This window comes from Electrona antarctica, assembly GCF_951216825.1.
Source record: "Electrona antarctica genome assembly, chromosome: 19".
In the NCBI taxonomy this organism is placed as follows: Eukaryota; Metazoa; Chordata; class Actinopteri; order Myctophiformes; family Myctophidae; genus Electrona; species Electrona antarctica.
In genome coordinates this window covers 17041957-17113443 of record NC_136800.1, presented here as the reverse complement: position 1 = coordinate 17113443, position 71487 = coordinate 17041957, and the positions used below count along the sequence as shown (strand labels likewise).

Here is a 71487-nt window from a genome sequence, read left to right as displayed (position 1 = left end):
GATAATTGCGAAGCTTGGCTGCGCCTCCTCGATCGAAGCTGCGCCTCCTCGGCACCGTGATTGACCCGGCGGAGGACCAATGAGAGCCGCGGAGCCGCGGGCGGGACAGACGGACGCGGCACGCTATTGGCCGAGCGCACCACAGGTTAGGCACAACAAGCCCGCCCCCTGTTTACATCATGGCTTTACATCCGTGCCGTTCCGTCACTCCGTGTCATTTATGCCGTCGGTCGTGAGCCTGCGACACAGTGCAACGGTGGGATTGGATGGACGATGCACTCTTGTACATAATAATGATTTTACCCCGCAGTTAAACACAAGGAGCAAGCCATACATTATAATAATACATGTTATATATATATAGGCCTATTCCCGCATCAAAGTTGGGGGAAACGGCGCGCTCGGCATTCCTGTTTAGATGTTTTCTATTTCTGCATAACAAAATTACAACATGACATCGAGCGACGCTGGTGTGGGAGATTTTGACAACATTAATGATGCTGTTTGGTCACTGCCTGCTGTAGAATGCTGTCATGCGAAAGGAAGGACACTGTCACGTCATTCTATTTTAATCTCCACACTAGCCGACATCTGTGGCACGTAACAAAACATTAAATCTCCTCCACTGGCTTGTCTGGCTGTGAACAATGGCTTATTAATTTTACATGTCGTTGACAGGTCTAGTCGGACTCGGGAGGCATTTGATTTGCTCCACAGTGGCTCCCTAACAGGGTAAGCAGTGGCACGTTGTGCAGCCTACCACGTCCACGATTATCATTAAATAACAGTTGTGGGTCAGAAGAAAATTCATCCCTTTAGGCTATTATATTTTCTCCTTCACATAACGCCGGTCAGGCCAACTGGTTATCTATCGCAATGCAGTACATCACAAATGGCATTAGGTGGCAGTAACGATCTAGATTAGTAGCAAGCAACTGTGGTCTGTTCAACTGGTCCCTTCCTGTGCCGTCTGTCCTGTCGTTTATTCAGTTCTTTCTTTCTTTCTTTCTTTCTTTCTTTCTTTCTTTCTTTCTTTCTTTCTTTCTTTCTTTCTTTCTTTCTGTCTGTCTGTCTGTCTGTCTGTCTGTCTGTCTGTCTGTCTGTCTATTGGATATTTCAAAAGTATTGTCCTTGTATTTTGAGGGCCAAATTAATAAGTTAGGAAAAGAGTAGGTGTCATGCACTGAAAATAGCCGATCTCAAAGATAGTAATAAGAGAGAGAGAGAGAGAGAGAGAGAGAGAGAGAGAGAGAGAGAGAGAGAGAAGCTGATATTATTTTCAGTGATAGAAGTAGCCTACTTAGTACTTACATGTTTTAAATACCAAAAGTAAAAGTGCTCATTGTGAAGAATGTCCCATAATAATAATAATAAAAAATGAAGCCTATTAAAAAAGATCTATTGAAAATAGCCTATTTTCAAATGGCTGAAAATAAATATATAGAGTGGTTTGTGTTTTGTAATAATAATCAAAATCTACAAAGCAACTAGCCTACTACTAATGTTTTCATATAATTGTTGTATATGATAGTATGAGTACCGGTAAAAGTACATTTTCATCTGAGTTGTAGTGGGGTAGAAGTAAAAGTAGCCAATTGAAAATTGCAAATACTGAAGAAAGTCAAAAAGGAAATACCTCAAAATTGTACTTAAGTACAGCCCTTGAGTACATGGCATGTACTTATTAATTCACACCTGACACTGAATCAACCTTGAATTGGGTCCTTTCAATTACAAAGTCAGAGAACTATAGAGTTAAAATCTATTCATTAAAATCAGTTCCAAACTGCAGCTCTGTCTGTCTATCCAACGCACAGCTATACGCCTAGTATGTGACAAACAGTTCACAGCGGTGGTGTGATGTCGACATACTGTAAGATGTGGTAAACGGGCCACGTGAGGTATACGTGTCAAAGATCCTGTTTCTGGGGCAGTGACTAGGGTTAATTTTCGGGTCAGTGTTTTAAAGCCCAGGGGAGTGGGCCTGTTTTTAGATTGGACCAGGCAAGGTCACTCCAAAGACCCTGGCTGAATGTCTACTACACAGAGCTACATCTTTTCCTAAAACTATCGTGGTATTTTGATTGATGCCTCCCTCAAGTCTAAGCCACATGTGCTGTACGTGGTGAAAAAACTGAGGCTAAAACTGGGTTTTTATTTTTTCAAAGTACATTGTTCAAACTTTTAACTTGGTGTAGTACCTATTTTGGGCATGTCATTATAGGCAGCAATTATCAATAAAAGAAAATAAAGAATATGTGAAAATATTTCAAGAATTTTCTAAAATAGCAGATCAACAAGGCTCCCCTGTCACGTTGCTTTTCAAAATTCCAGGTAGTCCGGCTTCACGTGACTGACAATGGAATCCGGATGTGTGTTCTCACTTCCAAATCGTACTAGGTTGACGACAACGTGCACCAAGCGGACCCTGTGAGGCACGCCGAGCGAGGCGCTAGCCGCTGGCAGAGCGTACGTGTGCCCATTCCGAGAGCTGCGATGTCCACTCCGGCTAACTCAGCACCGTTACAGTTGCATACCGATAGGCTTGTCCTTGTAAATCATGTCCTCCTCGTCAACATGTGACAGAAAAGCCTGTTGTGTCAAACCAAACGTATTGGTCAGATATGTTACCAAAGTCATCACAGTGGTATGCTAATTTCACCCAGGAAAACATGCCAAGTAAAACTGTTAACAACATTGCTGTGCTTATATAGGCCACATATTTATTATACCTGGGCCTTGTCTGAAGTAGACAAGCTACTGGCCCTTCCCCCATGCTTTTTTACACACACACGCACGCACGCACGCACGCACGCACACACACACACACACACAACCCGAAAACATTGTCCTCAAATGCCCTACTACGTAGACAGAAAGACGGGGACGGTATAGTAAGGGCATGCCTCCTTAGTCCTTGCCGAGGTTTGTACTCTACTGAGTGCACCTTTATAGTGTCCTTACAGTAGGTTGTGTGTAGGATGTGTGTATCATCTGTGTAGCTGTATAGCTGTTGCTAATGTGCACTGCATGTTTGAATGCAAGCTGTTTTTAACATCTCCCATATAAGGCACTCTTAGATTAGATTCGACTTTATTGACCCAGAGGGATATTCGGTGTCACAGTCCATTCAAAATGGAATACTATACAGTAGTATACAACACTATACAGTGAAGACAGTACATCGAATCTCCACAATACATCCATATTTTGTAACACACAACGATTGTTTTTCTTGGGTGTGGTCAGCATATTGAAAAAGTTGGGTTGAATTATGCTTTTGCAGACTAAGAAATAGAGGTGGGGGGCAACAGACAGACAGTCCGATGTGACGTTATACTGTAGATCCGAACCCAGGTCTTCTGTAGGGGAAATGAAACACCTACCACACAGCCAAAGGAGAATCCACTTCATCTGAGAGAGATCGTATTAGGATTATGGGCTTCAGGCACATGTGCTACCTCAGCACCATTGACTTAATAGCCACTCCACAGCACATGGTACAAGCACAGTCCTTGCTACAGTCCTGTCTTTTGAGACACTTATTTACCTAATAGCCTATATAATTTAACCATAATAATATATATATTTTATCTGTGACTGTTTTGTGTACAGACAGTACAGTACAGTGTGTGTGTGTGTGTGTGTGTGTGTGTGTGTGTGTGTGTGTGTGTGTGTGTGTGTGTGTGTGTGTGTGTGTGTGTGTGTGTGTGTGTGTTTATTTTGGAAGCGAGAGAAATGCGTATATGTATGTGCAGTGAGGTGTTGGCCAGAGAGCGTAAATGATAATAATACATTCCGTACACTGTTGCTGGGTTTAAATGTTTAAAAATCTGATGTCTGCGATGAACACTGGGAGCTATAACAACAGTGTGTGCACTCTATTATTATTTTTATGCTTATATTCAGCATGTCCTGCACCTGATCATCATCCCGAGTGGATGTGCATGCTCTACGTTCCTTATTTATGGGCCAGAGAGCAGCCGTGGGAAAGGTGAAATTGCAGTTTCAACTTCAACCAGCTGATGGCTGCTCAGATGATCATGGCGAGTACATGGGAGAAAGCAGTTGGAAGTGTCTGGCCGACATTTTGAGAATTAGACTGGATGGCACCCGGAGGGTGAACTGTGGCAGTGACCTCCCGATTCCCAGGCGGCCTCTGCCGCCCCTAGTACAGTGCCCATTGTGTATACTGTACTAAAATAGCGATTAGGTATTTTTTATTTTACTGGAGTATTTCCAATATTCTATCACTTTACTTCTACTCCACTAAAGGCAAATATTGTACTGGGTAGACTGGATGGCCCAGAGGGCAAACTGTGGCAGTGACCTCCCGATTCCCAAGCGGCCTCTCTAACCACTAGACTTTCAACTAGATTTTGATTATTTAAAAAAAAGAACTTAACTGTAATGTAACTACATTACAGTATTGATACTTTTACTCACAGTAAGTAAACTTACAGGTACTTCTTCCATCACTGTTTCAAACCACTCAGCTACTGCGGGAGAAGATCAAGGTATCTGACTATAGGCCTATACTATACATCCCTATGCAACAATCGTCATGGTGAGTTTCCTGTCAACCTGCATGCTCCATTGCAGCACCGTGTTTTGACAGAGAACTAAGATGTCTGCTGGGCTCATCACAGCTCACAAACTGTAAAATTATCCCATTTGGGTCCAACACTGTGGATTTTCCTGTGCAAAAAAGGCTGTAAATCTGTCCTACTTTAAGAACCAAGACAGATGACCTTATTGTGAATTTGAATGTGATTACTGTAGAATATTACTTTGTGACTTTTGGCATTCTATTAAAAAGGAATTGTGTGCACAGCATAGCAAAACTGTAACTTGTTATTGATACTTAAACAGGGCTTTGAATGGAATTGGCTTTCCCATGTTAAATATTGCCACTATAATTGTCTCCACCAGGCCGAAGGCATGGGGAGAGAGTATGTTTTGCACTCCGTCCGTCCGTCCGTCCGTCCGTCCGTCCGTGTGTCCGTCCGTCCGTGTGTCCGTCCGTCCATCTGTGAACAGCTAATCTCCGGCACCGTTAACCCGGTCGATCCCAAAATTTCCAGAACGGCCTCTTATAGCGCCACCAGGAGGCCGCTTTGTGCAAAACAAGTTTTTGGACAGTACACTTAAAGATTTTGTCCAAACATCACGCAAATTGGTACACAGTCTCTCTAGAGCCATTCAACGAAACGGGTCTTTCAGATTTCTCAGACTCCATCCTGATTGGCTAAGATTGGCTTCCAAAGTTCGCAGGAGTGCTCAGTTTCAAACAAAATGCTACAAATCATGAACAAATCGTGTGATTTCCGTGAAATTGCACACGCACATTCCTACTAGGCCGAGGAAGAAATGCCACGTGAACATTTTCAACTCAGCCTCATGGTGGCTGCTATAACTGGCCGAAAAGTGTTTTTACCTCCAACTGCACGGATTTGTGGATAACTTTGTATGCCAACTCCCTAGAGGCCAAGGAAAAACCTTTGCCTGGAATTTTTCACATCTGCTCTTTATAGCGCCACCAGGAGGCCGACATATGTAAAACACATTTTCTAATATTACTCCTTCAGATGTTATCCAAATTTCACGCAAATCGGTACACATGCTCTCCATAGTCATGTGATCAAGACAGGTTTGTTTGATTTCTCATAATCCACCTTCATTGCCTACGATTGGCTTCTAAACCTTTCAGGAGTAGCCCGCTTTGTACCCGTTTTGTACAAATCGCCACAACTACTCAACGCAGCGTCCGATTGCGGTGAAACTGTGCATGCATATTCCCACTAGGCTTTGGAAGAAATGCCACTTGACAGTTTTCAAATCAGCCTCATGGTGGCGCTACAACAGGCCAAGCCGCGTCACACACACGTTTATATTGCTCCTAAACATTTTGCCAAACATCACACACACACTCCTATCCTCCTGGTGGAGACCTGTGCCCAGAAGGGCACTTTTTCTAGTTTCCTATAATTTCCTATAATTTCCTCCCACAAATGAGATTTAACCAAGGAACAGAGGAAAGAATCTGCTGTGGTGCTGCCCGCTGTCATCTCTAGGTGAAATACTGATTGATTGATAAAGAATTACATTCTTTATTTTATGAATACACTGTATGACTGCATTAAAATGTTCCGAAAACAGTTCTTATTCCCTCGCTTCTTTCCTCATCTTTCTCTCTGGCTTGATGGCAAAGAAAAGTCTCTAATTCTTGGCCAGCGCCCTGTCGTTAAACTGTCATCAATGGCAAAAACAGTTGCCCCGTTGCATAACATGCCCCTTAAAAGTGTTCACTTACATACTGGACACCTGGTAACAACGGAATTTATTGAAACTTTTTTAACTGTACGGCATTACAATCACTGGAATTTCATAAATGCACACGTAAGAGACAAAACACCTCGGGCAACGACTCTTTTTGAGAGTATACTGGAATGACGATGAGCAGGAATGCCATAATTCTTACCCTGTATATTTACATGACGTAATGACAGAAAAACAGAGACACAGACGTAGAATGATGAGCAGCTAGGTTACAAGAGGGACATGGCTGCTTCTTATATAGACACTGCCAGATTCAAGCAAGCTTTGAAATATATTCAGACTGTATATAAATCAAGATTTAAACCTACGATGCTCTCTAATGATCTATTATTGTGTCATCGGAAAGACAAAACTCATCAAACTCATCCAAATTCAATATTCTCATTGAGGCTTTCAAAGTAATTATAGCATATTTTTCTAAGTTATGACAGTAAATGTCTGCAGTGAAAATACTGGGCTGCTCAGCCCCCTGCCATTTGTGTGTGTGTGTGTGTGTGTGTGTGTGTGTGTGTGTGTGTGTGTGTGTGTGTGTGTGTGTGCGTGCGTGCGTGCGTGCGTGCGTGCGTGCGTGCGTGCGTGCGTGCGTGCGTGCGTGCGTGCGTGCGTGCGTGTACAGTAAGTGTGTGTGTGTGTGTGTGTGTGTGTGTGTGTGTGTGTGTGTGTGTGTGGACACTCACTGGTGCCATGCCAACGTGCCGGTGTCTCTAATGAGAGCTTGCGGCATGAAACACCTGCACGGGGGCTGTCAAATAGCAAACAACACAGCATTGTGAGACAGCGGTTGAGTGTATAGCGTGTGATCTGCCATGATTACTGACTGTGGTGGCAGACAGTGGGCCGTGTTTAACGATTAGCTACCCCAGCGAAAACATCCCATCCCCACCTCCTGGCTGCAGGCACCAATTAATGAGCACTCAAACAAACACCTTCCGTCTCGTCTCGCAATCCAGACACACTTTTACACGTTGTAAAAAGTCATTATCCTTTTAATCTGTCACTTCTTCACTCCCCAGGCCATTCCTGGAAAGTAGCCTAGCTGAGTGCATGTCATTTTTTTTTACTCCACTACAGTTATTTGCAAACTTTGGTTGCTAGTTTTTGTTTTTTATGGAGGGATAGAAAGTAGGCTGACAGGAAATGGGGAGAGAGATGGGGGGGTGACATGCAGAGAAGGCCATCGGGATCGGGAGTCGAACCCGCGGCACACTGCCAGGTTGGATTACCAGCCAAGGTGCCTGGACCACTGAGCCACGGCCCAGGCCCTTTGGTTGCTAGTTACTTTGGATATTTAAATTCTAATATAACAAAACATACATTAACCACGTATGCCCTATTTTATACAGTAGGCCTACTTTGGATATTCGAAAATAGCAGATCCGTCAGGGTTAGAATGCGACACGGTGTGAGCTTGTATGTCTTATATGGGCCCTGTCTTGCGCCACCCTTTACCCCTTATCTTTAAACGTATTTGGCATTTTTACTATTTATCGCCTGGAACACCCCCAAGGCCCCCTGGGTGTCCCCCAGACCCCACTTGTTGCTGCTGTAGAAGGACACATCTCAAAATGTTCAGGGGTGCCACCATCACTGCTGTATGTTTCAAGTCCTGCACTCCAGAGTTCATTATGCAACGTTTCACACCTATAATGCACATCTGGCATGGTTATGTTCAAATCACTGGCTGTTCCTCAAACGAACATTTATTTTTCTTCCTAAACTACATTTTCCAGTGACACTGAGCATAAGCTACTGATGTTGTCCACTTAATAGCTATATCAATTGTTATGTCTTTCTTGCATGTCTCTTTCTTTTTGTCTGGCTGGGCAAAATCATCTTGAAATGACATAACATTCTAGCATCACAAATTATTCTCCACTTTTAGTCACTGCGCTGCAACAAGCGTATGGTGACTTTAATGGTGACCTTTCCTTTTATGTGCACTTTTTGTAAGAGCAGGTGTTCCTTTTTCCAGTTGTGGTGATCTTATTTTGGAATGAAACTCGCTTGAGTGAATGATGTGTAAACAGGAGAGGAGTCAAGTATTTTATTTTCCAGTGACTTTCACAGCAATCATGCTGTTTCTCTCATCATCTGTTTTGTTTTTCCTCTACATCAAATTCCTCATTCCCCTTGTCATCATAGTATAGGTAATATAATAATCTATGACTTCGGTATGTATTATGTGTGTATGGATGTGTGTAACACAAAGCCATCTGTATCTGGAAAGATTTTTGGATGCAAAACTGGGCATAAACCTGAAGTTAGTAAAATATAGCCTAGAGTACCAAAGTCTGACATCAAAACAAAAACACACCCCCTTGGTCATAAAGAAATGTTTCCATTAATAAATCCCATTGACTTTTTATCTGAATAAGAATTGTGTTCCAAAAAAATAAAACTGAGTCTGGAAGTGTCTATGAGAGAAGGATGAGACTGAGACGTGAAGACGCTCATTGCCAGGTAACGGAATAACGGTACCGCTGAAGACGCCAATCTTCCTCTCTTAATGGCACCAGCGCATCTCAGTGTCATTGGTAACAGTGGATGTCAGAGGGCGACAAAGCTGCCGCTGGCTTGTGAGCCAGCCGATCATTAGTTCATTTAAAAGAGTATGACAACCACAGGGATCACTGGCAGCCAACACTTGACATCGCCAAGTGTGCCCGGCAGCATGCCACCTACAGTAAGGCAGGGCATGTGCCAGGTGTACCCCCGCTACAGAGATGCACCTCCAGACCTGATCCAAGTCCAGATGGTGGCCTGACTCAACAGCTGGTAAGATGGCTGCCAACCTCATGCTGGCATAGGAAGGCAGGCACTACAGAAACTGTCAAACCTTCACCCAGACGAGGAACAAATAAAGTATATGCCACCCTATTACTCACAGTGGGCCAGCCTGTCATTGACGGGCGGCCTGCGGTACAGCCGATGGCAGGCGCCCGAGGAGGGAAGCTCCAGGTGACCCTCCCTCTGCCTCCGCAATAAAGTGCTCCAGCTCATGGTCCATGCAGGTGTGGTGGCCCACTTCGGGATTTTCCAACGCACAGGAACGGACTCAAGGGGGCTCACGTGGGTTTTTGAAGATTCTTCACAAAGCTTCATAGGCTAGCAAATGGACTGCACCATGTTGCTTTGGCCAAACTCTCTGATATGGTCTATACTCTATAAGGTGTAGCTGGTGGGAGAACTCCTTTGGGACTGGCTGGCGCCTTACTGGCAGCTCACCAGCACAGAAGGGAATCAGGGGGATACGGAGCAGACACTCCCCAGTCCCACACCGGATGACCCTCACACAGCCTACTGGGCCTGGAAATGGAGGCGTCTACCATGTTACCTCCCAGCAGCACAAACAAAATATATAAACAGTTACAGATACTATGTATCGTTCAGTACATGTTGTTTTAGTTAGGAAATGGGTTATGTGTTTATTTTTGATTAATAGTCGGTTGACATTATTTAGCCATTGGCCATTAAGGTAATAAAATGGCTTCCTGTATTAAGAAGTTGCCATGTCTTGGAAATCTTGGAAATCTTCAACCTTTCAAGTCCCTTTCTTAGTTATTACAGTGGTGTGGAGAGTTGACTGTGAAAGAATGGTGCGTGTGAAGCATGTCCCCCCTACACTTCACAGACCGAAGAGAAGCTGGGAGCTGGGACAAAGTAAAAGTGGACGCCAGAGTCGTAACTTTTATATAAGGGAAATGCACCGCTTCAGAGGTGCAGGCACAGAGGGATACAGCTGATTTTCCACACTGTGGAGGTTGATAGGCCAATCGTAAAGTCACTTTGTGGAACCAAAACATAAACATGCTGTCCTCACTGCCTCTGGGGAGGAAATGATCAAGACAAATGATCAAGAGGAAGCTGCAGGAGACATTGGGATAAGAATTACCAGTTCATGATGACAGAAACAAATGGCCCTTATACTTTCCAAGGGACCATTGTAATGGCTTGCAGTGTGATGAGTCCCCAGTTGTCCAGGCCATTTGCTGCATGTTGTTGTCTAAAGGTCCTTACACACTGGCAACTTGGCGACGCAAGTTTTGTCGCGCGAATAATTCGCTTATACGCGTCGCATCGCTAATTCGCCAGTGTGTAATGACCTTTACTGTCTCTACACTGACCTATCTGAAATAAAGCTTACAGTACAAATGCCCCCGTCCCCCAAAAAACATCATGACGTGCACTGCACATGTCTGCGCGCCACGCACGCACGCACGCACACACACACACACACACACACACACACACACACACACACACACACACACACACACACACACACACACACACACACACACACACACACACACACACACACACACACACACACACACACACACACACAGCAAAGCAGGATAAGACTACAAATCTGTATTGCCCAGTTGTTAAAGGAATCAGGGATCTTTTAAGCTGTACTATTCCATGATCAGACCAGAAGTCTGGAGCCAGACGGAGGGAGAGATGGAACACATGTTGGCCACAAGGTCTCAGCATGTGAGGAGAACCCACGAGGACTATTATTAAAGTTGTCTTGCTGTGCTCTGCTGAATCACATTGTAGTCTCCGTTGGACTACACACATTAAAGTGCCCAGTCAAATAAGAAATCCCTTAAATCCCTGTTCTGTACATGAGTGGTCGCGTGGCAACAACTCATGTGAGGATTGTGGAAAGTATAGGTTTAAGAGCAAGAAAGGAAGATCGTACCACATCCCCATTCTCCGCCGGGCATGCAGGCGGGGCAGCCTGCCCTCCTACGCCAGACATCCTGCCCAGCTGGCATGCATGGCAGGTGGGGGGAGAGAGTGTCACTGTGCCTTCAGGTGCACAGGTGAGCCATGTCGATCCCTGCTCTTTGGGCTAAATCCTGCAAAATCGTACACAAACACTTGATAGCCAGGTCACTAATGACATTCATAGGGTCTCGTGGTTAATCACGGGTTGAAACTGGTATTTAGGGAGGAAGTGAAAAGGACAGCCACTCTCGTTTTTTTGGCAGCTGACAGACGGCGGACACATTAAGAGATGCTCTCCAGTCAAAACAAGCTGCAGACATTCCAACTGCCGAGACACAATAAACGAAAGGAAAAAACAATCATAAAACAGCATGTTATTCCACTACCGTCTGTCTGATATTCACCCCTTGCCTGTCCGGTGTAGCTGTATCAACCCCTTCTCAAAACATTGCATGGACATGTACACACCCTCATCATCAGCCCCCTGGCTCTCCCTTTTCCCAAACACAGGGGTGCAGCCATGCTCCTTGTCCCCTCCCACTCACTGACAGTTAACTATATAAATATCCTGCTCCTCAGCAGTACTGGAATTCTGACACTAACCTGCTGACCACAGATACTCTACAGATAAGTGACTGACTAAACAAAACAAAACACAAAAAGGTAACCCAAAAGTATGTTTGTTAGTTTTCTTTGACTTTAGGATTCAAGACAACTGCTTATTTGAAGTCTTTTGAGGTTTGACAAGTGCAGACAGAATAAGGGGAAAAGTAGACCGTTCTGTCTGTCAGAGAGTCCCAAGAAAACGTGCATTATCTACGTCACCTCCAGGATGCGGTTCCAGGTTTCTCTGCTGTGTTTGTGCTGCCTGATGCTGGGCGGCCACAGCCAGGCTCAGGACAGAGCCTCCTTGCTCCGTTCCAACGACCGCAGTGGACGATGCCAGTACACCTTCACTGTGGCCAGCCCAGAGGAGTCCAGCTGCCCTGGGGCGAGCAGCGCTGGACCGGAGATGCAGGGCGTCATGTCGCGCCTCACGCTGCTGGAGGCCACGGTCAGTCGGATGGTGGAAGACACGGGGGCCCCTGCACTCAAGGATGAAGAGGGTCTCCAGGAGGCGTACTCTCAAATCATGGGGGAGAAGAGTGAGCTCCAGAGGGATAAAGAGCAACTGAACAGGCAGGTCCAGGAGCTGCAGAAGAGGGTGGATCTGCTGAGCCGCGAGGCTGAGACCCTAAAGCTCAAACCCTGTCAACAAATCCCAGGCTCTTCCGGGAGAGCACAGCATGAACCCAACCAGACACCTGCCAGTGGTGAGAACATCAGTAACTAAAGGGCAGGTACACAGTCAAATACCCAGTGTTCATTTAACTCCAAGAGTGTGTGGAAATGGACCTGTCTCTGTTTTAACTGTGTACAGTACATACTGTAGTACAAGCAATAATAGATAGATGTATGCATCTACTGTCAAAACTAAAAAATGCACTTCAGCACAGAATATTATTCTTGATAGAGTACAGGGATTCATATTTAATCATAGTTCTATTCCATTTAGCTATAATTCTATCTGGCAGCACATGCTGTGTGGATATACAGTAGTGTATGTGATAAATGACAGTGACATTCACTGTCATTCACTGTCACTGTCATTCAGTGACATTGTGGGGGGCTATGTACAGTCTCTGGGGGGGACGTGAGGTTAGGGGTCAGTTAGCTCTCCTCGGTTGAGCAAGGGGATTGGAATTTACAACTTGGGTACTTCTGTTACGGCTGTGCCACTCGTGGGTGTGTCATTTACCACAGGGTTCTACAGAAACCCGCTGTGCTGTCAGGCAATCAGGTCCTTTGATGAGGTTAGTTTCCCACTGACTCACTGATTACACAGCGGCTATGTATCCATCCATGGGTCTACACTACAGCACTTATGATTCACTTTACAAATGACTAGTTTACACTTGCTGCTGCATATATAAGTAATGACCTGCAGGATTTCAGTGTGTGTTGTGCGTGTGCGCTCAGTGTTTCTGATTACTAAGTGCATAATTCATGTTATTGTTTTTGAGGGGCGCTAGCCCCTCCTATATACATGCAGGTTCGATGTTTGTGTTATCTAAACAAACATTAAAAATGCCACTGACAGTGAACGGAGAACTAAACAAATTTCCAAAAGGGAAGAGAACAAAACAAATTTCCGAAAGGACAAATAAAGTATCTATCTAATGTTTGTGCTGTCTGAACAAACATTAAAAATGCCATTGACAATAAACGGAGATTTCACGTCTGAGCAAATTGGCATATATATCGGTGGGGACCTTTGGCCAATAAGGGACCACCATTCTTGATGATGATGTACGATGATTAGAGCGCCCCTCACTTCACAGGTGTGACTTTTGTATATCATCTAACATTGTAAGTGTCAACCTCTCCCTGTGCGTGTAAGACCCTGCCTATACCATCTAACATTGTAAGTGTCAACCTCTCCCTGTGCGTGTAAGACCCTGCCTATACCAACGCTGCCTTTCAGGAGATGAAGGCAGAGGTGACAGAGGTCCCAGCTTCCCGCCTCATTAACGAAGGAGCTCACAACTTCACAGGTAACGCTTGAGTTCAAACTATAACATAATACCATGATGTTGGACACTTTTAGCCAAAATTACTTCTTTGTGCCATGACTTCTTGTGTCATCATCCCCAGTGAGAACCAAACCTTTACCACTGGTAGTAGTAGCATAATCTAACCAACAGTCAGAAGTCTCCTCTGTGGAGAAGTCTCCACAGAGCTAAACGTTTACGTTTCAAGCAGTATCCTGACCTTCCTCACATTTTTTGACACAATATTATGAAAGATTGACAGCTGCAACTCTTGGACATCTCGGTCTCCAACAGATGCCACGCTAAAGGTTGACAGTTTCCCTCTGTATCCAGGCTGTGGAGAGCTGGTATCAGTGGGAGATCCCGTGGTACACAGGAAGGCCGACAGCATCACGGGGAAGTACGGCGTGTGGCTCCAGGACCCGGAGCCCCAGGGCAACCTCTACACCAACCGAACCGTGTGGCGCATCGACACGGTGGGCAAGGACGTCCGGCAGCTCTTCGCCTACGAAGACATGGAGCAGTTCTCCCGCGGCTTCCCCATGAAGGTGCTGGTCCTGCCCGAGGCCGTGGAGAGCACCGGGGCCACGCTGTACCGCGGCTCCCTCTACTACCAGCGCAGGCGCAGCCGCACGCTGATCCGCTACGACCTGGCCGCCGAGGGCTTGGCGGCACGCCTGGACCTGCCCCACGCCGGCTTCCAGGGCCAGCACCCATACTCCTGGGGCGGCTACACCGACATCGACCTGGCGGTGGACGAGCAGGGCCTGTGGGCCATCTACAGCACGGCCATGGCCAAGGGCGCCATCGTCATCTCACACCTAGACCCCGAGAGTCTGCAGGTGCGTGACCAGTGGTGGAAAGTAACTAGTATTTCACATTTTCAATACTATTACTTCTACTCCACTACATTTCAGAGGCCAATATTGTACTCTTACTCCACTACAATTATTTGAAAACTTTTGTTACGTTACTTTGTAGATTTTGATTATTATTACAAATCATACATTAACCACTTCAGCCCTATACATTTGGACCATTTGAGTATAGCTGATCTGCTATTTTCAAAAGATTTCTAGACTAGACATTTTGAAATAGGACATTCTGCATGAGTAGCCTACTTTTACTTTTGATACTTTATAAGTAGCCTACATTTTGACTTTTACTTGTAACAGCTGTATTTCTCCATTGCAGTATTGATACTTTTACTTAAAAGTAAAACATTTGAGTGCTTTTTCTCCACCACTGCAGGTGAGGAACACCTGGGAGACCAACATCCGCAAGAACACGGTGGGCAACGCGTTCATGGCGTGCGGCCGCCTGTACACGGTGGCCAGCTACACCTCCCCCAACACCACCATCAACCACATGTTCGACACGGCCACCAGCGAGAGCCGCTTCCTCCACGTGCCCTTCAAGAACAAGTACCGCTACAACAGCATGGTGGACTATAACCACGCCCGCCGGAAGCTGTACGCCTGGGACAACTTCCACATGATCACCTACGACGTGAGACTGGGCCGGGTCAGCAGCTAAACAGGAGAGAGAGAGGGAGAGAGAGAGAGAGAGAGAGACACACAGACAGACTGACTGACTGACTGACTGACTGACTGACTGACTGACTGACTGACAGACAGACGTGTCCACATTGTTCTGAGAGCAGGGGTGGATGAGACAAATCAATCTCTATATAAAATCATGGTGAAGCCTCTATATTTCTGTTATTGGCTCACTAGGATATAAAGACTTTTTTCTTTTTTACTTTTGTCTGTAAATAGGATGTATTTTGTCAATAAATAAATGTTCCCTTCTCGTAGAACAGATTTAGCTATGGTAGAACCCTCTGTGATCTCAGTAAATAAAATCTATGCTTTGTTAATCCTTTTGTAATTTAACATGGTGCAATATTTTTTGTTTCCAAATAAATATGTAAATAGATTTGTTGTGCCTTTTTTTGTTTTCCAGACTGTACCACAACTTCATTAAAGTATATGACAATTTATATTCCATGCTATGGATAATGGCTCTGATAGTAGAAACATTACAATCTACAATTTACAATTTAGGCATTTAGCAGACGCTCTTAATCCAGAGCGATTTACATTTAAGCAATAACAAAAGCATGGCATACATCACATATATAAAAAGTAGTTATCATGAATCATGCGTAAACTAAGAACATAACAGTGGAGTATCTATGTAAACTATACATACTATACTATATAATATATTATACATGTGTACTATAAAGTGCTATGACTACATAAAGTGGGTTTTCAGGCTATGGCGGAAGATTGGGAGTGAGGCTGCAGTTCTGACTGTGATGGGAAGTGCATTCCATAGTTTTGGAGCCAGAAGGGAGAAGAGTTTGGGACGTGGCAGCGGTGGCCGAACGGATAGCGGCGCGGTCTAGATACCGGAAGGTTCCCAGTTCGAACCAGCCGTCCGACACGTTAAAATTACCACCGCTGAAATGCCCTTGAACAAGGCATCAACCACTACGATGAAATGTGTTCTATGAGCAGGGCCTGGCTGGAAACAAGTTCTTGAGCTTAGCCCAGATACCCTGGGTAAATATAGATTTCATTTCATTTCACGTGTGGAGCGTTGTCCCGGCGTTTTTAGTGAAGGTACCTCCAGCTTCCCTGCGTTGGCTGATCTGAGTGCGCGGGAGGGTTTGTATACATTTAGTAACAAGACAGGATAGGCTGGCAGGCTACAATCATTCTGCTGTTATGAGGCGCCATCTATGGACCACTAGCTGCATCTACAGTCTGTACAGTAGCTACAGTGGTTCAATAACGGTTTTATTTGAGTTTGTGAGAACTTAACAAAACCAAAATGATTACAATTATATGATTATAGCAATTTAATAATAGTTAATTAAGTATCTGAGACATTTAACATGATGGGTTAAACCAGGGGAATTGGGCAGACATGTAACATGATGGGTTAAACCAGGGGAGTGGGGCAGACATTTGAGAATGATCAACAGTCAACACAGTGCATAAACCGTAAACACTATAAAAAGCAGTGGTGGAAAGTAACTAAAGTACATTTACTTAAGTACTATACCTGTACAGTACATTTTTGGGGTACTTGTAGGCTACTTTACTTGAGTATGTAAAATGTTCAATGCTTTATACTTCTACTCCATTGCATCTCTGAGGCAAATATACTTTTTTACTCCACTACATTAAACACGGGCCGGCAGTGGCTCAGGGGTAGAGTGGCTGGATGGAAACCACAAGGTTGCCTGTTCGAACCCAGGCTCCCCCAGAGTTAATGTCGAAGTGTCCTTGAACCCCAAATTGCTCCTGATGTGCTGGTTGGTGCCTTGCATGGTTTCTTCCACCATCGGTGTATGAATGTGTGTGTGAATGGGTGAATTGATGCACAATCTATGTTAAGCGCCTTGGATAAAGGCACTATATAAATGCACCATTTACCATTTAACACTCAAAGATAGCCAATCTACAAGTTCAGAAAGCGTTGCATCGCCATGTGTTGTGAGCTTGTTGGTCTGCTATTTAGAAATAATTTGACTATTTACTTTGGCACGTTAAGTAGATTTTGATGTCAATACTTTTATTCAAGTAACATTTTGAATGAAGGTATTTCTAGTATTTCTATATTGTGGCATTGCTACTTTTACATAAGTAAAAGAAAATCTGAATGGTTGCTTGGTCCACCGCTGGTAAGAAGAGATGGGGATGAGTTATAATGAAAGTCAGGAGACTCGGCAGCAGCTGATGGAAACTTTGGTTAAGTGTTGGCTTGATTTGTCAGCCGCCCACTCACTCACACACATTTATACACTTTGAGCTGCGCCAGCCAATAGGCCTATCTCACAGCCCGTTTTTCACGCCCACTTCCGGTAAATAGTGGTGACTTTAACATGGGCATTTACACGTTTTTTTCTCTGGAGAATCTAAGTACATTTTCTAATGTAAAAATGTGACAGACCAATATTATTATGAAGCAAACAAGATGGTAAATCAGGTCGAGCAGATAGAACAAACCTTACCTTGAGAAAACAAAAGTTGTAGACTTCTTAAATAACCTCTTTTAACATGTAGCGTCTATGGAGTGACGTCACGCTATCACCACTAACCCCGAAAGGGGGCGTATTTAGGGGGGCGGGGAAATTCTGTGAGATAGGCTTATTACAGCACAACAGCAACAACACATCAAAATCAGCCTAGCCCTAGTTTCATCGCCCTTTAAAGGCCCTATACCTGTGGTTCTCAAAACCTTTTAATTTCAAAGAGTCCAATAACGCTTAGGTCTGTAGCTCTCAAGAGTCACAGACCTGTAAGTGTCCATTTGGTACGCTCCCTCAAGGAAACCTAGGGTCCTTGAGATGAACTGCCCTCAATCGATTTTGTCGTTTGTTTTGAACTTATAGTACACCATGAGGTTATCATAGACAATTCTGTTGACTACTGTCAGTGGTTGCACATTGGCACAGGCACACCTAAATAAAATGTAAATTTTATTAGCTGCCGCAACTTTATTTTGTACATCATGTTGTACTAAGGTCAGCCTGCCGTGTGGTTTACCCTTCTATATTTATAACCTGTAGGAAAACAAAGATGTGCAAATGCCTCCCTCACCAGGACCCACACGACACAAAATACTGAGCCACAATCTCACCATTATGCTCTCTCTATCTTTCTCCGATTTCAGTGAGCCTGTTATTATATCAAACAGGATTGATCAGCTGGACAGTTTTTGCTACAATCAAGTAGTTGACAGGTGTTTTGTTGTTGTTTTATATACCGGTAATCAATATTCCTTTTTGGAATAAAACTCCAAATGTATACTGTATGTTTGATAAAGAACTCACTTTTAATTGACAGAGTGAAATGGGCTCCAGAAAGATATGTAGCTTTTGAAAGTACTACATTAAACAGTTCATGCAACAAAAACAACGTGGTATAAAACTCGTCATCGTCATCTCATTTAAGAGCAATATCGCAATTGCACACACATTAAGTACTTGCTCCACTGCACATGCATGCACCATGCATAAACACACACACACGCGCACACACACGTACACGCGCGTGCACACACACACACACACACACACACACACACACACACACACACACACACACACACACACACACACACTACGCTACAGCCTTCCCTTAATGTCAGCGATTCCCAACCTGTGGGCCGCCCATGAGGATATCGCAAGTGGGCACCGAAATAATTGGCAAAACACCAAGATTTGAATGATAATATAACATGAATATTAAAAAACATTATGTTAAAAAAGTATTTTTTCTTGTAAAACCTTGAAGCCGGAAACACAATCGATTTGTTTGATAAATAAAATAAACATGCTCTGATGTTTATTTTGCACGTGGGCCGTGAACGCTTTCGATATTTCCAAGTGGGCCCTGCTCCAGAAAAGGTTGGGAACCACTGTAATATATTGCCATCCTCAGGGTTTCCTACTTCTCCCTGCACTAGTATATAAAGTCTCTCCCAGCAGCATGAGCAGGACGTCCTGCATGTGCTTCCATGTGACCCACAGCCTCTCCACCAGGCTGTACTGGCAGTAACCCATTGCCAGGCCGAAGCCCACGTCCGTCACGTAGTGTCTGGCCAGCATCAGACGGGACAGGCTCACCAGGGCGGCCCATCCCAGCACCAGCACGCGCATGGACGACGTGTCCACCAGCCGAGCCAGGAGGAACCGGGCGCACATGACGGCCCGCGTGGCGTGGCCCGACGGGAACGAGTAGCGCTCCACAAAGTAGGTGGCCAGGAGGTCCGAGCGGTTCTGCGATGGCATCCGCCGTCGAACCAGGGTCTTCACTATCCTGACCAGCAACACGTCCAGCAGCAGAGCTGTGAGGGGAAGGGAGAGTACACAAACAAATGATTGACCCTTGCATTGCACTTCGAAGGGCCGCTTCACCCCTTCCACTTTACTAATGCTCATTATAAAATGGCACCATTGATGTCTATTCGCTCTGCGTCTCAGATCAGGGCTGTGGACAGTTCCCAAACTTGCCTATCAGTGACATCATCAGTTGGATGTCACTGATAGCTTTCAAACTTTGTTTTTGGTTTTTATGCCAGAACAATGGATTCTATTTCAGCAACTTTCCAGGAAGAGAAAGGCTTCCATTAGCTTGGAATCCCTGTTGATTATGTCATTGTTTGGCATGATTCTGAACTGTCCATTGCCTACCAATGAGATGCAGAAGAGTGAATAGACAGAAATGGTACCATCTCAGAATGAGCATTAATAAGGACCAGTTATACAAAGATAATGTTAAAAATGGGTCAAGTGATCCTTTAATATCAGAGCAAATAATTGCAAACTTTGTTTCTTTTTTAAGCAAGAACTTAAGTAAAGGGCATTTCAGAAATGCTTTCAGGACTTCTCTACACAAAGTGAAGTGCTCAGTGTTGATTTAACTCAGACAATGTAGTACAAATAGAACTATGTTATATAAGTATACAGACATAATTCCATAGACTCAGAGGTGAACTAGAAAAAGTGCCCTTCTGGGCACAGGTCTCCACCAGGAGGATAGGACTGTGTGAGATGTTTGGCAACATGTTTAGGAGTAATATAAACATGTTTGCCTTTGATGGCAATTGGATGATTTGAGGCATTTTGTTCCAAAAATGTGTTTTGCAAAAATCAACCTGTTGGTGGCGCTATAACAGGCCAATGTGAAAAGGGTGGGACATATTCCTCAGCCTAGTAAGAAAATGTGTGAAAGATTTCACGTAAATTGCATGCTGCGTTCATGATTTGAGGCTTTTGTTCAAAACGGGGCAATCTTGCAAACTGTGAAAGCCAATTATAGCCAATTAGGATGGAATATGAAATATCGGACAGATCCGACTTGAGCACATGACCATAGAGATACTGTGTAACGATTTGTGAGATTTTTGGACAGAATCTGGAGGAGTAATATCAAAAAATGTTTTTTACAAAAGTCGGCCTCCTGGTGGCGCTATAAAAGGCAGATGGGGAAAATGCAGGTCAAAGGTTTGTCCTTGGCCTCTAGGGAGTGTGCATGCAACGTTTCACGCAGATCGGTGCAGTTTTAGGTAAAAAAAAAATGTGAAAAGCTGCCTCATGGTGGCGCTATAACAGGCCGTTCTGGAAAATGCGGGGCAGAGGTTCATCGTTGGCATCCAGGGAGTGTGTGTGCAAAGTTTGGCATCGACCGGGTTAACGGTGCCGGAGATTAGCTGTACACAGACGGACGGAAGGAAGGACGGACACACGGACGGACGGACACACACACGGACGGAGTGCAAACTAGAAAAAGTGCCCTTCCGGGCACAGGTCTCCACCAGGAGGATAGGAGTGTGTGTGATGTTTGGCAAAATGTTTAGGAGTAATGTTTAGGAGCCTTTGATGGCAATAGGATGATTTGAGGCATTTTGTTCCAAAAATGTGTTTTGCAAAAATCAACCTGTTGGTGGCGCTATAACAGGCCAATGTGAAAAGGGTGGGATATATTCCTCAGCCTAGTAAGAAAATGTGTGAAAGATTTCACGTAAATTGTATGCTGCGTTCATGATTTGAGGCTTTTGTTCAAAACGGGGCAATCTTGCAAACTGTGAAAGGCAATTATAGCCAATTAGGATGGAATATGAAATATCGGACAGATCCGACTTGAGCACATGACCATAGAGATACTGTGTAACGATTTGTGAGATTTGTGGACAGAATCTGGAGGAGTAATATCAAAAAAGGTGTTTTACAAAAGTCAGCCTCCTGGTGGCGCTATAAAAGGCAGATGCGGAAATTGCAGGTCAAAGGTTTGTCCTTGGCCACTAGGGAGTGTGCATGCAACGTTTCACGCAGATCGGTGCAGTTTTAGGTAAAAATGTGAAAAGCTGCCTCATGGTGGCGCTATAACAGGCCGTTCTGGAAAATGCGGGGCAGAGGTTCATCGTTGCCATCCAGGGAGTGTGTGTGCAAAGTTTGGCATCGACCGGGTTAACGGTGCCGGAGATTAGCTGTACACAGACGGACGGAAGGAAGGACGGACACACGGACGGACACACACACGGACGGAGTGCAAAACATACTCTCTCCCCATGCCTTCGGCCTGGTGGAGACAAATACTCTCTCCCCATGCCTTCGGCCTGGTGGAGACAATGAACACTCAGGACTGTACTGTGCACAATAGGCCGGTACTTTCCAGAATAGAAAGCCATCATCCTACACATTCCATTTCTGAAATAGCTCTTGCACATTACAATAGGAAAATCTAATAGGACCATCAGGAGCATCTCTCAGAGATCTCAATCAACAAAAGTAATCCTTGGCACAAAAACATCACTGGAGAAGTGGAGATACATGCATTCTGAAAGTCCCAAACGAAGGAATCACTCAGTGCCTCTTTGTGTCCTGTGAGTGTCCAGGGGTCACTCAGTGCCTCTTTGTGTCCTGTGAGTGTCCAGAGGTCACTCAGTGCCTCTTTGTGTCCTGTGAGTGTCCAGGGGTGACCGTGACACACAAACGGGAGGAGAGTTTCCATGGCCGTGTCTGGGCTGTGCTCTGAGGCCAGGTGCTCAGTGTGCATGGCAGCTGCTGCTGGGGACTAGACATTGGCTGACTGGAAACCGTGTGGAGATCGAAATGGGCAAAAGTCATTGGCCAAAGCATATTTTAACTAGTTTTATCTGTACATTTATGTGCATTCGTGCTGCTTAGCCTCTTCTCTTATGTTCAAATGCTTAGGACATATACATCTCTTTTGTAGGCTACATAAGTGGTTGTATTTTTGATGACGTGTACTGTTACATTTTGATATGCTATGCTGATGAATTGATAGGACCAAGGCCCCACGATTTTGTTGTGTTATCCTTTTAGCTAAGCTTTAATGTCTTACTGTACTACATACGTGCTGTTTACATTTCTGACTAATAAAGTATATTAAAAGTAAAAAAGTTTGCAAAACTTTTTTTATTTTAGGCATGAAGTAAAGGCCTTGATATCAGGTCAAAGGATTTGCAAATGTTTGAAATTCCGCACTCTGCGTAATTACGCAGTATAGTATTTATTCCTAATCCTATAATGTGCAAAACCCAGTTTGCAAAATCAAGAAGGGGAATAAAATCTACAATGCAGTCACATCTCAAATATTTCAATAAGTGATTCATTTAAGTCCTATAAAGCACTTAATTATAGGCTGCTATAAGTGGCGTCTGAGGACCCCCAGGGGTCCCTGAGGAGGTTGAGGTTCTAGGGGTCCCCAACATCGGCTATTTGATAAAAGCAGATCTACAAGCTCACAATGTTTTATTGTGAGCAAAATTTGCAAAAATATGAAAATTCTGTACAATGTTTGGGGTCCCTGGCAGGCTGGCACAAAGTATTTGGGCGTCCGCAGCCAAATACTAGGCTACATCAAATTGGGGGTCCTCGACAGGAAAGAGTTTGAGAAGCACCATTTATTATAACAGATATCTCACCCAGGGCCAGGTTCAGCATGACCTCCTGCTCCAGGACAGTGTCGACACGGAGCAGACTGTACACGGTGCCGAGGAGCCAGGGCACCACATGCCCAGACAGCTCCACCAGGCGGACCAGGGGCCGTATGCTGCCCCACGGAGACTCCTCGCACGCACACACCCCGAGTCTCTTGGACAGCCACATGTCTATGGCGAGCAGGAATCTGAGAGTTATGATGAAGATGGACCGGTTCAACTTCAAGCTGAACGAAACATCCTCCGCTTGAGCTCCAGGGGCGAAGTAAGAGCAAGCGGAGCTCCGCCGACGCACCGGGCACTCGAAGCCCGACCGCTGACGCACTGCCAACAACTCAGATCTACCGTTGGCACCGGAGACAGTGGTTCCAACCGTACCTGGTCCTGCACGACAGCTGTTCTTTCTATCCCTCGGGGAAGACATGTTCTCTTGAAAAGAGTTCAAAGTACCCCAATAATCGCCCTTCATTTTACTCGAAGCCATCACCATCAGTAACATTCCTTTGATAAACCAACATCTCCAACCTTCACCGCCTGGGCACAAATTCACAATGGTTGAAATGACCAATTTAATTTGGGACTGCGAGTGCTCTGGTCACGTGGGGCCAATGAGCTAGATTAGAACACATGATGATGATGATGATGATGATGCTGGTGGTGGTGGTGGTGGTGATAAAATGATGATGATCTCAATGCTTCATTAACCAGTAGCTATAGGCTACTAGGTATTTTAATTGGCTCCGATTAAATTGACACATTGATTGATTGAAAATACTGCCGTGCATTTAAAAAGTGCATTTTACTGCATTCCACTGCAGAGTGGCTCATGAAATCAAACACAACAGGTGATTTCTATATTCTGGACAACAGAGCCTATAAATAGAACATATGGCAAATGTTGTACATTTAAGGCTATAGTATAGGTAGGCTATTTTGACTTAAAAATCTGAGCATGCCACTTCGTCCACTAGCCTAGAGGGAGGGTTTCGTCATATGGCACAACGTTCTTTTTGACAAGCGACAGTGCAGCACTAGGGAGTAGGTAGAGTGGAAACTGGAAATGCATTAATGCAATACAATTCAACCCACAGGTTCCGCTTGGTTTTCTGTTTCTCCCCGTGACGTGACCTGGCTGTATGAGTATGTGTCATCATCATGTTAATCTAATCGGCGGGCAGGGACAGTGGTAGGCTACTGCTGCTGGGTCGTTGCGTGTAACGATGCCCGGACTGCTGCTTGGAGATGTCTTTCCAAATTTCGAGGCAGAAACCACCTTTGGAAAAGTGAAATTTCATGACTTTCTAGGCGACTCGTAAGTATAACAGCACAAATAGCTTGTCCATATTAAAGCCATCTCATCAAGACCTATAATTTGAGTGTTGTATGGTAAATTGTGAATGTAGTTCCTGTTTAATAGTCGTTTCCTCTCTTCTGCTTTTTATAGCCTGAAGCCTACTGTAGGCTACACACCCTTGTTGTGTATAGGCTACTATATGGATTTGAATAGCATATTATGTGCTGGGAACTGTGGCAAGCCTGGCATATTGTTGAGTGGTGGAAGAGTAGACTACATGGCTACATATTGTAGGTTTAAAAGTAGAAAAAGCCCACCACAATCTCTAGGGCTAGATAGATTGCGGGCTCTTACAATTTAATTCCTGCATTCAACATTTGACTAAGTAGACCTATAGGCCTAAAAGTAGGCCTATATCACAATATTAGTGTAAAAATATATAGCTATGAGCACAAAAAGTACATGCAGCAAAAGCATAGTAGTCATACTCATTATGCAAGATGACAAATATAGGAATAACAGTTTATTGTATTATTACTGATACATTAAAGTGTATAGCTTTGCAGTACATAGTGGAGTAGAATTATATTGGCAGAAATTTTTATTTCTCAAGTAAAGCACCTTAACACACATATTTAACTATAGGAAAATGTTACTTTCCACTGTGACTTTGAAACCTACTACCACGCACGCACACACAGCGCACACACGCACACACACTGTATTGCCATGCTTATCTGGTTTATCTTATGATGGTGTGATGTAAGAAACATCAGGAAGTTGAATGAACCTGAACTCAATCCCATCATCACTATTGACACATTTCAGTGACCCACATGTGGCATCCTGTCAGCTTACGGTACACTGAATTCACTCGTCATCAGATCAAATAACCAGTGGTTCTCAAAGGTTCAATCAGGTTTAACCCGCACTTTAACTACAGTATAGACTACGGTATATACTGTACATTGGCAATTTGAAAATAGCCAATCTACAAGCTCTCACAAAGTGTTGTGATGCGAGTGAAAGTTTTTGAAAACATTTTAACAACCCATGCACATCTCATGGGGATCCCTTGCTGGCACAAAATATTTTCAGATGGGGGTCCACTGCCAAATACATAGTAGTAGGCCTATAATTTGGGGGTTCTCGACGTGAGTAGGTTTGAGGTGAGGACCACTGTCATATACCTTATTTCACTTGAGCACCTGCCATTGTCTCTCCTTCACTCTCTACTAGGTGGGGGATCCTGTTCTCTCATCCCAGGGACTACACCCCTGTGTGCACCACAGAGTTGGGGCGAGCCTCTAGGCTTAGCGACGAGTTCTGTAAGCGTAAAGTCAAGATGATTGCCCTGTCTATTGACACCATGGAAGACCATCACGGCTGGACCAAGGTGTTTTCTTTACCCATTTAGACCTAAGGCCCATTCTAAAGAGCCCTTCTAAATCCTGACCTAGGTTTTCTAAAAAAAAAATATATATTTATTAAAAAGATTACAAAAAAAGTGATGTTGCTATATACTGTATACATAACAACCCAAAAATGATTTCCCGTATTGAAAGGTAAAAACCCCAAAAGGGGTTCTCGTCCTTAATAATAAACATGTTTTTAAAAATGATCACCCTTTGTCAGCCTTCTGATTGGTCCCTGACTGACTAACCAGCAGGCTCTTTCCGCCCTGGTTCCGCCTGGTTTATGTTGAATTTGCTAAAACATCATTTTTGGAAAAAAAAAAACATGATATGCCCAGTCACCATGCTGCGCCTGTGATGTTCCTTTTTACCGACACCAAGTTTAAAATAAGAATTGAATACACAGAATATCAATACGAAGCAACTGAAAAACCTGTCATTTCAATGGTAGTGGATGGAGAGAAAGGATTTTTGTCCAACCACGAAACGGCAACCAATGGGTGCGAAGAGAGGCAGAACCACAGGCGGGACTTGACAAAGGGTGAATTGTTATTTATTCCTCAATTTTATTTTGTTACGCATTGGTATAGGATCGGTACTCTGTAAACAGACATTGGTATAGGATCGGTACTCTGTAAACAGACATTTCTTTACCATAATATCTGTCGTTTTTAGGAAGGTTTATTTTTCATTTTACTTAATTTTTTATCTTTTGTAGATTGTAGAGACAGCATGGTCATTGCAATTACGTGTCATAATGGCCACATTTCTGTGTGCTAACCAGGACATCCTGGCGTACAACGGTGTGAAGGACGGGAGCTGTTCCCTGCCCTTCCCCATCATAGCAGACAGTAAACGGGAGTTGGCAGTGGCCCTGGGCATGCTGGACCCAGATGAGAGGGACAAGGATGGCATGCCCCTCACAGCCCGCTGTGTGAGTGTCCTCAAGCACACACACACACACACACACACACACACACACACACACACACACACACACCACAGAGCGCGCCAAAGCGCGCGAGTTGCCATGTCGAACGTTGCAAAGTTCGGTAGAGCCAACTCAGCCTCGTCCGAGTTGTAACCCAATAGCACAGAATCGTAAATAATGTCAAACCCGATCTCACCTAAACACGGTGAAATAACACGGAGTGGCAATTCCGTACATACAATACTAGTGAAAGTCACGCCTCCATCGCGGTCAAAACAATAGTAGTGTAATATGTACGGATTTTGGGGTTTTCTAGGCATGGATGTACGGTATTGCCAGTCCGTGATATTTCACCATTTTTGGGTGAGATCGAGCTCGTTTTTGATTGCAGGTGTTCATCATTGGCCCTGACAAGAGGCTGAAGCTGTCCCTGCTCTACCCTGCCACCACAGGACGCAACTTTGACGAGATCCTGCGGGTGGTGGACTCTCTGCAACTCACAGCCCACAGGCGAGTGTCCACCCCGGTCGACTGGCAGGTGAGGAGGCCGACCACTCACAGTTATTTTCTTTTTCTCATTGCCACCAGCTATATTTTCACATGCAAGGAACCATTCAACTCATTTACGTTTGAGAACCACCACAGCCCTGTCTATCTCGTTGACCCTGCAGGCTGGAGACAGTGTGATGGTGCCTCCCAACATGCCCGAGGAGGAAGCTGCCACTCTGTTCCCAGCCGGCGTCTACCACAAAGACCTGCCCTCAGGGAGGAAGTACCTGCGCTACACACCACAGCCCTCCTACCCCCATCACTAACCCTACACTACACACCACAGCCCTCCTACCACCATCTACAAACTGTAACACTTGGGCAGTGCAAAGTCCTACCCCCATTAAATAACACAAATACAAATTAAATAAATATTGAATTTCAAATATTTAAAGAATGTTCATATATCCATCGACCTGCCTCTTCTTCCGAAGCAAGCCAGCGGCGAAGAGGATGAGGTCATGTAGAACTAAACTGGTGGCATCAAACTGATCGTATTGACTCTGGGATGTGTAATAAAGGAGTAGTTCACCCAAATAATTACTATAGTTTCTATCAATTACTCACCTCATGAAGCCTTGAATTCATGGAGATGTTTTTGTATATGTCACATTGACATGAGCCTGAGCCAATAATTAGATGACCGGGTCATAAGGTTTTAGAGTTAAGACAGGCTTCATGGGGTGAGTAAACTACTCCTTTAATGCCATGCTTGAGCATTCTCACATTCTCAGACAAACATACTATTAACCTATTATTAACCACTCCATCAACCAAAGCGTCATTCTCTTTTTCTACTTCATAAAACAGTCAACAGAGGTGAATTATCAGTTGATACATTTCAAATATTCTTTCAAAAAGTAATTGAGGGATTGCAAAGGATTTTAAGTTCTTTAAGAAAATATGTTGTGAGTGTGTGCAGTGCCACTAGCTCTGTTCTTGAGACACCTTCACTCAGAGTCTGGTCGACTGGTATCAGATTTGAACGTTTGTCAAGATTTAAACGTTGGTCAGACGTCAGACAACAGAATGGTGCTGCTCAGACTAACTGGACAGGAAGTCCAGTACATTATCTGTGGGAGACAGAGCTTTAGATTAGATGATTGATAACTTTGATGCCACACAGATGGCTGAGTGACTTCTGGCATGACTGAACAATTTGCTGACCGAGGGGATTTTTCACTTACTGTACTTGCTGTACACTTACTGTACGTACGTCTGCACAATTAATAAATTATTCAAATTATGGACTTTACAATCTCCGCACGGTCCTTTGTCTCTCTCTCTCACTTGACTTCAGCTTAATGTGATAATGGAAGACTCCCCGTTCTGTCTCCTATCCTGTCCCATCACTTCCCCCGGGGGCGTCGCTACATTCTGTCATACTGTCTCCTATCCTGTCCCATCACTTCCCCCGGGGCGTCCCTACATTCTGTCATACTGTCTCCTATCCTGTCCCATCACTTCCCCCGGGGCGTCCCTACATTCTCCTATCTGTCTCCTATCCTGTCCCATCACTTCCCCCGGGGGCGTCCCAACATTCTGTCATACTGTCTCCTATCCTGTCCCATCACTTCCCCCGGGGGCGTCGCTACATTCTGCTGACTGTCAGACAGACGAGACAGACAGTACACAGTATGTGGCATCTTCCCACCGACCCTAAAGAGGTGTCATTTCATTAAATACTACAGGGTGGTCATTGATTCACCAGAACCAAGGACGGGTGTTTTCGATGAATCTATCATGGTTAAAATGGCGTTTGAATACAATGGGATTGTATAGGAAGGGGGCGTGTCTGATAAAATGTTTATCAAATATCTAAATACTGAATCAAGCAACTTAAAAACTGTCCGGGGTGTTCCAAAAAGCCAGAGTAGATGATAAAATTACCCAGAAATTGTTTTTAAAGTGAAATATCCGCTTAGCCCGATTTTTAAAAAAGAATAAAAAAAGACACATTGTGATGCGATGTTTTGAGTTTGTATATCTATATTCTTGACATTTTTGTTTATTTATTTTTCAAATAAAAAGTGGCCTGTTCCCATCATCCCTATAAATCTCCTGACTGTGTCACAGTGAAGTGGCCTGTTCCCATCATCCCCAAAGCCTCCTGTGTCACAGTCAGTGGCCTCTTCCCAGTTCTGCCAAGGATCAAAGGCAGTATAATCTCTTTACCCAGTAAAAGGAACGCCAAATCCAACACAGCTGAGGTAACAGGACAGCCTCACAACTGTGCTAATTAATAGACGGAAGAATATAGCATTTGTTTATTGATTTGACATTTCATTGAACTAGGCAGAAATAACACAATATTATTTACATTATTTTGTAGATTTTGGCTGGCATCCTTTTGAACAATAACAACACAGATCGTCTTAACTGTGAACCCACTGTTACGGTTATGACATTTAGCCAGTGACACAATGAAATTATATTCTGTACATATGCATAAATGTTAACTATGCCACAGTCCAGGTCCAGGAAATGAATCCAAAGGAGATATGCTTCCACAATACAATGTGCATGCTGTATTCTTCTACCATTCAAGAATGCAATCTGCATAAGTCCCTGGGATTCTTTGTAATTGTCTGAAAAGTATCATATTATTTAAATCAAATGACTTAGTTCAACAATTAAGCTACAGTAGACCTGAGTTTGATTTGGGAACCTCCAGAGGTTCTGTTTTGCAATTTCAGCAAACTCACTGTCAGGAGTGTGGATGCTTCACGTTAAAAACTCTTTGTTAAATACAGTACATCGTGGGTAGATTTGAGATTTTACAGTTATTGGTTCCATTTTAAAGCTGAACAAAAAGTCTTAAGTCACAAATATGCTGAGAAAGATTTATTTTTTACCTAAGGGAACATGTTGAATGCAAACATTTTTAGCCCCTTTGGAACCTGTCTTAACTCAAAAACCTGCTGAGTGAGGGAAATGTTTTACTGTAGGGTACACATATTGAATAATGTAATGTTTCTGGCCTTTGCCTCTTCTGTCCTTCTGGCTTCTTCGCACGACGGTGGTCACTCACGCGTCGAAAGTAGCCAACCTTCAAGCTCACAATGTGTCGCAGACGCGGCACATTGTGAGCTTGTAGGTTTGCTATTTTTGACGCACAACACCGGAGCATAAATTAGGCTACGGCGTGTGGACTCCTTGGCTGTTTCTCAATAGCCATAGCCAAACCTTTGAAGTTCTGACTGGCTTCCTTGGTAGTTCTCTGCACATAGACCTGACAAAAGGTGTCCACCAGCAGCTGGCTTTCATGAGTCATTCATGAGGGCCCTGTACTCCCTCTGGTGGTCACACAGCGTCAGGAACACCTGGTACTTCTTGTCATAGAAGCTGAGGGCAGGGAGCACATGACCAACTATCAGTGCTGGAAAAAGTACTCACATGTTTTACTTAAGTAAAAATATCAATAATGCAATGTGGAATACTGTTACAAGTAAAAGGAATTCAAAATTTACTTGAGAAAAAGTACAAAAGTATTGGCATCAAAATGTATTTAAAGTATCAAAAGTAGAGGCTACCTCTTTTTCCTTTTAAATAATGTCTTATAGTTTTTTTTCTTTCATTTTTTAAAATACAAGACATACAAGGAACATAGTACACAAAAAACAACAAAAACAGCAACAACATCCATGACAAAACAAAACCAACATTAACGCATACCCACCCACCCGCTAGCCCTGAGGGGAGAATAGACATGTAGAAAAATGTACGATAATAAACAATACTTAGAGGAAAGAAACTTGTAGGCAAGAAATGACAATATAAAAGAAGCTAAAGAAGAGAGAGGGAAATTAATCAATTGCAGTTAAATAATTAATATATAAAAGAAAAGGGTCCCAGGTTCTAGAGAACCCAGGCTACCTCACCTCTGCAGTTCATGATCCGGTTGGATAACTTTCCCCACTTTAGCCATTTTCTCCATTGCCTCCTATTGTGCACAATGTGCACGTGCACACACACGCACGACACGTGCACACACGCGCACACACACACACACACACACACACACACACACACACACACACACACACACACACACACACACACACACACACGCGCGCACACACGCACGCACACACACACAGAACAGGAGAAATAACCTGTGGTTATTAGTACGTTTTGGGTTGGGAGTGAGAGTGTATCAGTGTATGACTTAGTACAGTGCATTGGCTCTCTTTTGATAGATTGAAAACTTTATTAAGAGTTTGTAAAAAAGAAAAAAGAAAAACTGGTATGGCATGGTGGCACAGATATATACAAAATAATACTAAAAGGATAACCCAATAAGCCCAGGGTTTATTTCCATTGCGTCTCTCAACTACTGTCTAAAGCCAGTCATGCACTGAAAACAGAACATCTACAAACTGCTGCCTATGCCTTTGCGGCCGATACGCCCAGGCTAGAACAGCCTTGCTTTGAGCATGAATATAATATCTGATATGTTTTGAATAGCTAAATAAACAATGCAGATTTTACTGTGAGTTTGTATATCTGCTATTTATTTTTTTGATCGTGACACACACTCATATAGCTAAAGTCCAAAATGACACAGATGCTTTCCCGGTTTTAAAGGGTTAAGACTCACCATTTTTCCTTGGCTTTATAGCGCGGCACAGAGTGCCGTGCTACGAGCTTGTAGATCTGCTATTTTTGAAAAATCTTGAAAATGTGGTGCAAATCTTTGAATATATATTCTTTCACAGTGAATGTTTTTAACTCAAATATTTTCTTCTGGGGGGGTCCCTGAAACAACACATTTTCAGATGGCCAAATACAGATAATTCTGTGGGTCCTTGACAAGAAATATTTTGAGAACCACTGACATGGGTTTTTCAGAAAACTTTTAGGATTTAGAAGACTTTTTCTTTTTAATCTTCAGTCCTAAATGGGTTAAACGTACTTTATAAATAGTGTGATTTGATTTGAGCTTGTAGATCTGCTGTTTTTCTGCTGTGCGACAGTGACACGCAACTAAGTATAAATTAGGCTTAAATGGAGCATTGAACCAATCAGTGTGCAGCAGAAGCTCCAGAGATCGGAGACAGCAGCAACTGTGCGGACAGTTATGTCTGGAAAGGGGCCGACAGGTGCGCCCTAGTCCAAACAATACCGTGCATTCTTATTTTTAGCATGTCTGGCTTAAGGGCTCGCCGCTCCCCCTTTGCACTGTAGACGGTGCCAGCCAGATGCCAGTGAGGGATTACGTATGTTGAGTGACCCAATGACAGATTTCATGAAAAGCAAGCCCTCACTAAAGCTCAAACCTCCATCGGCCAATAGGGTCGCCCTGAGGTTGAACTGAGCACCACCGAGTAGTCGCTTTTACTTCGGGGGTTGTGCTCGTCGCTTTTCATCATATAACTAATGACATAGTCGTCATCACATCTTAATCTCACGCACACTTTATTGAAATATTTAACGAGCACACTACTATTTCCAGTTCTACCACAGCAGGGGGTAGCATAGAGCAGCTTCACGGTGATTGCAGTGTCATGTGTTGTGTGTGTGTGTGTGTGTGTGTGTGTGTGTGTGTGTGTGCGCACGCGCAACTCGACCTGCACGGTGCTGTAGTCCTTGGATGCACAGGCTCCCAGGATGGCTGCTCCTACCAACACAGCCTCCGTCTGGGCAGGCAGAACCTGAGGCAGCCCTGGACAGACAAAAAAGAAAAAAAGGAAACAACATAGAAGTAAGGAGGAAAATCTGTAGACACGGATATTATCTCCCTCCTATATCATATTATTTAAAAGGGCACTTTGCCAAAATAAATGGACGGTAATACTGATTAAAAACTGAGTTACTGATTGTTAGACTGTGGGAGTGTCATGCTGGGACACTTACGCTATGTGTTATACAACATACTGAGATGATGCAATTTAAAGCACACGACTGAACTAAATGTTCTTTTACTTCTTATTTTTTTATATATTACAACAAGTTTAACGATTTGTTTGGGCATTAGTTAGCCTTTATTGACAGCGGAGATAGGACATGCAGAGACTTTAGTGTAGGGAACTGGTTTTCAACCAGTGGTCCGGGGACCACCAGTGGTCCTTGAGGGTGTTCCAGGTCGTCCCCAGCTAAATGATGGAGAGTTGGTAACCAAATTGAACCTTATACATCTTTAACTCTTGAAAGTGTAAAATGAAACCAAATGGACAGACAGTCAACAAAACACTGCAGGTATTTGTTTCCTTGGCAACCCGTTAAAACCGGGAAAGTCTGTAAATCTGTATATATATCTGTATTTTAGCTATATAGCAACAGAAAACTCTAAGAACAGGTGGTTTAGAACAGTGGTGCTCAAAAATGATCAGATGTACAAGTACAAGTATCTGCTATATTTGAAAAAACTAATCTTCTTTTCTGGGGTCTCCCTAGCACAAAACATTTTCAGATGGGGGTCCGTGGCCAAATATACATATCATTTTGGAGGTCCTTGACACCAAAAACATTTGAGAACTACTGATTTAGAAGGCATTTAGTAGAATGGATAATGAGCCTCGCTCAGGTCTTAATGGGTTAAATGGGACATAATAGTTTTTGTACAGCAACAGCATACGGTTAAAACACCATATTGATTAGTGATTTTAAAAATGAAGTCACCACATTTCATACCTGTGGCGTTGGCGTGGACCTGTACAAAGAGAGGGTTTTTGCTCAGGCCTCCGCACAGGAAGAGCGTGGTCACATCATGTCCTGCTCCTTTCATGGCCTCCAGAATGTGCCGTGTACCGAGCTGAAACCAGAGAAGAAGAGACATGAAAGAGAGCGTTACGACATGAAACCCAACACAGCCTGTCATTATGGCCAGCAGTGACGTAAGAGGCACTGGGACAGGTAATGGCACAGGAGGCGTTAAGTGCAATGTAATAAGCATGTAAGGTGAAACGCGGAGCGCGTCAAACTCACAGCCAGTGCCTGGATGGTGGCCAAATACAGCAGCGCCAGGTCATCTAAGGTTTGGGACAGCGTTAGGCCGACAACCTGCAAGACAAACATTACTTCACATTGTCCTCCGTGTTTGACATTCACATTAAAGGAGAGTTCCGGACAACCCGTTTTCTTACCATTATATGACGGCCATCCATTGATCACTGGAAAAGTAGCACAAAAAAAAATCCATGCTGAGCGTTCCTCGCGCTAAATCTCTTCTTAAGTCGAGTGAAAGTTATTATTTTTTGTTTACATCTGTTGTTGATGTTGTGGGACAACTCCACAAAGTATTGTCACTCTGTCGCTTCCTGCTTACGCTCCACAGCGTTTGACCGGTTTGAGCCCGCCTACCTTTTTATGCCGTAGCGAGATCGAGGAAGAAACTTAGGGGACAGGACTGTATATATATATAAAGGACAGTGGTGGCCCATTCCAAAGGAACTTTTAGTTTTGCTTCAGTATTTAAATTTATATTGTACTTGTCAAGTATTTCACGTATTTGACAGCTTTAGTTAGTTGGCTGCGCTTGGTTTGAAGTTATATCGAAATATGTGAATTTGTGAAATAACTGTAGTATGCGCCGTGTCGGGTGAGCTGCCAGGGATATTTGCCGTTGTCCCATTGGCCAGAGGAGGCACACAAGGCAGCCAATCAGTATAGGCCTTCAGTATGACTAGGTTTCATGAGCGTTCATTAGTCAGGTTTCACCTGACAAAAAGCGTACTTCTACTTCCACTGCATTTCGATCTAGGTTAAGCTAACATTTCATCAGCAGGGGTGGCTGGCAATATGTTAGCCAAGGTTTCTCAAATGTATCTGCCAAATTTACAGATCACCATCATTTGGAGAGCCGACGACTTTAATCTAAACATCTAGCACGCTGGTTAAATATTTAGTGTCTGATGGGAGAGATCTGATAGCTGAGGAGTTAAGGCACATAAAGTAAGTAGCCTTGCCGAGCCATGAGGCCCATAGGGCAGGAGCCTATCTCCTGTTTCTGTAGCGTGAGGCCGCTTGATGTACAAGTACACCCCCTGGACATGACGCTAGTATGTCGCAGGGACTTACCCCCAATCCAACCCTTGATGCTGAGTGTCAAGCAGGGAGGCATTGGGTCCCATTTTTACAGTCTTTGGTATGACCGGGGATTGAACCCCAACCTCCCAGTCTCAGGGCGGACACTCTAACCACAAGGCCACTGAGCTGGTAGAAGTTAAGGCACATAGCCTGGTTCAATTCCCAGGCGACAGGACCATTGCTGCAGATCACTGCCCTACTCTCTCCAGGATCCCTGTATGTCTCTGTCCAATGTACCTATCAAATAAAGGCTAAAAAGCCACCCAAAAAAGGCCGGTGGATTCTGATGTTTTTTACTGAAATGGAAATAAATGTCGTAAACATAATAACATATAATACCCTGCTTGGCCATTGGACTCATTTTAATCCCTGACATGTATAAGATTGGCTACCTGCCCCGGTTGCCTCAGTGGCGTTTTTATTGTTGTTTTGGCAAATAGCCACTACTACAGCGTGTATCTGTAAAAGATGTGTGCATTAAAGAGTATACAGGACTATTTCTACACAGCAAAATCAGCAGGATGTTTCTGTTTATAGCTACTACCTCATTTCTTATTTGAACCATGGTATATTATGGTATATTACAGTCCTCACCATGCCCTTCATGGCAGGGTCGGCCAGAGGGGACCTGTTCCCATGGAAGTCTGGCCAGAGGTGCAGGTTGGAGCCCAGCCGGTCCACAGCGCAGAGGTCCATGGTAGTCAAGGAGGTCAGGTGGTTGTTCAGGTAGCTGAAGATGTTCTCACCACTGATGGGAAACATGTGGATAAATAAATGGTAGGCATGTAACGATTCACTCAACTCACAATACGATTTGTATCACGATATGAGGTTCACGATACGATTTTTCACGATATTAAAAAATATATATATTTTAAAGAAAAATTACCGTTTTTTAAATTTTATATAATTTATCTTCCCCCCTGATATTTTTTATTTAACTACATTGCAAAAGAAGTAGCATTACTTTTGACAGTGCAGAAACATAATTGCCTTCCTTGATGAGCATCAACGACCATCATCACCTGGGCACAGTCACAGACACACAGTTCCCCTCTACAGTGCTCTACTACTGAAAGTGACTATCATTTCTCTCCAAAAGCACTTGAATATGATGGAATATGACTAAAGCTCACATTTCACAACACACACTAGCCCCCCTTTTTTGAAAATCGATTTTTTTATTTCAATGAATCGATTCATATCGTCGGGATTAATATCGATATATATCGATATACGATATATCGTTACATGCCTAATAAATGGTCATTGGATTGGATGATGTATAGTACGTTCCATTTGGTTCCATCTGTACACTCTCAGAGTTACAGTAACACTGTGGATTTTAACTGTGTAGTAGTTGTTGCAGATCTCAGGCAGTTTATTCCAGAGAGTAAAGAACAAGTTTATGACTGAATGCGCCATCATCATAAGATTGACATTTTATCCTAAGGTACAGTTAAGCCTAATTCATGCTCTGTCGCACTCCAAGAACGGATGAGAAGAGCAGACCTACAAGCTCACAACGCGTCGTACAAATGGCGCGTTGTGAGCTTGTAGGTCAGCTATACTTAGCGCGTGAAGTATGTAATCAGGCTTCTGGGAGACCAGTGTCTGGGAGTGATCTGGGAGGTCTGACTGGTTTACAGGCAGTGAGAAGGTCAGTTGAACACATGACACATGACCTAAAAGTAGTAAAATGCTTCTTAGAAGTCCAGCCCTATCGACATTATCCTGACCTTTGTTTTGCCTGTTCCTGGAGCTGGCCGTAGGCTGCATGGCCCTTCACCATGTGGTCAATCTGACAGAGGATTCACACAGTCAGTCACATTAGAGAAAAGGACAGAATCACAGAGAAGACATCAGGCATGGAGGAGTAGGTCACCCCAAAAAAACACTTATTTTCTATCAATTACACACCATTGCATGGAATTGAGTTTCCTACCAGAGACTCAGTCGGTCATCGGACCGATCAGGAATGCAACAAAAACAAGACAATCTTCATGAATTCAAGGTTTCATGGGGTGTGAAATTGATAGAAAATAATACATCTTTTGGGTGAACTACTCCTTTAAGGCTTGAGCTGCACATTAAAATATTAATACTAGTAGTGCATGCACTGAATAAATGTTTTCGAGTAGACAGACAAGCCAGATCTAACACTCAGCATGACAAGCAGCTCACAACAAACTAAAAATATACTATTTCAATATAAGACATATACAGCACACAACCACACGTCTTTTGGTTTGCCATTTTACTATTGTGTAATAATGTTGTAAAGTACAGTGAAGCGAGTTCTATGAACTACTTTTTCGAGACTGCAAGTGAGTGGGGAATATTTGGGGTGTGTATCGAGAATCTGAAGCCTGATCATACACTTCATCGTACAATGGCGTCACACACGATCTACAGTCTCACAACGAGTTGCATCACGTTTTGGTGTGAGTTTGTCAATCGGCTATTTTCAGAGATCAAGGAAAAGGAAAAAGGTCACCCGTTTTGAACTAATGTACCCATAAAACCATAAGAGTGGTTAACTTGAGACCATATGATTAAGAAAGCCCACCCATAAAGCTTAACGGCAGCCAGAGGCCAGTTAACTGACCAGTCTGCCTGTAGCACTCTGTCCTCCCTCATTGAGCCACAGATCAGGAACCATGGCGGACAGGTATGGTCCCCACACGCCTGGGACAAACAGTGGCTCCTTGCTGATCTGAAACATTCATGAAAAAAGACAGTTATCGCACACTAACGGACGTGCACTTACAGTCATAATGCAATGAAATCTCTGAATGGTTAAGTAGTAACATGCACACAGAAAAGCATCATTAAACTGCTAGCATTAACCAGGAACTTTTCTAATCAACCCCTTGCCAACATAATCTAATATATCTGACAATATCTCAAGCATAATACATTATTGGGGAATTAATATCATTCAGAAACATGCATGCATCTCTATGGATGGGGGAGTGGTTTAACTTACAGTACTTGTATTCATAGATTGGTTATCTATCTACAGTACATCTTATTCAGTCTAAAGTGGTCAAAGTTGCCAAGTCCCGTTGAAAGGCGGTTCATTCATAAAAGTGCGCTGAGCATACAGTATGATCTGTTATTGAGAACCGTTAGGCGGGTTGGGAAGTCATACTTAGGCATAGAGAGATATTGTGTGTAATTATACACACAGTACACTTGTGTGTGTGTGCACTTAAACGCACTCGTCTCATGCACGCATGCAGACGCATAAAAAAAACATATTTCTCTCACAGAATTGAATTCTGGAGCGTGCAGCCACACCTAGTTATTAGCACTGCATCATGTTGCCTCTAGATTAGAATATACACTTTTTAATATTTAGTACAGTAGAGTAGTGGTCTTTTAGCACTAGTGGTTATATTATGGTTCAATATGAGTGGATTAGGTCTGGGCGATATGACTTCAAATCAATATCACGATTATCTCAAACCTGCCTCGATTACGATTAATGACCGATAAAAGAAAGTGGAAATAGCAGATCTACATTTCAGCTATTTCCATGGGCAATGTTAAAAGAAAAATTCTGCCACTGCTTCTCGGTTATATGAGTCGGTTACTGGTTAAAAATATCGGTTTCGATATATTTTCGGTTGCCCAGCCCAAATGCACATGACACTATTATAAGGCAAATGTCGTTGGAGTCTGGAGAACAGAGTTTTTGATCAGTCACTTAAGAGGCGACGTCGCCAAATCACTCACTGCCATGTGACAGGATGACGTTCCACAGATCACTGCCATGCGCGACGTGATTGGCTGATCCTCACATGGCAGGTGAAGGCCTTTCACATCTGCACCTATCACACCTAGAATAAACCAAACAAATGACAAGCAAAATGTATATCAAATCTCAAGGTCTAAAGAGCATAAAGCTCAGCTGTTTTTTCTTCCATCATATTCTTCTTGTTTGTGTGTGTGTGTGATTAGTCTCTCACCAGTGGTTGGCACCCCATGAAGGGAGGGGGGATTAATTTGGCCCCTCTGGGCCCTTTGAAGTAGGTCTCTAATAGAGCTGCAACTAGCGATTATCTTCTTAGCAATGTTCTATCAATAACTAATTTAAATGTTGTTTTTTGTGGCTTTTGCCTTTATTTTATATTTTTTCATAAAGGGACAGACAGTAGGCTGACTGGAAATGGGGAGAGAGATGGGGGGGAAGACATGCAGTAAAGGCCGTCGGGATCGGGAGTCAAGCCCGCGGCACACTGCCAGACTGGATTACCAGCCAAGGTGCCTGGACCACTGAGCCATGGCCCAGGCTATCAATAACTAATTTGATTCATAATAATTTGATTTGTTTAACTGTATTTCTTATATATTAACTAATTGATATTCTAATACAATTCTAATAATTTTGTATAATCCACTAAATAGATTAGGATGGTTAACCATTTAACCGTTGTACCATGGTCTCATGACTATAGTTAAAGGAGAATTCCATACTAAAAGGCTTTCTTACTTTTCTTTGTAGTCGTTACGTCCCCACCAAAGAGGTCCAGGTGTTATTTTGTGCAAAAGCTCCTTATTGGCTATTTCCCCTACCATAAGCCCTAAATGAATTGCATTGAATTGAATGGGAATTGAATGGGGCGATGGGGTGTTGTGCTAATTCACTTATTTCCATCGCTCAAAATTATTATTTTTTTGTATATATCCTCTTTTCATAATGTAAATAATATCCCAAGCGGCACACTTTACTACTTATTTCGATGAAAATAAGCGAATTAGCACAACACCCCATAGCCCCATTCAATTCAATGCAATTCATTGAGGGCTTATGGTAGGGGAAATAGCCAATAAGGAGTTTTTGCACAAAAAAACACCTGGACCTCTTTGGTGGGGACGTAACGACTACAAAGAAAGGTAAGAAAGCCTTCTAGCATGGAATTCTCCTTTAAGACCTTATCTAATGGTATCGCACACAATATAGCTGATCAAAAGCTTATAGATAGCAATCTTTTGCTATTTTTCAACATTTCTGAAAATGTATTATTTTATTGAAATCACTTATTGTTCATAATTGATCAAATCGATTAATTTGATTCACTGATGCACCCCTAGTCTGCAACCTTCACACAAGGTTCAGTGGTGACACTAAACTGCCAGAAAAGGGTTTGCCATGCTAATGTTGAGTTGCCAGTCAGTGGAGCAGGAAGGAGCTGCAGGGGAGTACATCGGCGTGACGTGTATTACAGCCAAATAGTGCAGAGTGTGTCCACCTCTGACTGCTACAACAATGTGTGGTCTGCAGAGGTCACGGCAGGGGAGGTCAGAGGTCCAGAGTTCACGAGCAGTTTAACTCGCCAAACAAAACCAGATGGGTTTCTGTGTGCCAGAGGGGAGCACAGACAGACTGCTGATGTGCATTTTTACAAGAAAGAAAGAAAGAAAGAAAGAAAGAACTGCATTGACAATAATCAGGATACATCTGAGCATCACTCATTGATTGATTTTTATTCATTTTCATTCATTCATTTCAATGAAAATTCTCACTTTCAGAAACTGGTCTCACTGACTTTCTGACTTGCTACAACTTCCTTATAGTCAGTCAAATGTATTGATTTTGTATATATATATATATATATATATATATATATATATATATATATATATTGAAAAAAACAGCAGGGGGGCTAATATAGAGCTCCTGGGAATCCAGTCAAGTAAGTATAGGATTTAAGTGGTTAAGTCAAGGATGGACAAAAATGTGCATAAACTGCATGTATAAGCTAATGTCAAGGGTTGTCTAAGCTTCATCTGTTTGTGAAACATGTTTACCTAGTCCTCCGGCATGTGCGTCGATAAGGGAGGCGCCCACTGCAGTGCCTGGCTGCAAGCCCAAATTATCTGCAGCCTCCTGGGTGAGACCCTGACCCACCGGGGTCCCTGGAGGACACGTCACACTGCCTGTATGTGCAGAAACATCTTACAATTTAGAAAGCCTGCAATATGCATGGACAAAATATGATCAAATATGTTCTCTGATCGTTCATTATCTGCTGTGTTCTTATAATGTAATATGTAACTACCATGGTGACTAAATTTGACTTTCGTGGGTGAAGGTGATGAAGGTCTATCTATTTATATTTTTATGAATAGAATTGATAAATATACAAATTTGAATAAAGTTGGAAGGCAACCATTATCACTTAAACGCCATTAAGAAATGGGATTACACACTCATTATTACATGTACTAAACTATGACTAGTATGATTATTTTGATTATTATTATTAACAGAGCAGAAAAGACTAAACTAAAGCAAAAAATGAAATAAGACATTTCTGTTGCTAATCTTGTCTCTTTTCTCATTGACCTATTTTGGAATGGTCGTTTTCCAAGAGATCCTCCAATCCGACCGCGGTCCAGAAGCTGTCATCCCATCCTTGTGGAGGACAGTATGTCCATTTACACACCAGAGTACATAAGGACCTGTGGAACCATGAAGAATTTACACACCAGAGTACATATTACATAAGGACCTGTGGAACCATGAAGAATTTACACACCAGAGTACATAAGGACCTGTGGAACCATGAAGAATTTGCACTGTAACCTGTACTAATAACCTCAACGCCATCATTATCAGATTCAGTTAATTATAACACATGACATGTCTTGCCTGTGTTATTTCCGAGTAGCAGTGAGTTTTTTCCACAGGAATCAGATACTCCTGTTTATGTGTCAGACACATTACATGTATATTACATAACTCATCATAACCACATTAACTCTAGAGTCCCTATTCTGGTCATAATAATAATAATAGGGAAACATTTGGTGAAAAATAGCCCAACGTGCAGCGTAATTAGCAGATTAGCAGCTGTGGCTCAGGAGGTAGAGCAGGTCGTCCAATGATCCATGGGTCGGCGGTTCGAATCCCGGCTCCTCCTGTCTACATGTCGAAGTGTCCTTGGGCAAGACACTGAACCCCAAATTGCTCCCGATGTGCTGGTTGGTACCTTGCATGGCTTCCGCCGCAATCGGTGTATGAATGTGTGTGTGAATGGGTGAATGTAATGCGTAAAGTGCCTTGGATAAAGGCGCTATATAAATGCACCATTTACCATTTACCAGATAATTTGGTGTCGAGGTAAACCCCAGGGGGACCCACATCAACAAAGAATATGGGTTTAGTGGTTGAATGAAGGGCAACTTCGCTGATTTTTGAGGATGAGGATGACATGTAATAAGGGGTGCAAAGGGTTCATATTTACCTGTTATCCTATAGTTTCAACGTACAGATTATAATCTTGATAGAATATTGTTTAGACAGTTGCTATAGGTTTTTGGTTTACTCGACTCGTGATCCTAGTTTACTGAGACACTACAATGTCTCTCTGCATTTTATGTATGTGTTTACCATGCTTATTGTAAAGTCGCACTGGTTAAATTGTAAATTGAATATATATACACCGTATATATGTGGGCATATCTGTACTGTATAGTGTGGGAAGAAAACACCATAAAGTACATATTCTGTGAATTTCTCCACAAAATGCAGAAGTGTACACACCCAATGACGTGACGTCGACAAAAAGTCCCTTTACATTTCCCACTGTGTTCTGTGTCTCAAGCTGTTGAAACACAAAATGAATGATTTACACATGTTCTCCTCACAACCCCTCCATACATACAGGATCAAGTCGCCAGGAGCTATGACGTTTTCATTTTATTTCGTTCATCACCATCAGTACCTAAAACAATGGTTCAACTTGTCAGGGTTTCTTTAACTGAGAGGATTGTACAGTGTAGACTGGGGTGACAGAGATTTTTGAGTGGTACAACCACTCCAAGGAACAGCAATGTCCCTATGTCCCAACCTATGTGACTATGTCCCGATGTTTAGAGTACCAATAGGGGGTGCTGTTGCACCACTCGCATCAGACTGGTCTGATTTTTATATACCGTACATATATATAGTATATTGTCAGTCTCCTAATGAAGTACTTATTTTTAATGCCAAGGCCCACCAAATTGATATATATTTGGCCATGGACCCCCACCTGAAAATGTTTTGTGCCACGGACCCCTAGAATAGAAGGTTTGTGTGGGGGAAAGAAATCTAATTTATGCAAAATCTTCCAATACTTTCAAGATTTATTTTTTAAATATTCAAAAATAGCAGATGTACAGCCAACTTTAGCTGTGGACCACTTGAAATGGAAGAATGTTGAGAATCACTGATCTTCTACAGACACTCACCTTGTCAAAGAGCCCGTCGCCTTCCAAGAGAGGAAATCTGGAAGGTCTAAGAAGTGTGCGGCTTCCTTCCAGCAGGAGTCCCTGAGGTTCTGGCACAGAGGGAAGGGGAAGTGATGAGCAATGAACTCAGTGAGCGGCAGGTCAGCTCAGCCATGCGGAATAAACCCCACATGGACACGCTGCTGCTGCAGCGCAACAAAAACAATGTCTTCTCAGTGTCTTCGCGTCTGCACCTATTCATTTAGGACAATAACACGCCGACTGACCACAAACACAGTATCATATATCAATGAAATATCGATCATATCATCAATAATATAGCATATATCAATTAGCGTCATTTTTGTGGGGAAAAAACTAAAGGGGAAATAGCAAATATATAGGCTCACAATTTGGGAACATTTAAAAATAGAAATGAAACTCTTTGTCTATAACGTCATGACCAAAATAGCAATAGTTTATTAATCAATGTACCGGTATATTATTGCCAGAAAAAAACAAGAACATCCAGATGCTCACAGAAGGCAAAAAGGGCAACTATGGTGAAAAGTGTAAACAGTGCTCACGAGATCAAGACATGCGAGAAAACACCAGACAAGCACTCAGGAGTAAAAAGAAAAGAGGAACAGCCTTTATTTATTAAAGGTTAAAGTCAATGTTTCGACCTTGAAAGGTCTTCATCGCCCTGATGAAGACCTTCCAAGGTCGAAACATGTAGGTGTATTGTATAAGGCTGTTACTCTTTTCAACTCCCGAGTCTGTTGTGTTTTCACATTATTGTATTATTGCATTGAATAGGTTTTGAGCATTAAACTGCGACCTCTCATCCACCTCTTTGAGCCAGAGGAGCTTCGGGGGCTGCATTTCAGGTGACATGACCCCTCCCACCCGCCTCAGGACGGCGTGGTCGGTGGCGGTTATACGGGCCGCCTGCTCTGCCGCGCGGTGATCCATCCACATGACCACATTCCTCTGGTCATCGCCTGCAGTCAGACGTGAGAGAGAGATGTGTATCCCTGATTCCCTGCATTCTATGCATCAGTACGTAGAACTACTGTACATATGCAAACCAGAGCAACTACCTTTAACCCGTTACCTGAGGCCGATTCTACAAAATAATGCCTTCTAAATCAGTAGTTCTCACACTCTTTTTCTATGGTTTTCAAACGAAGAAAACAAGCTAGAAGTACAAGCTGTGAGCTTGTATGTCTGCTATATTTTAATAGCCAATGCTAAAATCTCACATGACACATAGAGATGCTTTCCCGGTTAAACACATTTGAAAAACACTTTCTGGGTTAAACAGATTTGAAAACCTTGCTACTTGTGCACAATTCCAAATTTTGGAAACCTACTTGGGTTACCACGGAGGTAATATATAGACTTATAGACATATTTTTCCCCAAAGATAAGTAATAGATTATAAGATTATAATATACAGTAACAGTATATATGTTTTTTTTAATTACTCCCCAATTTAATTTTTTTTTTTTTACCTATAATGACCCAAATTAGGGATGCCAGCCCAATGTATTTGATTGAGCGTGCATATTAAGTCCACTGATCGACAGGAATGGTGTTTTGTGTGGAGGTTACTATGCATTAGTTTGGGAGAAGCCAAGGCCCCCTGCCACAACACCCCATCTGGACAATCAATGTGAAAGGTTCTTCCTTACCCCATGACCAAACTTTCCATTAGGTTTTATGATGTTCAAACTTGAGTTACATGCCTTTTTAAGAGCGTCCCGCCGGGAGTGTTTTACTGTCTCTTTTTATGGTTAGGATAGCCACTAGCTCTAATTTAGCCACTTACCAGACACTAGTCCAGTTAGACTAGCCACTAGAATTGTACTAGGCCAGGGTTTTTCAGCTCAAGATGCCTAAAGATGGTTTTGTTGTCTCCCCGTGACCAAAACATACAAAAATACATTATGAATTAAACACTTAAGCCCTGGCCTAAGTAATGAAAATAGCAATGCAACATATGTTGTGAGCTTGTATGGTTTTCTCTATTTAAGAAATAAATAAAATATTTCAGAAAGTCTCAAAACATTTTATTCCCCTCCACATGAAAAACATTTATTGTTTATATGTTTTGAAATATTAATTTCATTGTTTGTAGGAAACGTTAAAAAGGGGGGATATTTACTCATGACCAATAAAAATGTGCCTGTGACCCGAAAATGGCTTCCGGCACATTGTTTGGGAAACACTGCACTAGGCTACCTCTGCTGGCAGTGGGACCATAGAAAGATGTTATTATGCAAATATGCACCTACTTACACTTTGAGCAACTTTCTGTACCTTCATGGCATTCATTCTATCCAGTTTTTGGCAGTAATCAGATTTTACTTTCACAGCTAGATCTGTACTGGAGATTGCTTGGCAATATATTGTCCTTAATTCAGTTTCTGACAGGTTAAGTGTGTGCATGTGTGCATGGAAAAGTAACTTTCAAAACAGCTCTCTTGCACCAGACATTACTTCACACATGTATCAACAATTCATCAGTACCGTAGAACCACCATAATAAAAAACATAATGGCCATCATAACACTTACACTGCGTCCTATTGTCAATAATATCCAGAAGAAATACCAGTTTCTAAGGTAAGTGAAAAATTAGGTCTACTGTTGTTTACAATAATGCATGGGAAGTCGATAATGACATCAGTTCCTTGTGCTGTGTGGACAATTAACAACATCACATCCTGACTTGGTCAGTGTAGGGGAAATCTCATCTCTCCGGCCAAACCGCATGTAAACTGCATGGGCTGTATTCAGTGTAATCAGACAAACATGTGAATTTCCTACCTTTAACCAAATTACTTACAGTAATGCTTTGTTTGTTTCTTTATGTGATTGTGAACAATTGTACATAATGTAGCAGACACAGTGGTTCTCAAGCTTTTCAGACCGTGATTATTTTCCTTTTTCATTCACTTTACTGTCATCTAGGGATCCCCTCAAAATCCGGTGGAGGCCCCCCTGGGGTCAAGGCCCACATGTTGAGAACCACTGTTCAAGTGATCTGGAGTGCCAAATGAGTGCCAAACGTGTGGGGTCAAAGGTCCCACACACTAGACACAGCCTAGTGTCGGTCGAAATAACATACTACTCTAAATAATAAAATGCCCTCGCTGTGTGAATGGTACGTGAGAGACGTGTCTGCAACGTGTTATGTGTCAAGTCTGTGTGAGTGACTTGTCATGGAATGTAGGTCACTGTGCAACCTGAAGTCCTGGGCTGCAGCTGGCTCTCCGTGATACCTCAGCAATTTCACTTTCACTATCGCCTGCGGTTATGTCAACTGACCATATTTATATTTTATGGCAATTCCCTTGGACTTTTATTTCCTCTTTGATATACTTCATTGTGTTTTATTTATTGCTGTTATACTGTACTACATTGTACTTGCATTGTATTATCTGTTACAATTACTGTCACTTTACAGGGAGGGACTACATTTAAGAAACAAATCTGTACTGTTACACTAAGTGCTATTTAGATGGAAGATGATACTGAGGCGAGGGATTTATAAAATAGGAAGACAGTGTTTTTCTGCCAAACATTTTGTGAAAAGCCTTCATGTTTTGCTTGCACAGATTGACATAATTCTCAGGTTAGGATGTGAAATCGTATGCAAGATCACTTCTTCCTTTTTCTTTCCCATTAGTGAAGTGAAGACGGACAGGAAAGAGGGAGGGAGAGACGGGGAGAGACATGCAGCAAAGGTCGTCATGAACGGGACTCGAACATGTGGCGTGCTGTCAGGCCAGAGCCTACAGTATGTGGCATGCACCTGGACCGCTAGGCCAGCGGGCGCCACTTTTTCTTTCCCATTAAGGGAAGTTTATCCTTTCCTGATTGAGGGTCTAAGGCCGCAGGGTAGTGCAGTGGTAAAGTCCCTGCCCACCACTACAGAAGTTGTGGGTTCGAATCCACCGTGCATCCGGCTTTGTCGGCAAATTGTGTTGTATAGACTATACAACACAATTTGCCCATATTCTGGGGAGTGAAGCCGGCTAGGGAGGGTAATGATGGTCATTGCACATAATCCTACAGGCTGGGGCAGGGCGGCACCTTAAAAAGAAGTGTTGGGCGGGAGGAGAAGGGCAAAGGCTCTACAACGTCCTCCTGGTGTGGGCTCCTCACTTTCAGGTGAGTCAGTAGTATACAACAGCAGTGATAAGGCAGAAATGTGTGTGGGGAGGAATCAACTGGCATAACAACTAAATTGGGGAGAAAAGGGGGGTACAATTGTCTATTCTAAATGTAAAAATAAATACACCTGTGTATTATACATCTGTGTCCCTCACTCACCATCATGGTTAACAGGCACAGGCTGGAAGTTCTGGTCCAAAACCACTAGAGAACAGGTGGCATCGAAGCCAATCGCTCTGACCCGGCTTCTCTCCACACCCTGGGTAACTCTCTGAAAGCAATACACACAACGTAGTTATGTTTTACTTACCCAAGCCATGCTACTCGTACGCCAAGTTGGCAGTGCCCGGGATCAAACCCAGGCCAGAACCCTGCAATTCAAAATTGAGTGCCCTACTGTTGAGCTACCCAGGCTTATATTGATTCAGATACTCATTGTTGATGCGTTATTGATATATGTCCAGGATTTAATATAAACTGTACTGTGACAAATGCACATTATGTTATTATTATCTGCTTTTTCAATGTGTGTGATTTGTATACGTGTGATATGAATACATGCGAAACCCTGTGATATGAGCACTTCCAATTCATGTGGGAGGTAGTGGGCCTGATTAGCATGATTGATTGCAGCCACAGGCCACTTTACAAATAGAGGGTGTGGTGCAGGAGACTAGAGAGACCTGTGTACTAGTGTGAACGGGGGTGGAAGGAGGAGATCTCAGAGGTGCCAGGGTCTGTGGTTAGTGTCTAAATTACATAAACTAACTACTGGTAACCTGCAGCCTAAACATACAAACTGTCAAGCTCAGCCAAGCACGGAGTAAGCGGCCGTGTTGGGACGCTGGGGAGACTGCGTCATCGCCGCTGGATCCATGAATGAACTGCCGGTCAACAAAGAGCATCGCGGGTGAGATAAATCCGTCTTCTGTTGGATTACCGGTGGATTATAGTTGGGGTACCCCTAACTTGCGCTTCATGTGGATCTGAGGAACTATACTGTGGGAGCGTGCTGAGAGGAGGACGGGCACGGGACTGTTCTTGATTTAAAGCGCCTGCTTCTCGTGACGAACTTGTTTTGTTTGTTGGTTTCAACTGACGTCAGGACTGTGTTGGGTTGAAAGGGGATTGGGGAATTGAGTGTTGAGTTGTTTGTTTGTTTATTATTTTGGTATAGGGTCAGAAGCAAGTGTATTGTATTGCCCGATTGATTTATGTAGTTATTAAATATGTGAGTTTCATTAAGCTAAGAACCTGCCGATCCCGTTTTTATTCCTTAGTTAACGATTCTCCTTTCTAAACAAAAGGCTGATTGTTACAGGTGGTGGCCCATACGGGGATCGCAGGTGTAAGTTTAATTAGTGAAACCACAATTTGATGATTGTTGTTTAAAAAGGTGAAAAAAACCCAACAATACACTGTAAAAAAAAAAATCTAAGACCAGACAACAATTATACACTGTAAAAAAAAGAAGTGAAGGAAAAACACAATGGAGCTATGTGAGGGCACTAGGATTACAGTTGAGTTGGCCTTGATTAAGAACAAGCTGCAAACCCTCGAAAGCCAGGTGCAGTGCATGCAGGAGGAGTTTGAGTGGTCCATGGAGAGTACTTTTAATAGGGAAGAAGTCCTAAGGGGGTACATAGAACACAGAATGGTGGGGCTGGAATGTCTCATCAAAAACTCTATTGAACAAGTACAGAAAGAATGTTTCTTGAGTATAGATAAGAGATGGAACAGGAGGGTGTCGGAAATAAAAATGGCCGGTACCGATGCTCCACCTAACCCTCATGGACGTTTCCCCAGCGAGCCTGCCCCCTGTTGGCAGGCCTCCAACGGTCTGCCCTCCAGCACCAAGAAGGCTGAATCACAATGTCGAGACAAAGGGCCCAAAAAGGTGCCAGGGAGAGGAGTTCGGGTCGCACCTGCATACGTCAAACTGGTGCAGCATGTAAAGGGGAAATTGCCACCATCGAGAGTCGGTGGTGGTGCTACTCTAGGATCACAGGGCCAAGGTGTCCCACCTGAGGTGGAGCGCCTGTCCCAGAAGTGGCCGGCAGAGTTGACTCTGCGGGGCCTGAATGAGGCTCAGCATGCGGATCCGAAGCTCAGAGGTCTACTGGGAGATTTAGACCGATCCGACCCGCGAACCCGTCGCTGTGGCTATGAGGAGGTCCGGGGAACGCTATATCGGAGGCGGCCAACCAGAGACTGTGGTCAGAAATATCAGGTGGTAGTGCCAGAAAGCCTCAGCCGCTGTTTCTTGGAGCACTTCCATGATCGCCGGACGAGCGGACACCCAGGTAGACTGAAGACTCTCCTTCGGATCCTCGAGGTGGCCTGGTGGCCATCAGTCCGCAGAGACGTGTGGCAGTACGTTGCAAGGTGTCGTGTTTGTCAGCAGGGCAGGCCAGATAACTGTAAGCCGTCCATGGGGTTACAGTCTACTCAGGGAGACCAGGCAGGACAAGGCCTTGGGATCGACCCGACGGGGCCGATCTTGAGATGGGGAAAGGGAAACGCCATGCTGCTGGTCACCTTTGGTTACAACAACGAGTGGACCATGGTCAAAAAAGTTGGACGAAGGGGGGGTGTCTCTCAGGCCAGAGAAGCCAAATATGTTAGAGCCTGGCCGAGACTTGCGCAGTTCCAGCCAGACGCTTTGGTCTGGCCGAGAGCGCATCCACTTTCTGAAGCATGCTCGTCGAAGCTAGTGCCCCCGAAATGGTCAGGTTCAGCTAGATGACGAGACAGACAGGGCCTTTTAATTACCTTTTGAAATGGAAGGAACCTGAAAGTAGAAATGTTATAATGTGGTCAACCTCAACCCCTCCTTTGGGAGGACTTGGGAAATAAGCTTCCAGCTGGGGGGGGGGGGACTGTGACAAATGCACATTATGTTATTATTATCTGCTTTTTCAATGTGTGTGATTTGTATACGTGTGATATGAATACATGCGAAACCCTGTGATATGAGCACTTCCAATTCATGTGGGAGGTAGTGGGCCTGATTAGCATGATTGATTGCAGCCACAGGCCACTTTACAAATAGAGGGTGTGGTGCAGGAGACTAGAGAGACCTGTGTACTAGTGTGAACGGGGGTGGAAGGAGGAGATCTCAGAGGTGCCAGGGTCTGTGGTTAGTGTCTAAATTACATAAACTAACTACTGGTAACCTGCAGCCTAAACATACAAACTGTCAAGCTCAGCCAAGCACGGAGTAAGCGGCCGTGTTGGGACGCTGGGGAGACTGCGTCATCGCCGCTGGATCCATGAATGAACTGCCGGTCAACAAGGAGCATCGCGGGTGAGATAAATCCGTCTTCTGTTGGATTACCGGTGGATTATAGTTGGGGTACCCCTAACTTGCGCTTCATGTGGATCTGAGGAACTATACTGTGGGAGCGTGCTGAGAGGAGGACGGGCACGGGACTGTTCTTGATTTAAAGCGCCTGCTTCTCGTGACGAACTTGTTTTGTTTGTTGGTTTCAACTGACGTCAGGACTGTGTTGGGTTGAAAGGGGATTGGGGAATTGAGTGTTGAGTTGTTTGTTTGTTTATTATTTTGGTATAGGGTCAGAAGCAAGTGTATTGTATTGCCCGATTGATTTATGTAGTTATTAAATATGTGAGTTTCATTAAGCTAAGAACCTGCCGATCCCGTTTTTATTCCTTAGTTAACGATTCTCCTTTCTAAACAAAAGGCTGATTGTTACAGTACATTGCAATGACACACAATTTTCAGTCAAGGGATCAATAATGTTTTATTATCTTATCATATGTTGACTATGATTAGATTTAAAACCTAAACAAAAAAATAGAGGTACTTTATTTGCCTACTAAGATAGTTAATAGATCATTTGGTTCTGATTGGACCAGCAGTTAACTCAGACGGACAGACAAGACAAAAATGTGTAATGAACTTAAATCAATTGACCACCAGACCATTACTGAATACCATATTATACCTTTACAACAAGGCAGCATTTCTCCCAGATCTCTGTGGAAGACTGGACATAGTGGTCAGACAGGGGTTCCCAGATGCTGATAGGTTCCTCCGCTGTCATCTTCAGCTCGCCATCTCTGGTGACCAGAGCGGCCCTGACGCTGGCGGTGCCAACATCCACCCCGATGTAATAAGACCCAGACATGTGGAAAAACCTGCTGAATGGATGGATGGATGCAGCATGGATGGAGGAGAGGTGAGAGAGCAGAGCTCATTAAAAAGGAACATAGTTTTGCAATGTCATATAATGCCGCATCGTCTGCTGATTGGATGGCTGAAATCTGAAGGCATTTGGATTTTATCTTTTTACCGGTGCGCTTGATTTAGCCTTATGCTTCGTCGTACAGCAGTGTATCTGATAGACGAGCTATCATGCGGATTCTGCCGATTATTTCTTTAGGAATGCACGAATAACAAACTTCAGGTTGGCCTAAAGCCAAATCGGATCTCGAGTGTTTTGCATCTTCAAAACTTACCAACAGTCCCAAGTATTAAATGTTATAACAGCAGAATAAGCATCTTATGAGTTTCAGACTAGCATAGCAACTGTGTGCACTGTGCGCTGAACTTTAGTTCACAACGGAACGCGAAAGTGACCAAAAGGTACCCAGTCGCGCGTTTTGACACTACTGATTGTTTTCTAGTTTTATGCTCTAGCCTACAGAACATACAGTATACCTAGTCTAAATTGGCTAATATAAGGTTTGATCTTTATATTCCTATTTTCTATATTATTTTCTATAAACTTTTATTAAACGTTTTAATTTAATTCAAAATGTCTTATTATGCTCTTTTATGCTCTTACATTTTTATTTTATAAACTTTCCAGAATCAAAATCACATGAACATCACCTATTCTATGGTATGTAGCTACTAGATAGCATTATTATCGATCAAAGTTATGCAAGAAGATTACTATAATGCCAAAAGGTCCTTTCCCCGATTCAATCCAAATATGCCATCAACAATGTAATAATAATAATTAGCAACTGTATAATCTACATATTCTTGTCACCTATTCTTCTGTTTTCATTTATTAGAAAACACAAACAGCTGTCCGAATGAAAATGCAAAGACATTGACATTGTTTGGGCCAACGAAGAATAACAAACGGTTACAAACCTAAGCAGCTGAACAGGAAGATAAACAGATGGTTGATGTTTGAAATCTCATCTCCTCTCTCTCTCTCTCATGCACGCACACAGACACACACACACACACACACACACACACACACACACACACACACACACACACTCCCATCCATTTCGCTCTGTTTGTTGTGACAGGGTGGGAGAGAGAGAAAAGTAGGAAGAGAGACAGAAGAACAACTAAGAGAGGGTGTGGCAGGCGGGCAAACAGACACAGAGCAGCAAGTGAAAAAGAGCTCTCTCTCGTTTCACGCTGAGTCTCATCTAAACAACACTCTGTTGACAACTCAACACATGGAACATGTCTCTCTTTCTCTCCATATTTTTGCTCACATGGAAGGGTGTGTTTGTTTCCACGATCACCGGTCCCACCCCTGTGCAACAAAGACAGGCCTGTTGCGAAGCGGGCAGAGCCAAGTCTTGATTAGAAAACTGCCTGCAATGGAAACAGCTGGCTGAGTGCTTGGATGGAGGAAGACAGTGTTATCGAAAGGTGACCCATCGGGCCAGCACAGGGGAAACGCGGACAGAAGAACAGGAAGCGTGGCTGAGGTCAGCGGTAGTTTGATGGGAAAATACCTCCTTGATGGGTATAAACACAAAACACAGGTGTACATATGAGAGGGAGGGAGGTGGAAAGAGAGGGAGACAGAAAGAGAGAATTAAACTCACGCTGGGTGAGAATCTTTAATGCATAATAAAACATTTGTATATCTGTCAAAAGGATAAGACATAATATAGCTCACAAGCTTATTTCTATTTGTGTGTGTTTCTGTGTGTGTGTGTGTGTGTGTGTGTGTGTGTGTGTGTGTGTGTGTGTGTGTGTGTGTGTGTGTGTGTGTGTGTGTGTGTGTGTGTGTGTGTGCCCAAAAAGGAGGCAAAAAGGCTGGCAAAGTATTGTGGTGTCTCTGCTATAATTGGCAGCCGTCATATATGGCGGAGACGCTGTTACTTATACCCTTATAGAGTACTGTGTGACATGCCTGTTGTATCATGAAAACACATGCCATGACTTTGCAGATGTAACTTTAATGCACCTATAATATTTGTGTCCTTGTATGCATATCCTTTGTGTGGACATAAATAAATGGTTAAAATGTGTGTGTGTGTGTGTGTGTGTGTGTGTGTGTGTGTGTGTGTGTGTGTGTGTGTGTGTGTGTGTGTGTGTGTGTGTGTGTGTGTGTGTGTGTGTGTGTGTGTGTGTGTGCGCGTGCATGAATGTGTGTAAATGGAGTGCCACAAGACAACTACAATACAATAACAAAAACACGGGTACATGGAACCTATTATAGGACAGAGAGTTGTGGGGGACATTGGGGAAGACCTGCACATTGAATGCTGCAAGAATTATTCTCAGAGAACAGCAATGCAGATACACGCAATGGAAATAAGTCTCATGACTTTGTTGTGTTTATATCCTTGACTTTTTTTCTCGATAAACATGTAACATGTGTTTTTATTTTACGTCTAATAAAATGTTATAAAATGCAGCTGGGCCAGTACCCATAACTAATAAATATTTATACTGAGGCCATCAAAATGTATAATCATTGCAAACAAGCAACCATGCGACATTATGCTACTAAGACACCTTAGCCAGTTATAACTCAAATTAATCACAAAAGTAACCACAAACCTTGTGGTTACTTTTGTGATTAATGTTTCAAACTTGTTTATTTTAATTTTTTAATCAATGTCTTATCGATTTACTATGCTTGCACCTCTTGGTTCTCCAACAACTCAATGTAGCTACAAACTATAAGCTTCAGACCCCCCAAAACAAACTGATTTGACTACTTCTCTGTCTAAAGCCCATGCCCATGTTGCTGGTCTGGGCTGAGGGTATAAGACATTGTTAAGCAATTAAAAATCACACCTGTGTGAAGTGAGCGGCGCTAAAGACAAACGTTAAACCTGTGTGTACAATCAGGTATGTTTTACGTGTAACTCATGTTGACACCCGTGTGAAGTGAGGGGCGCTAACATATTAAAGTCTATCTCATGCTGATTAGGTGATGTAAAGGTGATGTAAAATGTACGGTGCAAACCCAAACGCCATGAACAATAAAGAGACAATATGACGTTAAAATGACACATTATGACGTACATTTTCCCTTCATTGTCAATGCGTTTACAAAACAAACATTGAACTAAAGTAAAACATTAAACCTGTGTATACTAGTAGGGGCTGGCGCCCCTCAAAAATGGGATTGATTTTTTTAGATTGTCAAAGGGGCAATGCCCTTAAGCTTCATACCTGACTAACTATGTCTCCAAAGTGAGTGATGCCCACAGCCACAATACTAGAGGGAGCAAACCACCCATTTATAGAACAAACATGGGAAAATTCTCATTCTACTACTCTGCCACCAAAATGTGGAATTCCCTGACACTATCATCCCTTAAAAATGAGGCCTGAAAATCCGACCACAAGGGGAGGTAAAGTCAATTTTCCCATAGAAAGGATGTGACATTCACTGCCAAATCTGATTTATTTTCCCTTTTGTCCTTGTACATATAGTGTTTTATATTTGTTGGTGATGTATTATTGTGTTATTGATATGCTATGTTGATGAATTGAATACATAGGACCACAATGGAAACATGTCCCCTGCGCTTGTGTTATCCTTTTAGCCTAAATGTCTTACTGACTGTACCTTGCTATTTACATTTCCGACAAATGATAATAAAGTATTCAATCAATCAATGCCATGTGGAGTGCAGAAAGTGCAGAATACCCTCTGCAACGAATCACACGTTGAACTGAGTGTCTGTGCATGCCTGTGTGTGTGTGTGTGTGTGTGTGTGTGCGCGCGCGCGCGTGTGTGTGCATGTGCGCCCGCACGAGTGAGTGCGTGCGTGCATGCATGGAAGGGGGTTGTACATCACTAACATTTGTTGTGGAGGACAGGAAAGTTCCAAAACATGCAACCAACCACTGAAATTTTACTTTCTGCTGCTGTGTTGCAAAGACAAGTATGTCATCTCACAACCACTGCATGAGCCGACCTCAAGCAGCCAGCCACCACTCTGTCTGGAGCTGTGCTCTGTTAACTTATTTATAGTTGGTTTGAAGAGAATGTGTTGAATAATACAAAGGGGAGGCCAGACAGATAGACCGGACTACAGTGTACCAGTGGTGGAGAGGACAATGGCTGCTCAGAGCCTCTTGAGCCAGTAGTGCTGTCTTACATCAACCGTCAAGGGCCCTAAGGTGAAACAAATTAACACTGTAAAACAATAGAAAATGGGGTCATTTTCTATTTCCCCCCAGGTTAATTTGCCCCTGCATAGACAGGCCAAAGACAAAATTTTAGACATTTTAAAAGGGTTGATGAACAATTTGAAACTCCTTAACCTGAGATTTACAGTATGTTTACAAAACAAACAAGCCATAGCCTACAACACACGCGCGCACACACACACACACACACACACACACACACACGTCACACACACACACACACACACACACACACACACACACACACACACACACACACACACACACACAGGTATATAGTTTTCTGTAGACTGCAGGTATATCTTTACAATTAAAATACTACTTATTTTGGGTAGAGATAAACAGCCTTTTTTATATTGTATGATATCTCTGACTTTTAGTTACCCATTGACGCAGGCACAGAGGGAGAGAGAGAGGGGAATAGAATAATATGACATTAAACAGACCAGCATTTGGACAGTGTGCTCTAGGCTGGTATCATAATTGAGCGGGTAACTAAATATTCAAAAACACTACGTAATCCCAGAGTACACCGCTCCGCTTTATGCATTACCTAATCCCATAAACCATCGCGGGAGGCGGGGTTATGTCTGGTTGTCGGAGCAACGTGCATGTCATTACGGAATGTACCGCCCAGCAAGTCATCTTGAACCAATGAGGAGCCGTAGAAATGACATCATTGTTATTTTCAGTGGAGCTGCAGCTTAGAAGTGGATAAAGTTCGACTCCACGTTGGAAGTGATAGAAAGTAGCCTACACCATACCGCCTAGGCGCTGGCTACATTTATTAGATGAAAAAAACATATTCGAATAGATATTTTAATTGTTACATTGACGGCAGTCGATTGTGGAACTTTTTTTTTGTCGATGGTCACATTTTATACACAAAGAAAAGTTTCCAGGGACACTCTAAAGTTGCCAACCGAGTTGAACTTCAACAATAGGTGGACTCTACCCAAAGCTGTTACTGGACACTAATCTGTATCTCCGAGAAGATTTTAATGCGTGGACTTTTGAACGAAAGCCTTCCCTCGAGATAATAAAGGACATTTTTATGCCGACAAAGATGGAAGCGACGTTCTATGACGAATCTGTCAACGGCTCGAATAGTTCTCAGCGCGACGGAATGGGAGGGTACGGATTCAACCCGAAGACCCTCAAGCAGACCATGACACTGAACCTAAACGACCCGAAACACTTCAGACCCCATCTGCGCTCCAAAGCCATCGACATCCTGACGTCTCCGGACGTGGGCTTGCTGAAGCTGGCCTCGCCTGAACTGGAGCGGCTCATCATCGCGTCGTGCAACGGGCTGACGACCCCCACCCCGACCCAGTTCTTCTGTCCCAAGAACATCACGGACGAGCAGGAGGGCTTCGCCGAGGGCTTCGTGCGGGCGCTGGCGGAGCTCCACTACCAGCAGCACATGCCGATGCCCCCCGGCGGTGTCAGCTCTGACGCACAGGGCGCAAACGCGGCGCCCCCGACCACCAGCGGCGACGACGACGACATGGCCCCCGCGTCTAGTATGTCCGAAGACGACATACCACCCTACAGCTGCACGGTGCGCGCAGAGCCACCGGAATATACTAACTTGGGCACTTCTACTTTCAACCGGGCCGTCAACAGCAGCAGCTCTGCGTCGGCACCTACTGGCGCCGAGAGGCACTCAAACACAAGTTACTCCGCCGGGACGGGTGTCCCGTCCCAGCAGCAGGGCCAGAGCCACATCATGGACCCCCTGCTGGCCGTAGCGGCAGCGCAGCAGCGCGGCCCTCCTCCGCGGCATCATCACCACCACCAGCACCGCCACGCGTTCAAAGAGGAGCCCCAGACGGTGCCCGAGATGTCCGGCGACACGCCGCCGCTGTCCCCCATCGACATGGAGAGCCAGGAGCGCATCAAGGCCGAGAGAAAGCGCTTGAGGAACCGGGTGGCCGCGTCCAAGTGCCGGAAAAGGAAGCTGGAGAGGATCTCTCGCCTGGAGGACAGGGTCAAAAACTTGAAGACCCAACACACAGATTTGGTTTCCTCCGCCAACGTCCTGCGGGACGAGCTGGCCCTGCTCAAACAGAAGGTCATGGACCATGTGAACAGTGGCTGCCAGCTCATTTTGACGCAGCAGCTCCAGGCCTACTGAGCTGCCAAAATACACACAGACACAAGTACTGAGTACAACTCCGATGGTGGTTCACCGTGGTTGTACAAATGGAACCGAATCCACTCGGTTCCACTTTTACACCCTCCCTCGCCTCAGAGTTACAAGTGTGTGCAAATGGCAGTAAAATAAAAGACATTTCAGTACGTGTTGGGGACCAAATCACAGCACCAGAACAGGCGACAAAGAAACTTTGTGGGCCAGTGTGTGACACAGTGTAGCGAGCCTTCTCTTCCACTGTCCAGAGCAAGTTATTATGTAAATAGACTCGAGTCTAGCACTGTGTTTTCTCACCAGCAGCAGCGACCATTTGTACAGATTATCAACACAACAATAAATGAATAAGCAATGCTTCACACCTTTTACGCAAGGACACTGACTGACTCATAGGAAGGTGTGTGGCTTAACTGACAGACAGAACAGCATTACTTGTTAATTAACCCTTTACATTGACGCAATGTTTAGTTTTGTGATATATAGGTGTAACATTATGTTAGACCTTTAAATAATACTTTGTAATACAATTTTTACGTCATTTTTGAGCACTTCAGAATTGTACATATAAAATAAAACGTTGGACATATACATGCGAGTACTTGTCTCTATTCGATAAGACAACATGTCAGGGCTTAAGTAATAATTAAAGAAGGGAGTACAGTACATGCAGTGTTTGTTGTTACGAGCCATTGGGGCGGGCGGGACAATGAGTCACTCCAGTATAGTGTAATGGTTGGGCACTGTACTCTGATTGGACAGCAAGGTGTCGGAAATAAGCAGCTAGCGAGCCCATATATGGCAAGGGCGCTCTCAAGGGGCGTCACTCCCCATGATGGGTGGGTGTGCCTAAAATACTGCAACCCGCTAAAGCAGTTTAAAGACACATAGCAGTGATTCCTTGAGGAACCCTTAACTCTAAAAAAGAAAATCAGCCAAATCCAATATGTGCCATTGCTTAAGCAGATGTACAGTAGTCATGTGTTTGAAAATTATGTTAATAAGTGACCTCAACACTTCTAACATTCAATAGCAAAGATATTTTATCAGGTATATGTACAACAAGAACAATCATGGAAGTAAAATAATACAATATAAAGACGTTTTTAATTACATTTAAAGTTTTGTAAGAAGACAACAGGGCACAAACAGCCTACACTGGTATGGTTTAGGTGCACCAGTGCTCAATCAAAACATTTCATTCGTGTAGATTCATCCAACATGGAGCAACATCATCAACGATGCCCCTTCATTGGCTTAATATATTTAATTTCTAAATTTGAATGTTGAGACTGGCATGAAGCTGGCTTTATGTGCAACTATATTGGACCATTTAGTTAATGACGATATCACTGTCACTGTGTACATTGTTTTCTTGAAACAGAGTAGAGTACAGGTATTATGAAAAATATGACCTTGGAGAACCTTGATGGGACATCCAGAATGTTGTCAAACTACACAGATACAGTGGGTCAAAAGCTATCGCTGAAGTAAGAAAAATCGCCATCACAATTCCAAACAACAAGACAGCAGCTTAGGATTTCATCACAGCCTGTATACATATACTGTACATAGCTATGCGCCAGTGCTGTGCCCCCAAAATAGCCCATCTACAAGCTCATTGTCACAAGTCACAATGCAAGATGTTGTGAGCTTGTAGATCAGCTATTTCTTTTCAGGTGTGTGATGCAGCGTTCAACCAAGTATAAATCAGGCATAAGGATTATAGGTAGCAAATACCACTCCAAAGACACCTTGAGGGGGCATTCACACTGAGTCTGATTGATTCAAACTGTTCCCGAATACGCCTGGTCCCCGCTGGCCATGATTCACATTGGCCTTGATTCTTCCGCACCAGAGTACACTTGCAGCGATCCGTATCCGAGTACACTTCAATCGGTCCCGGGAACGGTTGGGAGATCCTCTCACACTACCACATCTGCCAAGTGGTCCCAAGTGCGCATCCATAGTGTGAATCTCCCCTGAAAGTAACACAAGTCCAACTAGGACCACAGAGACTTTGATATCCTAAAATTCGACCAACGACCACTTACGAAGTTACGCTATTTTGCCAACAAACTGTATTTTCAGAATACAACCTAGCTTAATATGTGGTTGGCTACCAGTCAAGAGTGTAGCTGGTAGAGTAGACCAGTGGTTCCCAAACATTTTAGCCCGTGACCGAAAAGAGAAATGAGATGTTTGCCCAGGACCCAAACTAGTGAAAATAGCAGATTTACAAGCTTTTTGGGGGAATGTTTTTGGAAAATGTATTTGAAATAATAATTATATAAAAAAATAAAAATAAAATAAGTAGGAAACCAAAAATATAGGGACCCAAAAAAATGTGTCCGCGACCAACAAATGGGACCCGACCCAGTGTTGTGGAAACACTGGAGTAGACAAACCTACCAGCCAGAGACAGCATTTACCAGACGTTAGTTAGTGATTGGGGTTTCTTACCCATCTGTGGTATAAAGTCTTTACCCTCAATATTCAAACTATTCTCTATCTGCCTGTCCATCGGCAGATAGACAGGATTTTGGTGGCGTTTTCAGGAATTGTGTTATTTTTTTGGAGGGGAGACACAAAGTCCCACTCTGTTCTCCTGTGTACCCGATCACACCCCTGCTTTGTCTTTGGTCTGTACAACCACATCTCAGCTGACGAGGACGCCATCCTTTGCTGCGAGGCGTTGGCGGTGCACGTGGTCCTGCTCCAGCTCTTCGTGGCTGGGGTGCCACAGCCGCGCCAGGATGCGCTCCATGTTCAGCGCGTACATGGTATGAGAGGGCATCACGTCGTGGTGAACCTATGTCAGGATAATGATACATATTATGATGGAAAGATTGGATTTTTAGGTTGTTCATTTTATTATTATTTTTGCTGTTTAGGACAGTGCAGAGAGAAAAGTGACATTAACTCAACTAGGGAGTTGTAATGTAATAACAGAGAGACCATATTACACCAGTCCTCCAAGACCTTTGCTGGCTCCCTGGCCAACAATGCACTGCACAATCTGGCTCCCCCATACCTATTGGACCTCCTGAAACATCATGTCACAGCAACCTCCTTGAGATCCCCAGGACCAAGTGGTGCGATAGAGCTTTTGCTGCCCCAACTCTGTAGAATGCACTCCCAAATAGTCTCCCTCTCAAAACCCACCTCTTCACCCCTTTCTCATCATTCCACTGTTTTTATAGATTTTATTTTGCGTATTTTTAGTGTTCACCACCGCATTCAAGTTTTATTTTGTTGTCTTCTTCTCCGCCCCATGTAAAGCATCTTGAAAAGCGCTACATTTCATATATTATTATTAACTGACCGTTAGCTACTGTAGTGCCCCGGTTGCAATGATTTCCAGGAACTTAATGCAGACAAAATGTTGTGAGGTACTCAGGAATAATGTCACTAATACAACATAAATTATCATTATGTCTTGTATACAATGAATAATTATAATGCATACACACATTTTTTTGGGGGGGGGATTGAGATTCACTGACCATAAAGTTAACCTCACCTGTAACGCTTCCAGGAGATCAAACATGTTGATTGGAGGGAGTGGTGCTGGGAGACTGGCACCAGAACAAGCCAATAGGAGAGCGGCTTGCTGTTCGGCCTCGTCAGGTGACACCTGAGGTGGAGGGCCAGCAGGAAGAGAAGCGCTTGGAGGCGGGCTGGGCGGGAGAGACAGACAGACGGACACAGGGTTTGTGAATTAATAGATGGATCAAACGTAACTTTGAGAGTAGTCATGGAATGGAAGTTGTGACGTTGCCCTTACCATTCTGTAACAGTGTGGTAAGCGGCGAGGCTGTTCTTCAGATAGGGCTGTGGTGTGACGTCACTACCAAACGCATAAGGGAAGTGGCCGTCACGTAGCCTGTACGCCTTCCTCCGCATGACAACAGCTGTCAGGACATCTTTTAAGTGGTGCTGTAATGATAACGTAAGATCAGCCACGCCTGACCTGATGCAGTCATACTTAATAAGTAGACAGATGAGTGTTAGGCACCCATATCCAAGCAAGTGATCGCGCGCGCGCAAGTGAGCACGCGCACGCACGCACGCACTAAGCATGCATCACTCATGCATCACTTTCGCTTTCAGTAACCCCCCTAAATCGGATTTGCACCAAACAGCGAATTTCACAGAAAGGTATGCCTTCTTATATATCGAAACACATAATTAACACATAATTAAACTAACAATCTGATTAGTCTTGCTCACGTAAGTTATTGAATAATCAACAAGCAGGTTTATACTCTATTTCTTTTTTAATATATATAATTTATACACCACAAGCTTGTGACCACTTTATTGGCGAATCGCGATTCTATCAATGAATCGAGAATCTTATTAATCAACTTAAAATAGTTAAACTAACCAATCTACGAGCTCCCAATGTGTTGTGAACTTGCTCTTTTCAGTGTATGCTTACAGATAAAGTACACAGATAAAGCAAACATTTATAACTCGAAGCTTTGCATCTGTGGATCCCTGGAACAAAATATAATTTGTAATATAATTTGAGATGGCGGTCCGCAGTCAAATACATACATTTTGGGGGTCGTTGACATGATAAAGTTTGAGCGTCACTGATAGCAACACAAGTTTTTCAGAAAACTGAGGTCTTCATGGGTTAAAAATGTATATATTTTTTAATTGATTAAACTAATTAGTTTGATTAACTGTTACACCCCAATATAAAAACACATTAGGGACAATTGTTGACCTTTAGTTATATGAAATACTTGCCATTAATAGAGTGGTTGCAACTGGAACTACTTAACCCATTGACGGCCAAGCTACACCAGGCTTTTCTTGCGCGTTTACCCTAAACGTGCGGCCCGCGCGTGCGTTTTTTAAAATAGGACTGGACCTAAATTCAACGCACGCGTTTAGGGTAAACACGCGCGTTTTGTGTGCGAAAAGCCTGGTGTAGCTTGGCCGTTAGACCTGACGTCGAAATAAAAAAAAAGTCTTCTGAAAGAATATATATTCAAAGATTTGTGCCGCATTTTCACGATTTTTCAAAAATAGCAGACCTACAAGCTTGTAGCGCGGCAATCAATGAATACAGTTGCAACCACTATATTAATGGCAAGTATCATACAGCTTAAGTTTAAAATTTCTGAACTATCCCTTTAAGTCTTTTAGTCAACAAAATGAACACTGACACACGCACCTCGACAGCATAGACCATGGAGCCGACGGAGTCCTCTGTGACGTTGTCCAGGCCCAGCTCGAAGGCGGTCACCATCATGCGGGCCTCCAGTTGGCCCCGCGTGGGCAGCAGCAGCGTGTGGGCGCTGAGACGCAGCTCCTCCTCCTCGCCACCAACCTCCCGTGGGCTGAAGGGCTGGGCGGCGCTCAGGGGGTTCTGGGGCTGGAAGCGATGCTACAGGTACATGCAGGGGAAAAGGCACACCTAGAACCAATTAATAACTGATTCTGCAAATGCCTTGTAAATCAGTAGTTCACACTTGCCAGATAAATTTTTTTATTTCTTAAGAAAAATAGCAGCACGGCACAAAGTGTTGATCCAAGTAACCCGAGTTACTTGGATCAACACATTGCTTTTTCCGTCGACACCAAATCTCTTCGACAAAAATAGACTCTCTACTATTTTTGGCGAATGCAATAGGGATGCTGGGGTTCAAGCGGTACAGTATTTTAGTTTGTTCATTTAAGCAAACATTATTAAAGCTACAGTGTGGGACATATTGTGCAAGAAGGGCCAGCAACGCCTTTACTGCCTAAGACAATTGGCTAGGTTTAATGTGGACAAAAGCCTGATGAAACCGTTCTATAGTGCCTACATACATTCCGTTATTTCTTTCTCCTGTATCTGTTGGTTTTAGTACCTAGCACTTTGCTCTTGGCACTTTATGCTTCACTTTATGATGAATTCCTGTTCTGTTCTTTGTCTATATAGAAGTGTCTATTTGTACGTCTCTAAATGTTTTGATGAATTGAACATGGTGGACCCTGTTGTAAACAAGTGTAATGCTTAATTGGGTCGTCCACTCACAGTTAACAGCCTTTGTATTGAGTTTGTGCTTGAAATGTACTGTAATTCTGCAAACTGTTAATACAATTTTCAATCAATCAATCAATCTGTACTTGGTTGGCTGCTCTCTTTTTTCCTTGTCCTTTATCGGTTGCACAGATGTGCCCATGCCATGTTATCCTATGCTGTGTTGTCTCATGTCTGTTGCTGTGTTCTACTGTTTTTACGTTTCAAACCTCTACAACCTGCTGTAAACCAAATTTGTCCACCGGGGACACTAATAAAGAACTTGAACTATTTTAATGTATATGTTATTTTAACCAATCTTTATGGTGGAGTATGTTGGTTAATACAATATAACTATCACATTTGCAGTGGTTGGAGGCGTCTCCCTACTCTTCCATTGAGATATTAGACCCTGGTGTCAGTTAGGACACCTACGGTTTGACAATCTCGTCAATAAATTATAATTATTTGAAGCAGATGGCACAGATTGGACACTGGCACATTGCTCTTTGTGTCGGGAGAGAAACAGACATGAAGCTTACAGATTGAAGCTTTAAGATGTCATCAAAGTTTAAAGTAGCAATGAATCACAGTCATAAAAGTCATAATTTCCAATCACTTATGTGTAAACTGAGATTTCCAGATGGAAGCGCACTGCTATACAGTTAATCGCACTAATCAATTGTAAAATGTGATCTACATAGCAAGAACTACCCCAAAAGAGGTTTCCTGTGTAAATGGGTTAAGTGGATGCCAATGCACTAAACAAACTTTTATTGCAACGAACTTAACGAAAGAAATAGATGTACAATGTACAATAGATTTTAATGAATCATGCACGACATCATTGCTTGACGTATAAAACGTGTTAATTGATGCATTTTTAACATAGCATAATAATAATTATTCGATTAATTTAAGTAATTGATATAATAATTGCCAAGAACATAATTGATAGTTGCAGCAATGATGACACACTTTACCCCAACATTGAGAACTTCTTACATCAAATTTTTGTCGAGAATTGCATTTCTTCTTTCCTTTTGGTTTGCCTGGCTTTGAGGCAGAACCACCTGTCCATGGTAAAGAACCTGCGCCATCTAGAGGACAAAAAAATAAAATATTAAAGCAATACCCAGGCTTACACTATGTTCAGTAGTTTTATTGTTACACATTTCTGAACAGTAAATCACCAACACTGCAGTCCCCTTGAGTTATATCACTGTTGGTAAACTTTTGTTTCATCCCTAGGTGGTGTATTATAGCACAATTCTTCTGATATACACTGAACTGAACAGCCACTCCAGCTAAGATGTTGTACAGAAATGACTGCAGAGCCTGGGGTAACATTTAACTACTCAAAGTATTATTGATATTAATATAATTATGTGTTGCTTTGAGAAAACATGACCTACCAGGTGTGGAGACAATGATCTGGCAGCGTGTGAGAATTGCCAGGAGAAAATCATTGTGGATATGAACTAAGAAAAGAACAATTAACATAATTTAACAGATCAGTCATTGAGGGGAGTAAGATTAGTCATTGTATCAAAAGCCTAAGGTTGCTCTGTCTGCCTACTTACCATTATCCTGCGCTAACAGGCGACGTGCCTCAATGTCAAACTCTTCCTTACTGATCTTCTGTTTGAACCATAGTTTCAAGTTTGCCCAGTAGCTGCAAGGAAAATCAAAGTTAGACACCACATAATCACATATGTGGCTGTCATGATTACAACAGTTAAGTTGACGATTGTCACACACACACACTGTGTCTTTCTCTCTCTCTCACATACAGTTGCGATTAACGTGTTTTTTGATTGGAAATTGGAACATAATATGAACACAAATATTCCAATTGTCTGTCCATTTGAATATTTAATGCCAACTTAAAAGCCTATGCGACTTTAACTTTCACATGCATAAGCAATCAGACTAAAAGTCTGTTCAGCCCCACTGCCATCATTTATTATTATTATTATTATTATTATGCAGTGGTGGAACTTTTCCAATACTTTTACTTCTACTCTACCACTACATCCAAATATTGTATTTTTACACTACAATTATTTTAAAACTGGTCCATAGCCGGATAGCCCTAATACATGCATTAGAGCTATGGAGTATGGACCAGAGTAGCCCGTCTCCGGACCCCCCGGGTTGAGCTCCTTTGGACCCAAAGTCATCAAAATGTCAGAAACTTTAACGTAGGGTTCCGAAAGGAGCTAGGACCAGAGCTACATCAGCCCTATATAATTTACATTTCGTCCATTTAAAAATAGTAAATCTACAAGCTCATACTTGAAAGAGACATTCTGCATACATATGAGTACTTTTACTTATGGTACATTTTGACGCCAATACTTTTGTACTTTTAGTTACTCAAGTACATTTTGAAGTATTTCTATATTGCTGTGTTGATACTTTTACGAAGTAAAAAAAACAAAAAACAACAGTAAGTATTTTTTGCACCACTGCTATTATACCAGCTCGTTCAGAATGCAGCAGACGTTATTAGCAGCAGATGATGCATGATTAGCATGATGCTACGTGGTCGCAGTCTCCTCAGAGGATGAACAACAAGCATACCGGTAGGTAAAACGTTTATTCCATTTATTAGACCATCATTCATCAGTAACCGCATATCAACGATATAAAACGGTTGGTACTTACTGCTTAACATTATCTCCAATGGCATCGGTTAAGTTTTTTTTTGCAATCTCAAGCTCACTAGCATGGGCTGCCATTTTTGTTTTGCACATGAAAATGACGCTATCATTCAGCGACGGCTCCCCTCTTCTTAAAGGACTGGTGTTTTTTTCTGCATTGTTGTTGAGGGTTATTTGTCAAATTGTCAGTGATCTACCGGTATCCATTAGTAAAATCCTTTATTATGTCATTGTCCGTAACCGTAATACATAATCAAGTAGAATCTGAAGGAGGCAGTGAGGCACGGTCTTATACTCTATGGGCACGGTGCTTAGATACGAGTAGTAAACGCATTTCAACGCTAGAGGGCACTCGCGTATCTAGTAGAAACTGTGTACTGTCAAGTCACTCTCCTAAAATACGCCTGTGGTTTCCGAGGCTACTCTCCTATCTGATTCTGAACACATTAGAGGTTGTGGTTTTCAATGGTTACTGTTGTCTCGAGGAAAGAAAGAAATAAAGAAAGAAGGAAATTAAGATTGATTGATTGATTGATTGATTGATTGATTGATTGATTGATTGATTGATTGAAAATTTCACCAAAATGTATGTCCATATAATTCATTATGTCACACCCACAACACCAGAGGGAGTTCAACAAACCATGTGCACAGATTCGGCACAAACAACTTAACAAGGGACTAAATTAATTTCTCTATGCCACAAAAATGTGGAACGCCCTACCAACTGTCATTAAGACATGTGAATCCCTTGCCTACTTCAAAACCGCTCTCGAAGGGCACCTACGGACGGCTGCAATTCGAAACTGGCCCCCGTAAAATCTGAATCCCCCACCCACCCCTTTTCCCCCTCACTTTAGGCTATATGTTTTTTCCCCTTTTTTTTTACCTCCTTTATGATGATTTCCTGTTTTTGGCTATATAGAAGTGTATATTTGTACGTCTCTAAATGTTATGATGAATTGAAAACCGTGGCCCCTCTTGTAAACAAGTGTAATGCTTTATGGTGTCGTCCACTCACAGTTAACAGTTTTTGTATTGAGTTGTGCTTGAAATGTACTGTAATTCTGCAAACTGTTAATAAATACTTCAATCAATCAATCAATCAATCAACATAATGAATTATATTACATAGCCTAAACCAGTAAGACACCCTGAGGGCGAGAAGCGACCTCGCATGCGCGCATCCACCTGGCTGACGGCAGACTGCTGGGCGAGCGCTGGCGCTTTGGCACGGGGGGTCAGATCAACATATGGAATGAATTCTGTACTGGCCATATTATATATAGAGTGTGTTTTGAGTGTTGAGGGTTTGATGAGGTCAGATCAACAAGAGTTGCTGGCCGGCTCAGCTCCATATATGAAGATCTAGGTGATGATCCAGTCTTCTCCATGTAGGTTATCCAGGGATACATGGGGTCAGTGGTGTGATCGTCATATATGGAGATCAAGGCCATGGTGGCGTGACGTGTCAAGAGGCGTGATGTCATGAGGCGTGACCATATAAGGAAGCTTTAAGGGTCTCCGTGATGTCACGTGATATGTCATGAGGTCAGATCCATATATGGAGCTCTTAAGGGTCTCCATGATGTCACATGATGGCACAAGGCATGATGGATTGGCAACCATATATGGTGGTGTGACGGATGCGAGATGCAGGATTTCATAGTAAATGTGACCTTTGGTCGCAATAAATAACTTACTTATTATTAGTTACATCCGTACAAAAATCTATAATCTACCTAGACAGTCTGAGCAATAGCCTTTGTCAATACGTCCCTTGTTTACTTTGTAATATGTCTCCACTCAGTGAGAAAGCAGAAAAGTAGAAGAATAAATTGCTCTAATATGCAACAGCTGGGAGTCAACCCCTGCTCTTACTCACACAGCACAGGGGCATGGTGTTATGATTATGAGTCAGTATCCTATCCTCTCACAAACAATTTATGCCACATGCTTGGTTTAACCCACTTTTTCCAATGATTTACTTGAAATTCTTGCAATTGTCAATTATCTTCAGTATGGACTTGTTTAACCATTATCCCTGGTGTCTTTGTTTTGGGCAAATCGTAAATAAAATGTGTGTCAAATCAATATCAGATGGATACAAGCTCACCAATAGTCACATGTGACACGTGAGCTTGTACTGTAGCTTAATTGCTGTTTGTCATACGTCAAAAATAAATAGGGCATACATGTTAAAATGTGTCACAATTTGTGACCAGATTTGAGGAGAAAAACTTTTTTTTTTTTCTTTTTTTTTAAATGAGTTTATAGCACAGGCAGACTCTTCACATCCTAGAGCATGTCTGAAATAAGTGTCAGAGCTGAAATCGACATGTAAATATGAAATAGATGCTTAAACATGTAGCTAGGTCAGTAGGTGTAATGTTAGAGTCCACAGAAGTGATCCTTTCAAGCCTGTTTTCTCAACTCGCTGTTTTCTGCAAGACATTACTCTATAAGCCATATCTCCAAAACTGGAGGGTCAAACTGAACAACCAATATGTCAATTTGAAGCTATGATTCCCTGCTTTCACATGACATGAAAAAACGAAAATTCAAAAAAATCCAATGGCAGTCCCTCAGTCAAATTTAGTCACATTTAGTCAATTAATCAATGTATTACAACTAAGTTGACCCCAGGCTATTATCTGCACCAGTTTTAAAGATATGTTTAACTTTAGTTTGGCTTTCAACCAATTCCCTCTGGAATAAAAAATAAAGAAATAACAAATAAGAAGAATAAAAACTTGGAAGTGCTGCTCTTCAAAACTAACACATTCAAAAACAGGTGCTACTGTATTGTTTCCAAAAAGATGAATGCCTAAGACACACACACCATCAATGAAAAACATCACAAAGTAAACGAGGTGTAATTGTTCCCTCCCCCCAACAGTGTTTATATAACTTCAAATCAGTCCAAAAAGGAAAAAGGAAAACTTGAATAAAACAAATATTCACATGACATAGCTAGCATAATACTTTATGTGATGTGTTTTGATTTTTCCACATCACAAAAAAGATATTATTGTAACTGAGATAGATAATGCATGCTTTAGTTTAGGATGTCTTTAGTAAAGACAATACTGTAGATACCACCAAAACACTTTAAATGAAATGTATGAGATTTAAAGACACCAAAGACTGAACTGAGAACTGGATTGAAATTGAGTATAGGCAATAGGCATCTTTAACCAATCAAATCTCATCTAGTTAATTCCTACATTTGTAACTCTGAGAGTGCACAGATTTAACCAAACAGGTCCAAATTGTGGTTACATTTGTGCAAACAGGTCAAAATCTTGGTTACATTTGTGCACTCTCAGAGTAACATGGACATCCGGGACTTAGCAGCGTAGAGATGACTGTGGCCTTCAACCCTGAACTTCCATCTCTCCAGTCTCCCACGGTAGAAGTCTTTTCAAGTTCTTGGGGATCACAATATTTCCAGGAACTCAAGTGGGATACAGCATTTCCTCTGTTACAAGTAGACATCCCAGCAGAGGTCATCCTACTTTAACTCAGAGAGACATGTGAACAATCCTAAACCTGACTGCCTCCAAGCTACGGTGGCCCGTTTTACACAGCCATATGATTGAGTCCATCCTCACCTAATGCGAGTTTCCCAGAAGACCTCACTTCTTCAGAAACCCTCACCTGGTTCTGGTTTGCCTACAAGGCCGGAATGCAACCCCACGCATTAGCAGATCAGCGTGGAGGATCATCGGCCATGACATGCCCACCCGGCCGTGTTTGACCACACTAGCCAGGGGCAGGAAGTAGGCACAGGGTACCTCTTATCCTGGCTACTACATTGAAAAACACAAATAGTTTTTATTCAGCTCTGAGGGGGTGCAAATGTAACTGACGAATGTACTCTCTCAGAGTTACAAATGTACAAATGAACAATGAGGATTTTGCTTTGTATCATTTCCTCTTTCTTCGCACCTAGGCAGTGACCCATGCACGCACACACACACACACACACACACACACACACACACACACACACACACACACACACACACACACACACACACACACACACACACACACACACACACACACACACACATGTATGTGCGCACAGCGCAAGCACATGTTGCCTTTGTGTATGAAGGCTTCATCCATTCCAAGCAATCACATTCTTACTTTTCCATTCACATTTAAGTTAAGACAGATGAGTGCAATGATCTCTGAGCTCAACTGTAAAAATGTGAATACAGTTTTCTCTGTTCTTTGGATAAACGACAAGTCATTTCTTCGGCTTCTTTTTTCTGTCCCATGTGCACTGGGGACACTATTTCAACAAATGAACTCATGCTGCTCCTAGCGGGGCCAGCTAGGATTTGAGGTTCTTCTGTTTTCCGATGTCTTCACTATTCAGTAAGTAGGGCGTAAAAACAGCTGACTGAGTAGTTAGGGCAGAAGGTCCGTTGGCTCCAACTCCACAGTCAGAAAGAAAGACA

The 71487-nt window shown here is 43.0% G+C and overlaps 6 protein-coding genes across 8 annotated transcripts; 3 read left to right on the top strand and 3 right to left on the bottom strand.

Moving 5' to 3' along the window:
• The first annotated feature begins 11702 nt into the window (after nt 1-11702).
• Nucleotides 11703-15546, top strand: LOC306943260 (myocilin-like). Its single transcript, XM_079529492.1, has 4 exons — nt 11703-12389; nt 13572-13670; nt 14001-14509; nt 14919-15546. Exons 1-4 carry the CDS (start codon nt 11909-11911, stop codon nt 15201-15203), a joined length of 1374 nt encoding a protein of 457 aa, XP_079385618.1. The 5' UTR covers nt 11703-11908; the 3' UTR covers nt 15204-15546.
• Nucleotides 15547-18869: 3323 nt separating this feature from the next.
• LOC306943008 (polyisoprenoid diphosphate/phosphate phosphohydrolase PLPP6-like) lies at nt 18870-23574 on the bottom strand (the record flags this gene model as incomplete). The annotated part of the gene is made up of 2 exons (XM_079529213.1): nt 18870-19532; nt 23136-23574. The coding sequence occupies 2 exons, from the start codon at nt 23572-23574 to the stop codon at nt 19123-19125; spliced, it is 849 nt and encodes a 282-aa protein (XP_079385339.1). The 3' UTR covers nt 18870-19122.
• A 778-nt stretch (nt 23575-24352) lies between these two features.
• LOC306943180 (peroxiredoxin-6-like) lies at nt 24353-28692 on the top strand. Its single transcript, XM_079529386.1, has 5 exons — nt 24353-24462; nt 25684-25840; nt 26644-26793; nt 27182-27328; nt 27462-28692. Exons 1-5 carry the CDS (start codon nt 24371-24373, stop codon nt 27603-27605), a joined length of 690 nt encoding a protein of 229 aa, XP_079385512.1. The 5' UTR covers nt 24353-24370; the 3' UTR covers nt 27606-28692.
• An 899-nt stretch (nt 28693-29591) lies between these two features.
• Nucleotides 29592-52361, bottom strand: fggy (FGGY carbohydrate kinase domain containing). Of its 3 annotated transcripts, none has more exons than XM_079529633.1 (16): nt 52261-52361; nt 51743-51938; nt 47934-48045; nt 44443-44594; nt 43612-43700; nt 41723-41838; nt 41185-41313; nt 39109-39212; nt 37976-38083; nt 37107-37168; nt 35962-36115; nt 34267-34341; nt 33973-34093; nt 32910-33004; nt 31221-31282; nt 29592-30684 (listed from the first exon to the last, which is right to left on the bottom strand). In XM_079529633.1, the coding sequence occupies exons 2-16, from the start codon at nt 51923-51925 to the stop codon at nt 30603-30605; spliced, it is 1644 nt and encodes a 547-aa protein (XP_079385759.1). In that variant the 5' UTR covers nt 51926-51938; nt 52261-52361; the 3' UTR covers nt 29592-30602. The 3 variants fall into 3 exon arrangements, with proteins under 3 accessions (XP_079385759.1, XP_079385758.1, XP_079385760.1); XM_079529632.1 differs by having other exon boundaries at nt 52257-52359; XM_079529634.1 differs by lacking the exon at nt 34267-34341 and having other exon boundaries at nt 52257-52359.
• A 4361-nt stretch (nt 52362-56722) lies between these two features.
• On the top strand, nt 56723-58918 carry LOC306943413 (transcription factor Jun-like). Its single transcript, XM_079529716.1, has one exon. The coding sequence runs from the start codon at nt 57230-57232 to the stop codon at nt 58313-58315; it is 1086 nt and encodes a 361-aa protein (XP_079385842.1). The 5' UTR covers nt 56723-57229; the 3' UTR covers nt 58316-58918.
• Nucleotides 58919-59415: 497 nt separating this feature from the next.
• Nucleotides 59416-67332, bottom strand: tada1 (transcriptional adaptor 1). The gene is made up of 8 exons (XM_079529525.1): nt 67020-67332; nt 65933-66024; nt 65765-65830; nt 65355-65449; nt 63519-63731; nt 62115-62266; nt 61851-62007; nt 59416-61139 (listed from the first exon to the last, which is right to left on the bottom strand). The coding sequence occupies exons 1-8, from the start codon at nt 67106-67108 to the stop codon at nt 60987-60989; spliced, it is 1017 nt and encodes a 338-aa protein (XP_079385651.1). The 5' UTR covers nt 67109-67332; the 3' UTR covers nt 59416-60986.
• Between the last annotated feature and the right edge of the window lie 4155 nt (nt 67333-71487).

Bases quoted from the DNA above. Each gene is read 5' to 3' on its own strand.
- LOC306943180 (XM_079529386.1), top strand. From the start codon at position 24,371: ATGCCCGGACTGCTGCTTGGAGATGTCTTTCCAAATTTCGAGGCAGAA. The intron at 24,463-25,683 runs GTAAGTATAACA...ACTCTCTACTAG, and splicing joins CATGACTTTCTAGGCGACTC to GTGGGGGATCCTGTTCTCTC. The intron at 27,329-27,461 runs GTGAGGAGGCCG...TTGACCCTGCAG, and splicing joins CCACCCCGGTCGACTGGCAG to GCTGGAGACAGTGTGATGGT.
- LOC306943260 (XM_079529492.1), top strand. From the start codon at position 11,909: ATGCGGTTCCAGGTTTCTCTGCTGTGTTTGTGCTGCCTGATGCTGGGC. The intron at 12,390-13,571 runs GTGAGAACATCA...TGTGCGTGTAAG, and splicing joins CAACCAGACACCTGCCAGTG to ACCCTGCCTATACCAACGCT. The intron at 13,671-14,000 runs GTAACGCTTGAG...CTCTGTATCCAG, and splicing joins AGGAGCTCACAACTTCACAG to GCTGTGGAGAGCTGGTATCA.
- fggy (XM_079529633.1), bottom strand. From the start codon at position 51,925: ATGTCTGGGTCTTATTACATCGGGGTGGATGTTGGCACCGCCAGCGTC. The intron at 41,314-41,722 runs GTCAATGAGAAA...CTGCACATACAG, and splicing joins AAACGACCATTCCAAAATAG to GCAGTGTGACGTGTCCTCCA. The intron at 33,005-33,972 runs GTATGAAATGTG...TTGTCTGTCCAG, and splicing joins GGTCCACGCCAACGCCACAG to GGCTGCCTCAGGTTCTGCCT.
- tada1 (XM_079529525.1), bottom strand. From the start codon at position 67,108: ATGTGCAAAACAAAAATGGCAGCCCATGCTAGTGAGCTTGAGATTGCA. The intron at 65,831-65,932 runs GTAAGTAGGCAG...TTCTTTTCTTAG, and splicing joins CCTGTTAGCGCAGGATAATG to TTCATATCCACAATGATTTT. The intron at 65,450-65,764 runs GTAGGTCATGTT...TTTGTCCTCTAG, and splicing joins GATCATTGTCTCCACACCTG to ATGGCGCAGGTTCTTTACCA.
- LOC306943413 (XM_079529716.1), top strand. From the start codon at position 57,230: ATGCCGACAAAGATGGAAGCGACGTTCTATGACGAATCTGTCAACGGC.